We start from the raw sequence: 72,089 nt of genomic DNA, 5'->3' as shown, positions 1-72,089 counted from the left end.
TTGTTGGTTGCAAAAACTGTGCCACCACAAAAAAAAGGTTGGGAAACACAGATCTAGTCTATTGCAGGTTGGGAGTATGAGCTGATAGCACCCACCACCAGCATTGGGACCCGAATGTAGCAGGTGACAACTCAGCACCACACTGGAACAGTGTGAGGTTTTTTATGGTGGCTGGAGTCCCAATCCTGCCACCAGCCCCCAAGTTTTCCCTGTAACTTGGAGGACCTGCTTTCAGGGCTGGATGCAGATTAATGTCATACTCACGACGAAGCAATTGCAGGTTAAGGGCCTTACTCAAGGGCCCAACAGAGTTGCAGTAGACATGGGACAAAAAAGAGATATACGATAAGGAGGAAGAAAAAAAATGTAAAGAAAGCCGGGGTCGAGTGATGAAAAAACAAAAGAAAAACAAAAAATGGGAGACTCCAGACCTTGTGATAGCTTTTTCATTGTTTTTTTGCACAGGAATGAATCAAAACAGAAATACCGAAGAAGCGTGGAGGTGTTGTTTGTTTTATGACAAAGTGTCAAGTGGAGATGTTAAAGTTATGTCACAGAACCGCTTGTGTGATCTAGATTAATGATTAATATTTAATATAAATGCCAAGAGACCTCTCTAGTGTTTTTTTTATCATTTTTCTTTCAGACAAAATTTTATAAATCTATATTTCTAATTTATATTCCATCTCAAGTCAACACTGGCACTGCTCTATGAAAATAATCATTACTAAATATGAAAGTTTACGTCATGAGTGTTGTTGTTGAAGGGTTCAAGAAAGCAAACTTAAAGAAGGTATATTCCAAATATCATCGACATGTTTCCTGCTTAGCAGGGTTATTAACGCTCTGAACCATTGTTATGGGCGGCACGGTGGTGCAGTGGTAGCGCTGCTGCCTTGCAGTAAGGAGACCTTGGTTCGCTTCCCGAGTCCTCCCTGTGTGGAATTTGCATGTTCTCCTCGTGTCTGCGTGGGTTTTGTCCGGGTGCTCTGGTTTCATCCCACTGTCCAAAGACATGCAGGTTAGGTGCATTGGCAATCCTAAATTGTCCCTAGTGTGTGCTTGGTGTGTGTGTGTGTGCCCTGCCGTGGGCTGGCACCCTGCCCGTAGTTTGTTCCTACCTTGCGCCCTGTGTTGGCTGTGTTAGGATATAGCAGGTTGGACAATGACTGACTGACTATTGCTATGCCCTCATCAAAAGTAGTTAACTGCAGCTATCCCACCCACATCAGTTCACCACTTAGTGCTGTGGCTCCTGCTTAAGCAGAAACTGAAGTCTGAGTTTGGTAAGAAAAGAAAAGAAAAGTGCAATTATTGGTTAAGAGGAGGAGCAAAAATAACAGGATTGCTTTGAGTAGGTGTTTATTGCCGGTGGAAATTTCTGTTGTGGAAAAAACATTTCTCTATTTTCAAAGAAGGCAGTTACGGAGTCCAGATGAGATTGCAGAACATTTTTTTATTTACACAGAGGTATGTACAGATGTCTCAGTCTATGAAGTGGCTCTTCATTTAAACAACTCATCTCCTTTTATACCTTTTTCTAATTACCATCACCGTATCTAATACATCACATCATCTGACTCTTAATATGCAGAACTTTATCATCTCTCCCAATCAATTAAAGCCACCAGTAATTTCCGATTCCTGTTGATTCTCCCATTATTCTGAACACTGCTTCATTAAGAGGGGTGTTTAGCAGAATTTCTTGTTGACCTCATCACCATTTACTAGGAGGAGTGTATGGGTTTTCCCATCAGTTTATCTCCGCTTTCTGCAGGGTGTTCATAACTCATTTACCTTATTCTATCCTTGGAAAATTATGTTGCTGGCTTCTCTAAGACAAGGCAAAGACCTCATGCGCTTAAGCTTTAAGTTACATTTATTTAACCCTTGAGTTATAATCAGTTTTTTTTCTTATATTCAGTAATCCATTCTGTTATAGCTTTATATATATATATATATATATATATATATATATATATATATATATATATATAGCTATAAATGATTATTAACTAGAAATTCCATACTCACTTTGTGACTCTGTGGATGCTGCTAGTTGTTCCTGTGGTGATGTGTGAGTTGCACCAGTGGGAGTGTGTATCAGTGTATGTTCCTTGAGATCATTCTAAACTGAATTGATCCTTGCCTTACACCCGACTCTGACCAAACACAAGGCCATATAAATAATAGATTTTTCAAAAATTCATGTAGTGGAAATTGTTGATTTTTTTTATTATGTTTTATTTTAATAACTTAAAATGTTTGCAAGGCATTTTGACAAAGAGGTAGAGTATGAACTCCCAACTGAAACATTCATCCATTATGAAATCTGCTTATTCTGAGCTCTAGATCTAGGTTAGTTAGTGTAATGTAGAATTCAAGATGATAAGCCTCCACACGTCTGCTTCACATGCTGCATGTAAAATATCTCCCTGCATCAGTAACTGTGCAATGCCTAATTCAAAGACATGTTGCTGGAGTCCCTTCAAGCATTTCTGGGCACAAGACAGCAACCAGCTCAGGAAGAGGTGCCCATTCATCAAGAAGCTCACACTTTCACAAGCTCATACTTATTTAGTGCCAGTTCAGAGATGCCAATCAGCCAGGCTGACTCACATTAGGCAGAAAAAGGGTATACCCGGACAAACATTTATGAAGATAATTGGAAGACATGCAAATAACACACAAACAGTGCCTAAGCTGGATTTGGACTACAAACACTGCATTTGTGAGGCAGCAGCAATTCTACATTATCAAAATACTCAAAAATAATATCTGTCATGCAAATTAACCATTTAAAACAAACATTTCCATATTAAAAATTTTGTTTCAAATTGAACAAGAATTAATAAGTGCTAGAAGTTAAGCCTTATTAGTAAACAGCTTGCTGTAGTGGTTAGCACTGAATTTTAAACTCGAAGATTCCTGGTTCATTTACTTCTAATGTCTAAGTGACACATAGCAGGTCACTTAAGCTGCCTGTGCTTTAATAGCATTGAACTAGAAGGTTTCCTTGAATTAAACTGTGAATCAAATGCTAAAAAAATACATGGATGGTTTTAATGATAACTCAGATTCACTGTTATAAAGTATGTGTTCCAGGTACTGGAATGACATTAAATATACCACTTTTAAAAAAATACGGAAGGGCAATATTGGAAGGCAGCCAATTGAATTGTTTAACAAAACAGGGATTTCCCAATTCTGTAAAAGCACTTTGTTTCCCAGCTGGCTGCTGTTGAAGTATTTATTTTGATTTGTTGTCAGGTACAGCTAAAAGGCTTAAAGGATTTGAAGATATTATTTCAAAGCAGAGTATGCTTTGCACAAACTTGGCTCAAAGAGGTAAACTTCTTTTTTAAATGTCTCTGTGGCTGCATTGCATTATCAGAGACATGTATCTGGATAGAAATCATTAGCACTAACTATCTGGCCATCTCTACTGAGTCAACGAACACTCCAGCCCAGTTTCGAGTTAGAGCGCTACTGTTTAGTCATTACTAGGACTAGAAAACTAGGCTACAGAATCATTGCTGCAGCATTAGAGGTATTAGCGATATCCACTTTCAAGAAGGTGATTCACCGCTGTTTTTGCAAAATTACAATCTTGCGACTACTCAGACTCCTGTTTCAGACTGTAGTGTCCCAAAACAGACGCTGACTCCAGTCTGGGGCCTGGCAACAGTCAGTTTCTCTCCGTGGGGGACATGTAGTACCAAGGTGATCTCCAAATTTTGTTAGCTACACTTCTTGAATGATGGCAGCAATACATTAATATAATTAATATTAATTATTTATTAATAATAATAGTAATTAATAAAATATTATGAGATTATAAGATAAATAATGTTACAGCTTCAAGGAGAGTGATGTCAGATTGTCTGGAGCTGTGTGAGAGCAGCAATGAAATTGACTAGTAGTGATGGCACTTTTACAGTATAAAATTGCATATCGTATGGATCTTACTGTAAAAAAAAGTCATATTAGATGTTGGCATTGTTTTATTCAGTTTTTAGGAGTAGTTGTACATATTACATAAAGCAGTTGTCAAAAATGTCTGACCGCCTGTCTGTCTAGCCGTCTGTCTATATGAAATAACTAAGCTGCCAGTGGACTGTTTTTGTTGAAATCTGGCAAACCTATTCTTCTGCAACATTTCTCAGTTTAATTTTCTTTGAGATATCTCAAGTGAAGCATGGTGTACCAAGTGAAATTTCAAAACCGCCCATTGAAAAGCCTAGTTGAATTTGCAAACTCGTCCATCATAAAGTTGAAACATTCTGTGCAGCTTCAATTACAGAGTAATTTATCAGTTCAAATTTACCTTGTGAGAGGCTACTTGAACTTGTAAATTTTGCATTTTTTCCTCTTTTTCTCACACCACAGCTGTTTCATACGGCAAAACAAGTACATCAGCCCACTTATCCAGAAATGAATGAAAGAGGGCAAGAATTGTATAAGTGTTGCTCTAAAAGCAAAGAGTGAACAAGCATATTCTTGGTATTTGTGTTGTGCTGAAAGCAGAGGCTGCATTATCAGCATATTATAAAGCTCCTTAATAAAACGATAAGTATCTGTGTGTCTGTGCATTGGTGCCCCCTTCCAGTTACTATGTCCCCCTGTCAATCCAACAGATGACACATCACAAAGTAATAAAATACATTGTATTTGACATTCCAGCAGAAGGTGCATCACAAACATTTGTAGTAATAAAATGTATTACATTTGTTATTACAACAGATGGCACATCACAAACATTTGTAGTAATAAAATACATTGCATTTGTTATTCCTACAGATGGCACATCAAAAACATTAACACAGCTTTTTACATATCCCATACAAAATAGCATATAACAGAGACATATGCATTGCATTTGTTATTCCAACAGATGGCAGATTATAAACATTTGTAGTAATAAAATACATTGGATTTGTTATTCCAACAGATGGCACCACACAAACATCTGTAACAATAAAATGCATTGCATTTTTCATTCCAGCAGATGGCACATCATAAACATTTGTAGTAATAAAATACATTGGATTTGTTATTCCAACAGATGGCACCTCACAAACATCCATCCATCCATTTTCCAACCCGCTGAATCCGAACACAGGGTCACGGGGGTCTGCTGGAGCCAATCCCAGCCAACACAGGGCACAAGGCAGGAAACAATCCTGGGCAGGGTGCCAACCCACCGCAGGACACACACAAACACACCCACACACCAAGCACACACTAGGGCCAATTTAGAATCGCCAATCCACCTAACCTGCATGTCTTTGGACTGTGGGAGGAAACCGGAGCGCCCGGAGGAAACCCACGCAGACACGGGGAGAACATGCAAACTCCACGCAGGGAGGACCCGGGAAGCGAACCCGGGTCCCCAGGTCTCCCAACTGCGAGGCAGCAGCGCTACCCACTGCGCCACCGTGCCGCCCCCTCACAAACATCTGTAACAATAAAATGCATTGCATTTGTTATTCTAACAGATGGCACACAACAAATATTAAGACTGCTTCTACAAATCCCATACCAAATGAAATATAACAGAGATGTGTGAATTGCACTTTTTATTCCAACAGATGACACATCACAAATATTTATAGTAATGCATTTTATTTGAGACTTCAACTGAGATTTTAACTCTGTATCAGGCACTTTTATTTCAAAGATGTTATACTTAAGAAATTTGAACTGCAATTAGTCACTGACTCTAATCAACCAAGAACTAACAGTAGGACATTAGTTGTGCCCATGTCTATTTGGACTAGGGTTTTAACTGCATTACAGTTTTTTTCAATTGCTTAAATGCAGTTCTCAAAGCACTAACCTCATTCCTGTAACACAGCCTCAATATTCCACAACCTTAACACCAATGGCCACAGCACTGTTTCATTTCTTAATGTGTAAAGCACATTTTGCAAACCACAATGTACTTGCTTCATTGCATAGACAAAACTTGCATTGTATAGATACAATTCTCAATTGACTCTGAAAAGCCAATCAGAACAGATTGTCCATTTAATCATTTAGGAATATGCATTTCTCACTCATATCAGCACAATGGTTCATTGTATAAATCATTGTATTCTAAATATAATTTAAAATGAGCAGTGTATTCATTTACGTAGCAGTTTGTTAGAAGGTATATAAGAATGCTGAGCACTCCACCATTCTACATGTGCAAGTCATGGCTAATTGTAACCAATTACTAATTACAAACCTTTATAAGGTCTACCTTAGTGATGCTGCAGGAAAACAATGGAGCAAACAGAAAATGTAAGAGCAAGAGGTAGAGGTGTCAGAATGTGCGGTGGACGGGTGTGAGGAGCGCAGAGAGGATGAGGAAGAGGCAGAGGTTGTCAATGGTGACTAAACATATCAAATGTGATCAGGGCCACCATTGTTGAGCATGTAATAAACCATGGCCTACGCAAGGCTGAGGGTGGGCAAAGGGACCAGCCACAACTAAGCCACATCTCAGTGGCACTCATAGTACAAACGCTCAGAAATGAAAACAGGTATATAACCAAAATCCTGCATATTGCATATATATTTTACTGTTTCTGTGCAAACGTGGCAATGGCATACTGTAACAGGTATTTGAGCTGTTGAATTCATGGATGGTGGCACGGTGGCGCAGTGGTAGCGCTGCTGCCTCGCAGTTAGGAGACCCGGGTTCGCTTCCCGGGTCCTCCCTACGTGGAGTTTACATGTTCTCGCCGTGTCTGCGTGGGTTTCCTCCGGGTGCTCCGGTTTCCTCCCACAGTCCAAAGACATGCAGGTTAGGTGGATTGGTGATTCTAAATTGGCCCTAGTGTGTGCTTGGTGTGTGGGTGTGTTTGTGTGTGTCCTGTGGTGGGTTGGCACCCTGCCTAGGATTGGTTCCCTGCCTTGTGCCCTGTGTTGGCTGGGATTGGCTCCAGCAGACCCCCGTGACCCTGTGTTCGGATTCAGTGGGTTGGAAGATGGATGGATGTTTGTGCCATTTCAGGATTGTACCACGTCCCCATTCTGGTGGCAGAGGTCCATTATGTATACCAAAACAAGAGACAGCAATTATTGACATTGGTGATGGCCAACAACACAATTAGACTTTGTGACATTCAGAGCGCTATTCTACAAAATGACACCACCCTTCAGAACATCACCTCTGTCAGTCTCTCTACCATAGATAGGATGCTGAAGAGACATGCTGCAACAATGAAACTGTTCTGCAGGGTTACGTTTTCCAGAAATAATGAGAGGGAGAAGGAGCAAAGGTTCCTGTATGTGCAGGCACAGAGATATTTTTTCCCTTCAATACAGTATGTCAATGTAATTTGAGACCATACTTTAAACATACAGTTTTGTAATTTTTTCTTTGAGTGGCATGTTACTGTTTTGAATGTTCATTTGCAATTTGATCGGATATGCTGATTTTGCTTTGCAGAGAGTGATGGAGCTTGAAGTGAGTGACTGTATGTGGATGAAGCAGGATTCAACCTGAACAAAGTCAGGCAACAAGGCAGAAACATAATAGGACATCAAGCCACAGTAGAAGTGCCAGGCCATCGTGGTGGTAACATAGCCATGTGTGCTGCAATACTGTATCAGATGATGGTGTAATCCACCACGTTCCCACCATTGGACACTATAACACAGTTTGTCTCCTTGATTCCTTAGGAGGGCTTTACAATGCTCTCATTCCTGAGAATGAGAGGGGAGTGGTGAGACCTGATATGCTACAGTATATACTTATGTGGGACAATGCCAGTTTTTGCCACTCCAATCTTGTCAGGGAATGGTTTATTTCCCATGAATGCATGTCAATGCAGCTCTTACTATCCTATTCACCCTTCTTCAACCCAGGAGAGGAATTCTTCTCAGCGTGGAGGTGGCCTGCATTCTACCATCAGCCCCACATCTAGTTGTCTCTAAACTGGGGGCAATGGATGATGCTTGAGAAGACATCACCGTGGAAGCAAGCCGAGGGTGGACGCGGCATTCAAGAAAGTTCTTCCCCTTCTGCCTTGGAAGACGAGACATTAGATGTGATGTTGATGAAGAGTTGTGGCCAAACTGAGAAGACAGGCTGGATACTAAATTATAGTTACATTTACAATACAGGACATCACTGTATGTATCTTTATGTTTTTTTCCTACTGTTAAAAAACAGATTTTATTTCATGTCATCATTTGGAAGTTATATTTAAATGTAAAGTGGACTTCTGTTGCATATATCTGTGGATTTGTTACATTGACAACAAAATAAACAAGTGTGTCTGGTTTTGGTTAAAGTATATAGCATTTCTGGGGGTTTACCTATACATTGGTCAAGTGTGATTTGTCAATGTCAATGTCAATTTATTTATATAGCACATTTAAAACAACATAGGAATGCTGTGGCCAAAGTGCTTTACAATACTAGAATAAAAGAAAAACATACAATTAACATAAATAACATAAATAGAAATAAAATAAATGATCATAAATAAAATAAATAATAAATTGAAGTAAGCTTACATAATCACAAAGAGGAAACCATCAGTATTACTGAAGGTCACGGAAAGCAAGTGAATAGAAATGAGTCTTTAATCTTGTTTTGAACAGTTCAATTGTAGATGACTCCTTTATGTAATGAGGTAAATTTCTTCATGAGGACAATATTTTACTGATTACATATTTTGTATGTTTTGGTACATGTTGTCCATGTTTTGGGCATTTCTGGTTCTTTTGCTGCAAAAACTGCCTTTACAGACTTGGGAAATACACTTAGAGTTTTGAGACAGATGTTAACATTTTGGCAAATGCATCTTAGCAATCGAGAAGAACTGTAATTCTTACGCCATGCATACATACTCTGACTTGTTTTTTCCTTTATAGATAACAGTAGTGAACATACTATCAGATTCCTTGTAGTTTTTTCAAGTTTTGTAATAATAGTGCCACACTGTTATCAGGCAGCCACTTTTGTAAATACATTGATACATCCTCCAGATACATGATACTGGTCTTACTACAAAATATTCCAATAAGTATAATGAGGAATAAACTGCAGTGAAGTAAAAGTAACATAAAACAAAATTACATATTGGTCTGTCATGATATGAACAGCATAATTTTAATGATGTTGCAACATTTTTTGGTGAAATGAAGAGCAGTCCACAGATCACCTCGTTGTTCTGCAGCGAGTTACAGAATAGAGAAGCAATGGCCCATGAGGGAGTCTGGTAGACCCCAATTCTGAGAGGACCTTTTCACAAATTTTTCAGAACACTTTTTCTGTTCTGATATAAAAATGCTGAAAACCATTTTTATTCACAAATAATTGTAAGTGGAGCAGATTATCTATATATTGTTGAAATAAAGCTGTTGTGATTTTATTATCTTTTAAATATCCATTGAAAGAATTAAAAGCAACTTTCAAAATGTCTTAATAGAAGAGGAAGTGTCACTAGAAACAGCATTTTTAGAATTGCTTAATGAAAATGTCCTTTTCCCCTTCCTGCCTCAATTTTGTACTAACAATGTGATCTTTCCTTCTGCTATTTACTTTGTCCTTGGCATATTCTAAAAGGGGGACATTACAAGCACCAAAGAGACACTGGAGCTGAAAAACCAGCCACACACTGGTCAGCTTGTCCTCAGGAGTGAAAAAGATGCTTTCACATTTGTCATGCAGTCAGAATTTAAATTGTGCAAAGATGCTAGCACTCTAATACTCTTTCCTTGAACCCTCAAGGAATAGAAACACCCAAGAGATAAAACAAGGTTAACAATCCACTAATGTTTAAAAGTACAAAGGTTTTATTGCCAGTTACAGTAATGCTATTAAGCTTGCACAATTATATCAGCAGAGTAACATTAATACGCCATTGTGATTTATGGGACATGAGCTGAGCCTAAAGCTATTTTAAACAAATAGACGCAGTTTGCTCGGCTATAGAATAGAGCAGCACTAACACTCTTTAAAGATGAGCGACTACAATGTGGAAAAATAATCAACATTCTTCATCATTTGTGTGTCAAACTCAATGTCGCAGTCTGGTTTTATTCTTCACTGTTTTCTTGTGCAGACCATTTTGTGAAACTGCAGTTGGAGTTATTAAATAAAGAGTACAACCTAGTGAGGAGTGAACAAGTGAGCAAACAAGTGAATGGGTAAGTGCATGGGCAAGAGAGTGAAGGAGTGAGTAAGTGAGCAAGTGAGTGAAGGAGTGAATGAGTGAGGGAGTGAACGAGTGAGCAAGTGATGGACGGAGGGAGGGAGTGAGTGAGTGAGGGTGTTAGTGAGTTAGTAAGTGAGTGAGCAGGTGAACAAGTGAATGATTGAGGGAGGAAAGGAGTGAATGTGTGTGTGTGTGCAAGTGATTAAGTAATTGAGTGAGTGAGCAAGAAGTGAGGGAGTGAGGGAGTGAGGAGGAGAGTGGGCAAGCCAGTCAGTTAAGGAGTGGGTGGGCAAGCTAGTGAGTTAGTGAGGGTTGCTTGTTTGCTTGATGTAAGTGAGGGATAGCTTGTTGTTTGTATTCATTGGGTGAGTATCTCTATCTATATATATATATGTCATGCACGGGTAAATGGGGGTCCTCTAACAAGCTAAACACTACCACTCCAAGACAAGAGGGGGCTCTGCCACTAACAGTATCCTCTCCTTTTTCTACAGCCCAGAGAAGACGTCGTTTGAACAAGCCCTGCCTCTTCCAGTCATTCTGCCATATGATTGCTGACCAGGACATGAGTCTGTTAAGAGCTAAAAAACTGAGAGAGAAATAAAAGCAAAGAGTGCAGATGGCTCATTTTGTATCAGTGACTTCTCGGTTTGATAGATAGATAGATAGATAGATAGATAGATAGATAGATAGATAGATAGATAGATAGATAGATAGATAGATAGATAGATAGATAGATAGATAGATAGATAGATAGATAGATAGATAGATAGATAGATAGATAGATAGATAGATAGATAGATACTTTATTAATCCCAAGGGGAAATTGACGGTTTTGCATTATATATATTGTCATGCATGCGTGTCTGAGGATCTCCTTGCTGGCTCATTTGAGGTAGACGAGAGGGGGTGCCTATGTCGTCTCCTTTTCTCCCTGCAGCTCCAAGAAACCACCAAGTGAGGGAAATTAGCTCTGCCCCTTCCAGTCCTCCTGTTATAAAAAGTCCAACTGCCTCCTGACAACGGGACGTCCCGGCTAGTGTCCCAAACATTCTTCGTTGGTCCCAGTTCTGTTTTGACCTGTGCTTGGGCAGTTCACAATATATATATAAATATACTAAGCAGAACACCAGCAATGCTGCCAGAAACCATAGACATTAAGATGGGAGACACAGATCCAGGGATTTAGTCAATTTCATCAGCAGCCTTAACACAAAGTATCAAAGCAAGTACCTACTGTAATATCACAAATGATCATCTAAAGAACAAAACAACAAACGTGCTTATATGCATTTCTACAGTCAGATATGTCTGCACGAGAACAATGGAGAGTTAGGGTTTAAAGATGTGAATGATGGCTTCTGAATGAGAAATACATGAGGATTTCACAGCGGCCACACAACTTCATCAAACCTTGATGTTTCTGTCTGTGTTGGGTTTGTTTCTTACCACTACACAAAGTTCCTACTAGGTTTCAATTCTCTCGTGTACTCCTGCACACATCCCACTATACAGTATATATATATTTTTTTGTAGTAAAGAAGGGTCGTAGTATTAACTAGAGGCATTCTTAAAAGCAACACCAGTGTGATCTTAATTTCTTAAATTTTCTTTACAAAAAAAATAAAAACAAGGGGGCAAAAAGGGCAAAAGGACCTAAAAGGAAGGTATGGCTAAATTACAGATTGAGCACTCAGTTAGAATAATAACCCAGTACTTGTGGTGTGTGTGCCTGATATGGAAAATTAAAATATTACAAAAAAAAATGTTTCTGTACATAAATTTGTGCATTCTCATCAGCCGCTGGCAGGTCCCTATCACACACTGCAGCTGCATCCAAGGGCCGGAGGAAATCAAAGCAAAGGAACAGAGCTTCATTGCAAAGAATTCACTGCATTGTGCAATCCAGTGTTTGTGCAAACGGTTGCTAGAAATAAAACATAAAATGTCACATCATGGGAGAAGAGGCTTTTTTTTAATACAGGAAGTGAGTGGGAGGCAATTATGCAAAAATTGATATTGATTAAGTGACATTGAGCGTTACAATAATGTTTTAGTGTTGAATTTTTCTTTATTTTGTGTTTTGTAGTGTAATGAAACAATGATTTCAAGTTTTATAATATTATCACTTGAATTTGGAGAACTTCAGTAATTCTGCGCCGTACATTAATCTCGAGAGGATTGTTAAAAATAGGCTTCAAATCATTTCCAGGTTCTTCTAAACTAGATACTCAACTGTTCTTTTTGTTTGTCATTTCATTTAAAATATATATTCAATTTTAAATGTATAATCTTTATATTTATTATATACAAAGCTTAAAACAGCAAAGTTACTGCATTAAAGGCAGAGGCAACTTATCTCACAGTAATAGCAAAGGCCAAAAAAAGGCAGTTGAGTAAGAGCACAAGTCATCATTGACCACAGACAGATAAGAGTTTATATCAAATTTAATTCAAAGATTCACAATAACAGATATATCATCAAGAGGTAACCCAAAGGCTATCATATAGGACCTTCATATCAGTCTTGTGATGCCCAGTCATATCAATAAAGGCTCTCCAATTCTAAAACATCTCTGGCATTTGGTGGGAATCAGATATATCTCAGGCTTCTCCTTCACATCTACCATCACAACCAGAGCAACATACACATGAGCTACACAATTATTCACAATCACTCTATCAAGCTCTTTTGGCAACTAATTCATATATTGTTTAACTTTAATTTAACAATAGAATAGCATGCAAAACTGAGAAGACTGGATGTTACACTCCTTAATCTAGAGATCTATTGGGTGAATGTCCCCAAGAACAAAAGTGATCTGATGAGTTCTAAACAAATCAAGCCATTTTAAAGCACTTTCCTGGACCAAAACAAAGTAAGTAATATATACTGTACATGCATATGTCCTCAAGCCTGATTAATCAAGTTCTAGGTTTCGGGAGGCCATAGTCTGTCCTGAAGGTAATGAACTCAACGCAGGAACCTTCCCCAGACAAACTGGGTTTCTTTCCCATAACTAATTTGCAGCTAAGTATTTTTTTCAATAAGATTCAACACTAGAATACTGACTACTGTGTGTCGCCAACTTATATAAATGGAGCGTTATAATACAGAGCCACATGGATGCCGATGGGCACAGCTATGGTGATCTGGGAGTCCCGAAAGTACAGGTACCAAAAACACTTCCAAAGTTGCTCACTAGAGGGGGGGAATACAGTCAAAATACCCTGACTTACAACTTAAAGGGCCAAGACAAATGTTGATAAAATAAAAGGTTTATTTTAGTGAACAAGAAGCTGTGCAATCCCCAAAGCACTGAAGAGCACAAAGGAGATGCCTGAAAGGCAAAGAGATACACAGTAAACAAAATCCCAATACAGAATCCAAAAAATGTGGTCGAAAACAGAGCAGAGGTTCAATAATAACAATAAACATAGTCCCAATCCAAAATCCAGTGGGAGGTCAAAAACAGAGCAAGGGTTCGAAAAATCTGTAATCAAAGTCCTAAAATGAAATCCAAAGACAAAGTTGAAAAACAAAGCATAGGGTCAGAAATCCAGAAAACACAAGCAATAGCAATGACACAGAAACTCCTCTACCTAGTGCATTCAATGATCCACAAAGGAACAATGGGAGGCCCTCCCTTTAATAGTGAACCACCCACAAAACACAAGGGTAGTGCCCGTTTCCCAACACACACATAGTTAAATGTACAAAATAAATAATAATATAAATAAAGTATATAAAATTAAACAAAACAGACAAGAAACACAACTGTGAACTTTAGCCAGGGGGAAATTGCTGGCTGAAACGTGACATGATGATGGTAGTAGAAGACAAAAATGGCTCTGTGATAACATCAGTAGTATAACATTAAAAATAATAAACATCAAGAAATATAATAATAAAAATGTTATACAGTTCTAAAAGGCTATAATATGGTTTCATGACACAAACACTTTTGTTTAATACAGACAACTGAAGAATATGTAAACTCCATGTAAAAACTGACCATATTAGTCATTGGATTTAGCTGCCATTTCTTATACAGTATCAGCCTGAAAGATACTGGCTGAGCCCCTATTGTTGACACCCAACTTCCGGGCACCTCAGACATCAACGTTCACGGCCTCCCCAAAGAAAGTTCAAAGGGACCACTCTCCCCATCTGGAGCCCTGAAATGAAGCAGAAGAAATCTGGATGAGTGTGGAAAAGTTTGGCAGGAAGAACCTGCTGAAGCAGGGTTTCACAAAGGCAAAGACCCTGATTATACAATCCTCTGTAGCAGGTCTCTTTTATGTGATGTTTACAGTAATCCCTCCTCCATCGCGGGGGTTGCGTTCCAGAGCCACCCGCGAAATAAGAAAATCCGCGAAGTAGAAACCATATGTTTATATGGTTATTTTTATATTGTCATGCTTGGGTCACAGATTTGCGCAGAAACACAGGAGGTTGTAGAGAGACAGGAACGTTATTCAAACACTGCAAACAAACATTTGTCTCTTTTTCAAAAGTTTAAACTGTGCTCCATGACAAGACAGAGATGACAGTTCTGTCTCACAATTAAAAGAATGCAAACATATCTTCCTCTTCAAAGGAGCAAACAAATCAATAGGGCTGTTTGGCTTTTAAGTATGCGAAGCACCGGTACAAAGCTGTTGAAGGCGGCAGCTCACACCCCCTCCGTCAGGAGCAGAGAAAGAGAGAGAGAGAGAGAGATAGAGAGAGATAGAGAGAGACAGATAAAAAAATCAATACGTGCCCTTCGTGCTTTTAAGTATGCAGAGCACCGAGCAGCATGTCGTTTCAGGAAGCAGCTGCACAAAAGATAGCAACGTGAAGATAATCTTTCAGCATTTTTAGACGAGCGTCCGTATCGTCTAGGTGTGCGAACAGCCCCCCTGCTCAATCCCCCTACGTCAGGATCAGAGAAAGTCAGCGCAAGAGACAGAGAAAAGTAAGCTGGGTAGCTTCTCAGCCATCTGCCAATAGCGTCCCTTGTATGAAATCAACTGGGCAAACCAACTGAGGAAGCATGTACCAGAAATTAAAAGACCCATTGTCCGCAGAAACCCGCGAAGCAGCGAAAAATCCGCGATATATATATTTAAATATGCTTACATATAAAATCCGCGATGGAGTGAAGCCGCAAAAGGCGAAGCGCGATATAGCGAGGGATCACTGTATATCCATAGTTGTTTGCAAACATTGCAAGGAGATGGTTTTGGGATGGTTTCAGTGGTGAAGACAGAGTTCTCCCTTTGCTTGATTTTTGTGGTATTGTCCTATCCAACGACAGGAAAAGTAGTATAATTCAAACCTGCCAAGTATATTGCCACCTTCCTAAAGTGTTTCTAAGCTGTTGTGAAGGAATCCACAAACACAATGTACATAAAAGACTTCTGGGCAGTTAAATGGTCTGTCATTGTCACAATAAAGGATTACCAGTGTGGCCAGTTGCCTGTAGCATGGAACAGAGAAGGGCAAGCACAACTAAGCATGTTTACCAAGGTGGTTGACAAGTTCACACTGCTCAGGTGACTAAATAGCTAAATTCAAGCAGAAGATTGATCTTGATCTTTTCTGTTTTGAGTTACATTGCTCAGTAGTATTTCCCACTCACAAATGACTGCAGGGCTATCACAAAGAAAGTATTTTGCTTCCTCTGGTAAAATGGACCTGCAGAAACTGAAACCACAGTCTCAAAGACTTAATGGAACCTGTTGGAGCAATTTCTGCCACAGAACAGGGCATTCAGCAGACTTGCCCTTACTGAACCTAGTAAACAAAAGGCCTTTGGCAAATACAGACATTGTATATGGTGTATCACCCAGCAAGAAACCATTAATACATGTCCTGTTCCACAGAGCAGGCTGAATGCTCTTGAACCAAACTAGGACATCCTTGAGGATGTGGATATAATGAGGTTATTAGAAATAAACTAGATGCATTAGGATTAAAAGTCAAGACGGAGGTAAAGAATTTATGGGTAACTATTGACTCTGACCTGAATTTTAAATCACATATTAATCAGATTACTAGGACAGCATTTTTTCACTTAGCAAGATGCTGAGAAATTAATCCATGCTTTTGTTTTTAGTCAACTAGATTACTGTAATGCACTCCTCTCAGGACTACCCAAAAAAGACATACCGGTAAATCGATTGCAACTAATGCAGAATGCAGCTGCTAGAATCTTAACTAGGAAAAGAAAATCCAAGCACATCTCTCCAGTTTTGATGTCACTACATTGGTTACCTGTGTCATTTAGAATTGACTTTAAAATCCTGCTTATAGTTTACAAAGCCTTAAATAATCTTACTCCATCTTATATTTCGGAATGTCTTACACTTTACACTCCAAATCGTAACCTTAGATCTTCAAATGAGTGTCTGCTTAGAATTCCAAAAGCTAAACTTAAAAGAAGTATTGAGGTGGCCTTCTGCTATTATGCACCTAAAATCTGGAATAGCTTACCAATACAGTGGAGCACTTTAAAACGGCTGAAAACACATTACTTTAACATGGCTTTCTCATAGCTTCATTTTAGTTTAATCCTGATACTCTGCATATTCAATTAATTATTGTTATTATTCATGGTATTCATATTTAAAATACGTACTAACCACTACTTTCTCTTCTGTTCTTTTTACGGTTTTCTGTGGTGGTGATCTACGCCACCACCACCTAATCAAAGCACCATGATGTTCCTACATTGATGGATTAAAGGCCAGAAGTCCACATGACCGTCATCATCAAGTTCTTCCATGAGAACCCTGAATACAATGAGGACTAATTGAGGTCATTTATGTTAGGTAGAATGCCTAGAGAGGACTGGACAGTCTCATGGCCTGGAATCCCTGCAGATTTTATTTTTTTCTCCAACCATCTGGAATTTTTTTGTTTTTACTGTCCTCCCTGGCCATCGGACCTTACTTTTATTCCATGTTTATTAGTGTTCCCTTATTTTAATTCTTATTTATTTTGTCTTTTTTTCTCTTTCTTCATTATGTAAAGCACTTTGAGCTACATTATTTGTATGAAAACATGCTATATAAATAAATGTTGTTGTTGTTGTTGAGAATAATAGAATGTTAGAACAATTTTACCAAGAATAGGCCATTTGGCCTATCCTATTAACTTAATTTCTCCAAAATGGCATCAAGTCAAATATTGAAGGACCCTGCTATTACTATTTAGTACGCTACTTGGTATTTTATTTTATGATTCTATGACAGTCTATCCAAAGAAGACATTTTTAATGCTTGTGCAAAATTTGTCCTTATCAAGATTCCATCTTTGTCCTTTTATTCTTGTTGAAGAATGTAATTTAAAGTACATACTGCTTGGTATTCTATGGACATTTTTCAGACAGACACACACACTGCTCCAAGTCTACCCAAACTTGGACAGCCTGGAGAAAGATGAAGTCTGATTTGACATCCCCCTTCCCATTCCAAACCCCCGTCCTATTGCATTATTGGATGAATATATAGTCCATAACACAAGCAGAAGTTCAAGTTCAAGTTCAAGTTCAAGTTGGGGAGCATGCACTGGTACAGTGCGTTGCTACACCCACTACACGATGAAACAACTCGGGATCCCGGTTGGCAACCCCCCAGGCAGACACACGGTCCAATCCCACCCTCTGGAAATGACCCTCTATCTGCCGCAGCCAGGTGTTACGTGGATGACTCCTTGGCTTGTTCCAGCCACTCGGGTCCCGAACAATGAGGATCTTATGAGCTGGATCACCCTTGGGAAAACGCGACATGGCCGTAGTGCCGTAACTGACGCTCCCTCACAATGCAGGTAATGTGCCTCATTCGGGACTCCATGAACAACTGCTCATTCAACACAAAGTCAAACCAACGGTACCCAAGGATTTTCCAGAGAGACACAGTACCAAAGGAGTCCAGTCCTCGTCTCAGGTCACTGGATAGCGTCCATATCTCGCAACCATATAGCAAGACATGAAGCACCAAGACTCTAAAGACTTGGACCTTCCTCCTTTTGCATAGATATCGGGAGTGCCACACACCCTTTTCCAGTGACCTCATGACCCCCCCCCCCCCCCCGCCCCATGCTCTCCCAATCCGTCTACTGACTTCATAGGAAGAGTCACCAGAGACATGAATGTCACTGCCAAGTTAAGTAAATCTCTCGACAAGGTCGACACTCTCTCCGCAAACAGACACACTGCTGATGGCTGTGCCCAAGAGGTCATTAAAGGCCTGGATCTTGGTTTTTATCCAGGACACTCACAAGCCCAGACACTCAGACTCCTCACTCAGTCTCTCGTGCACCCCGATCAGAGCCTCCATTGACTCTGCGAAGATCATAGCATCGTCAGCAAAGTCAAGATCTGTGAATCTTTCTTCACCAACAGATGCCCCACAGCCACTGGACCCCACAACCTTGCCCAACACCCAGTCCATACAAGCATTGAACAGAGTAGGAGCAAGAACACACCCCTGATGAACCCCAGAATCAACTGGGAAAACCACAGAGGTCCTGCCTCCACTCTGCACAGCACTCACAGTGCCAGCGCACAGGCCGGTCATGATATCCAGCAACATCGAGGGGATCCCGCGAACCCTCAGGATGTCCCACAGGGCAGCTCGATCAACTGAGTTGAACGCTTTACGAAAATCGAAAAAGACTGAAAAGAAACTCTGCCAATATTCGCGTATGCGCTCCATGAGAACCCTCAGTGCCAGGATACGGTCAATGGTAGATGTAGCTGTCAGTGACACAATTTATGGCATGATTCTAGTTTGAATATTGATTTTCTGTGTTTTATTATTGTTAACTTATTATATAGACTAGCAAAATACCCGCGCTTCGCAGCGGAGAAGTAGTGTGTTAAAGAGGTTATGTAAACATATATATACATATACATATCTACATATACACATATCTACATATACATATACAGTATATATATATATATATATATATATATATATATATATACATATATATATATATATATATATATATATATATATATATATATATACATATACACATCCACATATATATATATATATATATATATATATATATATATATATATATATATATATATATATATATATATGTATATATATATATATATATATATATATATACACACATATCAACATATATATACACATACATATACACACATACATACACACACACATACACATATATACATATATACATATACACATACATACATAGTGCGTTGTAACACGGGCTGTGATTGTTACATGGGAGGGAGACGACAAATCACAGCTTCCCGCTTTCTAATCGGGCCTGTGATTGGTGCTTTGACGGATGCCCAGATCCCACAGTATCTCCCCTTAGGAGAGGCGTTAGGCAAGTGTAATTGAATAGCAGTGCTGCAAGTTTAGCTTTACACCTGTTTTTAAGGCTTATTGACTGAAAGGGGCTTTCATGAAAAAAGTTAGGGCTTTGCTACAGGATACACCCTCCACAAGTTAAGGAAGTAAAAATAAAGGTATATATTTCTGTTTTATTTAAACCTTTTAAGTTTGTATGCGGGCGGTATGGTGGCGCAGTGAAAGGTGCCAGTTAGGAGACCCAGGTTCGCTTCACTGCATGGAGTTTGAATGTTCTCCCCGTGTCTGTCTGGGTTTCCTCCGGGTACTCCGGTTTCCTCCCACAGTCCAAAGACATGCAGGTTAGGTGCATTTGCGATTCTAAATTGTCTGTGGTGTGTGGTGTGTGTGTGGGTGTGTGCGCCCTGCGGTGGGCTGGCACCTTGCCCGGGGTTTGTTTCCTGACTTGTGCCCTGTGTTGGCAGGGATTGGCTCCTGTATTTAGGATATAGCGGGTTGGATAATGGATGGATGGACATTTGTATGCATAGCCCCATTTGCCCGTTTTCGTTTTTTTTTCTTTCTTCAGTAATATTTCAGCAAACCCGAAGCTTGTCAGTTCAAATCCTGGTACTGACACCACTGTGTGACCCTGAGGAAGTCACTTCACCTGCCTGTGCTGCAAAAAACAAAAGTAATGTAACAAATTGTACCTCAGATGTTGCAAGTTGCTGGAATAAAGGCATAAGTCAAATAGATAAATATGTATTATACACATAGGAACTATTCATTTATTTTCAGTTAAGTCATCTGCAGCAAACCTTTATAAATGAGGGTTTCTCCTTTTTAGATAGTGCAAACTGTTTCTTCTTCATTGACGTTTTCTCTTGGAGAGCTTTTTTCATTTCATTGAAAATTAAAGCAGCAGCTGCCAAAATATGTAGCTTTCTTATTAATTTTTCAACATTGTGTAAAATAACTTTATAAAGTAACATAAAAGGTTTAAATACTGGTTATCCTTTTACACTAAAATATTACTAAAGAGATACAAAAAAAGTAAAATGATATGTTCTTTTTCTTTAAGGAGATTAAATATTACTGAAGAAAGAAAAAAAAAAAAAACTAAAACAGCCAAATGGGGCTATGCATACAAACTTAAAAGGTTTAAATAAAACAGAAATATATACCTTTATTTTTACTTCCTTAACTTGTGGAGGGTGTATCCTGTAGCAAAGCCCTAACTTTTTTCGTGAAAGCCGGTTTCAGTCAATAAGTCTTAAAAACAGGTGTAAAGATATTGACAATAAGCTACGCAAACCTACCAAGACATGGAATCGTTTAAATCAAGGCGCGAGTCGAAAAAAAACACCATCCCATACTATTAGTTAACGGTTAACACATTTCTATATGTATTGTAAGCATACAATACAACTGATAATATGTTGTGCTTATTTATCTGGTGTACCGACATTTTTGCGCGTTTAACGGCTGAAATCCAACGTGGTTTGTGCCCTTCAGAATGAAAACAGTTTGCATTTACCTTTTTAATAAAAGGTGAGCTTTTAAGCCTGAGAAATCACCCCGTAAATGCACACGTTTAATTGTACATGTGTTAATACTGGTTATCCTTTTACACTAAAATATTACTAAAGAGATACAAAAAAAGTAAAATGCATATGTTGTTTTTCTTTAAGGAGATTAAATATTACTGAGGAAAGAAAAAAAAAAAAAACTAAAACAGCCAAATGGGTCTATGCATACGAACTTAAAAGGTTTAAATAAAACAGAAATATATACCTTTATTTTTACTTCCTTAACTTGTGGAGGGTGTATCCTGTAGCAAAGCCCTAACTTTTTTCGTGAAATCCCGTTTCAGTCAATAAGTCTTAAAAAGAGGTGTAAAGATATTGACAATAAGCTATGCAAACCCACCAAGACATGCAATCGTTTAAATCAAGGCACGAGTCGAAAAACACCATCCGAAACTATAGTTAACGATTAATACATTTCTATATGTATTGTAAGCATACAATACAACTGATAATATGTTGCTCTTATTTATCTGGTGTACCGACATTTTTGTGCGTTTAACGGCTGAAATCTAACGTGGTTTGTGCCCTTCAGAATAAAAACAGTTTGCATTTACCTTTTTAATAAAAGGCGAGATTTTAAGCCTGAGAAATGACCCCGTAAATGCACACGTTTAATTGCACATGTGTTAATATGTATGCTTACACAGTATTAAAAGACACTCAACAATTAACGTCATTTACCTTCGTTCCCACGTTTGAGTCGTGCTGTAAATCTCTTCCTTATTTTCAGTTCACGTGATTACGTAGGAGGCATGATGACGCGATACGTGACTCCCCCTCCTCCATTACAGTATATGGACAAAAAAGAGGTTCCAGTTATGACCGTTACGCTTTGAATTTCGAAATGAAACCTGCCTAACTTTTGTAAGTAAGCTGTGAGGAATGAGCCTGCCAAATTTCAGCCTTCCACCTACACGGGAAGTTGGAGAATTAGTGATGAGTCAGTCAGTCAGTCAGTCAGTGAGTCAGTGAGGGCTTTGCCTTTTATTAGTATAGATATGTGGGTGAAAACATCTTTTTGTCATTTTGGGTTGGAGTTATGTGTTTGTGCAAGATTTTTGTTTGGATGGTAGAAAAAGTCTCCAAGGCTCCCACATGGCCACTCATGTTGCAATGTGTGACATCATTGTGTGATCATTATTTAAGATGGTGGCATGGAAAGCCTGATTTCCAAGTTTATATATTTTTGTAAAAAAAAATTCTTTATTAATTAATTCTTAATTCTTTAACTAGCGGTTTATAAAGGGAAAGGAGTATTAGGTAGCCAGGATCTTTAATTTTTGTTTTATGATACTTGATTTTGTTCTTTCCAGTTTTGACCTTTTGCTCGTTATTCAGACTACTCTTGTGTCCACTACTTCTGTTCTAATTCTATCTCATGGTCCATTTCTCTGTTCTGCTTGCTCATTACAATGTCTGCTGTCCTCTAATGTAATATAGACAAGTTCTGACGCTTAGAGAGCACCATGTTGCACGTCTCACTGTGACGTAGTTCAGTGATTTCCAAAGTTTTTGCCAAGACTACCCAAGGTCTTCCAGATTTCTGCTTGACACCTCTGTGCATTTACATCATTATATAGATTTTAGGTGGGGTACAGAGAAAAAAGAAAAATAATGTTTACATTTCCAAATGGTTTAATGAAACTTTTGATACAGTTAGTGATTCACATATTGTATGACTTATGAGATTTACCAATTTCTTTGATGCTAGGTCAAATGCGAGTCAGATTAACTCAGATTTCTTCATCAAGTACTTTTGAACTTCTGTGTTTTAAACACTACCATATTTCAGATTTTTCTTATAAAGCTAATATTTTAAAATTCCTTTTCAATATTAATAATACTCACTTTAGCTACACTGTTTGTGCCTTAGATGACTGCTGGTTTAACACACAATACTTAAAACAAAGCAAAAAAATAATCATTAAAGTCACTTGTAGTACATTTTGTTTTGTAATTCTTGTGAAATGATTCAAACGAACACAGAAAGAGGTTTGGGGGCAGCCGCCTGTAAACTTGAAATTGGCTGCCAAAAGAAAGGTTGTGGTTCAAAGTTTACAGACTTTATAGCCCAGAATAAGAACAAACAGATAGGGAAACATGGCTGCTTTAAAATCAGGCAGGGGAAATGATGACATCAGGGCAGGAACTGGAAGTGACGTCATCGGACCCAGGTGACATTTCCTGTGGTCTGTCTGCCAATGAAAGTGAATAAGGATCAGTGCACTCTGCCATCCCCTGGTCTGCTGTGGAATTAACTCCCTTTGAGCCTTTTAGCTGCCTCCCATGCGCACGTGTGTGACACTGTTAAGGAGGAAAAAAGAGAACCTGAGATTAGTTTAGTCCTGTATGTTACTTATTGACCACTGGCTCCTGCCCACACCAATCAACTGGCCTCCCAACGCTGTGAGGTATCAACTCGGGTTGAGTCCTGCATGTATCATCTGCTGTCCACCAGTTGCATTTTCTTTTTCATAACATTTAACATGCATTGCATAAGCAATTTTTTCTGAATTGTTGGTGTGCGAACTGTGCTTTGTTTTTGCTCACATCACTTTGTGCATGCAGACAATTTGATATTTGTGAAAGGCTGTGTCCTCAAGTGTCACGTCATTAAGGATTTTTGGAATGTGTTTTGTTTTATTCCTGTTTTTGTACCTTTCTACAAATATTAATATTGTTTTTGTTTGTACTTCTATATTTCATTTAATTATTTTGCTAATTTTTTTAGTGCCGTGGCACCACCATTTTGTGGCTCATTCAGGTTTGGTGGCCATTTTGTGCTTAGCAGCACATGTGTTTTTCTACAACATCATGCCAGGGAGTTACACTTCATGATGTCATCATCTTCCTTTGACTACAGTATACAAAAATGGTAATGTGTTTTCCTGGTGTCTAAAATTATCTTCCAGTCATTAGTCAGTTTTTAGCGCTCTAGGGTAAAAAATGTCTTTCTTGCTGCGATTTCTCGCTTCAATTTTTGATTAACATTTTGGGTTTTGGTAATTCAGTTAGCTTTAGTTAACTGCTCATTTATAGGTTTTTATAGGTTTGTAGGTTTGCCATTCCATCTCCTGGTACTGACTGTGCCCTCATGGCAGTACACATTTGTTTGAAGGCTGCAGCTATTTCACCTTCTTGTAGTTGGCAGCAGATGCACTATAAGCAAAAAAATAAATAGTAAGAAATATAAAAAAAAACACATATGGTACAAACACAGCATCCAGAATATTTAAGCAAAACTTGAATATACACAAATATGTAGATCTTTTTTAAAAAGGGTATTCAGACCTTAATTTCCATCTAACTTGATAGATCTACTGCAGCAGGGGTACCCTGGAGGTACAGAGTTGCTTCTTGATTTAACCAAATTTTTAATTAGAACCCATTTGTTTATTTAAAGTAATATGTTTTCTTTGGGCTTACCTTTAGGTAACTTGCTTGTTATGATTCAGAACTCTTAATTGCCTATTTTAGTTTTAAACAGAGGTTTTAATAGTTGCCTGTGTTCTTAACCAGCCGTCGGTTAATAGTGAGGTGCAAACGACAAAGGAACCAGCGGCTCTCCAGCTAATATGCGCCTAGTTCAACCTGTGTACATGCTTCATGAAGTATCTGTATTAATACAATGTTTTGAAAATAAATGAGACAGAAAGGAAGGACCACGAAACATATGGATAATGTTATCAGAAAATGAAAAATCTACAATATGATAAAGATATGTTGTGGAAGAATGAGAGCACTAACAGGCCATATAATTAAATACTAAGTTTTGGTATCTTTTAGGCCTGCATTCTAATTACGAAACTGCTTGGAATGAAAATGTGCAGCCACTGTGGACCTCCAGAACTGTAATTGAGGACCCCTGTACTACAGCTTCGTTTGTTGTAAATTAAAGGTTGAATTCAAAATATAAATTGAAAATTAGAAACACATTTTACTTTTGTGACACACATTAAGCCATGTCGCTGTGTTGGAACAATCTGTCTGTCCAGAGTGTATTTCTTTATTCATGTACTAGACATTAAGCCTGTTACAATAACGGGCTCTAGAACAGTAGTGCATAAACATTAGTAGGAACAGTCTATATTAAATGGCAAGGGACCTTGACCTCATTCTGTTTCTTGTCTTAATTTTTTTTTTGTCAAAAATATTTTTGCAAGAAGCCTAAAGTAAAATAATAATAAAAATAAAATAGAAACGTATATGACAATACAGTAAGTATAATTATTACATTTATCCTCTCCTCTGTGGCTGTTGATTGATGTGTTGTGTCTGTTTGAAGATCTCCTATCCTGCCTCTCTTTATTTTAGCTTGCTGTAGCGTCTCTCCAACAAGTACTATGCAGTTCCCCAGCAAGTATTTTAATCTATGCTGGCGTGTAGCCGATTATTGTATGTGTTGCGTCTCCCCAGCAACGGATTTTATGTGCGTGAAAATTAATCTACTTTTAAAAGTCATCCTATTGTAATATCATGAAAATTCATATATTTAGGAAAACCCCTTCAACGACTGACACTTTACTGGGACAAGCTTCTTAACTGCAAATCTGACATCCTCAGAGTGAACACTTGCACAACAACACACACTAATCCCATCTCTTTGGGGAAGCTGGTCTCTGTGTATCAGTACCCGATTGGATTTTTCGTGCCTTATGTTTTAGGTGTTCCCTCACTTCCCGAAATCCGATCGGATCGGCCCCACGATATTTTATAGGTCCCGCCCTCTCTGTCTTGTGTGACGCATCAGGCAGCCTTTGAAGCATCTGCTAGAGGCCAGTGACTCTGCCACTCATTCCGCCCTTCCCTGTACTTCCACCTTGTCCGTAATATGTGTTTAATTTTCTGTCACAACAGTGGGCAATCAGCAGAGTCTCCCCAGGAACTGATGTAATGTGTGGCTTGTAGCTGATGATCGTCGCTGTGGTGTCTCTCCAGCAAGTACTGTGCAGTTCCCCAGCAAGTATTTTAATCTGTGCTGGTGTGCAGTTGATTATTGCATGTGTTGCGTCTCCCCAGCAACGGATTTTATGCGCACTTCCGCGAGTACCCTATCAGCACTCTCCCCAGCAATGATGTCCTTTATTAAAAAGTGCCCCACGCATGCGCACTTCACCAGAAGACACGGACACATGGACGCACACAGGGATTTTATTGAAGAGGATACAGTATGTTGTCAGAGTGAACAAAGAGCAGGATACGGAATGGGCTAGTGAGTGGAAGAGGGTACTGTTGGTAACACTTTCTCCTTTTTACCTCCAGGACCAAATCCATCCTGGAGTCCTTCACCAAAAGTCCCATTTCTTCCTCCCAGGAAGGCTGGCATTCACCATTGGAATCCATTTCTGGTCTTTGCAGCTGACAGACTATATTGGTCATCAAGATTGACCTTAATGGTCGTCTGCATGTTTTGTAATGTATTTAACTTTCTTTATTTCCTTCATTATACGAGGCATATTTTCGGGTACCCCTACCCTCCTTCCTGTGTTTCTCATCTTATTATAATGTATACAAAATGTATCTTAAAAATATCTCCTTTCGAGTTCTGATGAATGAAGAGCTATTTTTGATACCACATCTGTCAGATGCTACCAAACATTGTCAGGTTTCAGTTGTTCTTGGGATAACATCAAAGGTGTAGTTTCCGGATGGTTAATCTCCTCAACCAATCAGCTTTAAAGTCAGCCTCTGACATCATCACAGTGGAATTTTGGGCACAAAAAGATATGCTTTCACATTTTTTTTTAATAATGAATTTGAAAATCTGCAAGCCATTGAAATTTAAATGAAGTCTGGTGTTTTTTTTTGCTGCAGGCTTTTGAGAATTTTGCATGAATATTTGTAAATGAGAAATGAAGGGTTTTTTGTTCAAATGAGGGATATTTGATGTTCTTTTTTGGTGCAGTTCCTAATTTATAATGCAAGAAGCTCAGTATACAGCTGATTATTTGAAAATGAAAGGCAGCCCTGGACATGCAATTCTGGAATAGTAGGAACCTGACTAATGTAGCAATATTGTTGTTATGCCAGGTAAAAAAAATGGCAGGAGAAGTAAACAAATTACTAATAGATTAGATGATGAAAGTACTGCCTAGAATGAAATAGGCAGACAAAGAACAAAGACCAGGGAAGAACAAATTCGAAGTCAAAAGAGAAGCAGAAATCCTGAAGTGTGCAAAATATTTTTTGCATTGACTGATACAAATACCCATACTGCTGTAAAGGAAATGCAATATATTAGACTTGACTGGATAATGGAAAGACCAAATCTAAACCTTTTAGATGGGCACAATGGAAGTTGAAGCCCACATGGAGCCGTAGTCGAGCTTGTGCCTCTTTAGTTACATTAACAGTGTTGTAACAGTCTGGGTTGACCTTAAACCTCAAGGTTGCTTCACAGAGCTTCTTGAACTCAGAACTGCCAATAACATCCCCGAAGATGAGTTGGGCAAATGAAGACACACACCGTCAGCAAGGGCTTGGTGTAAAGTGGTTAAGAACCTTTATTTAAAACAACAATGTTCAAAAGTGCAGTGCATTCTATGAGTCAATAAGTAAATATTCCAATAAAATTACATGAAACATGGAGATTAAAATCAAAATAAATAATCCAATAAAAACAAAGTTAAAACACACAACAGGAAACAGTTTTAAAAACTCCATCTTGGGGGCCTCCTTCTAAAATTTCAACGTCTCTTCTGCTTACCCTAGATGGGACCCTATAGCCACAGGAGACATCCTTCCAAAAGGCACAGGCAACCTTATAGCTGGGCTTGGACCCATGTTGCTGTTACAGGTCCCTGGCTGGGCACTGCGTGAAGCCTCGCTCCTACAACTCTCACTGCCACTCCCAGGCCTTACTGTAAGTGAGAACCTCTGAGCAACGGATCCTTCCAGCTCCCTTGAGATGCTCAGCTGAAGTGATCCTTTTCAGCCCTCTTGAGCGACAGCCATACCAGGGCTCTCTACTCAGCTACCTGCCTCCTCTCTAGTGCATACTGGTGTCTCCTGATCCTGCCATCTCCATCTTTCCTCTGTCTCTTTTCTTTCTGTCTCCTCTGTGCTGTGCAGGCTCCCCTTATAGCCACGATTGGGTGCTGGTGCTGTTTGTCTGCTCTACAGTGTGATTGAAGCATTTGACAGACCCACTCGCATTTGCGAGAATGAATGCATGATCAGTCAAGCACCCCAATCAACCCTGGAGCAGCTTGAAGTCTGCACACTCCAGAACTCTCAATTATTTATTAAAATTGTGCTTTACCACAGACCTCTTCTCACAGGTGACCATAGCATTATTAGACTTTGAGGACCAGGGAGATGCCATCTTAGTGCCTGTAGTGCGGATGGGTGCAATTTGAGTAACATACAGTCATATGAAAAAGAACCCCTCTCAACCTACATAATAATTTACTCTACTTTAAACAAAAAAGATAACAGTGGTATGTCTTTCATTTCCTAGGAACATCGGAGTACTGGGGTGTTTTCCAAACAAAGATTTTTAGTGAAGCAGTATTTAGTTGTATGAAATTAAACCAAATGTGAAAAACTGGCTGTGCAACAATGTGGGTAACCTTGTAATTTTGCTGATTTGAATGCATGTAACTGCTCAATACTGATTACTTGCAACACCAAATTGGTTGGATTAGCTTGTTAAGCCTTGAACTTCATAGACAGGTGTGTCCAATCATGAGAAAAGGTATTTAAGGTGGTCAATTGCAAGTTCTGCTTTCCTTTGACTCTCCTCTGAAGAGTGACAGCATGGGATCCAAAGCAACTCTCAAAAGATGGTTTAGCGGAAGGCTACAAAACGCTATCTCAGAGGTTTAAACTGTCAGTTTCAACTGTAATGAATGTAATCAGGAAATGGAAGGCCACAGGCACAGTTGCTGTTAAACCCAGGTCTGGCAGGCCAAGAAAAATACAAGAGCGGCATATGCGCAGGATTGTGAGAATGGTTACAGACAACCCACATATCATCTCCAAAGACCTGCAAGAACATCTTACTACAGATGGTGTATCTGTACATCATTCCACAATTCAGCGCAATTTGCACAAAGAACATCTGTATGGCAGGGTGATGAGAAAGAAGCCCTTTCTGCACTCACACCACAAACAGTCGCTCATTTAGACAAGCCAGATTCATTTTGGAACAAAGTGCTGTGGACTGATAGGACAAAAATTGAGTTATTTGGTCATAACAAAAAGAACTTTGCATGGCGGAAAAAGAACACTGCATTCAAAGAAAAACACCTGTTACCTACTGTCAAATTTGGTGGAGGTTCCATCATGCTGTGGGGTTGTGTGGCTAGTTCAGGGACTGGGGCCCTTGTTAAAGTCGAGAGTCGGATGAATTCAACCCAATATCAACAAATTCTTCAGGATAATGTTCAAGCATCAGTCATAAAGTTGAATTTATGCAGGAGTTGGATATTCCAACAAGACAATGACTCAAAACAAAGTTCGAAATCTACAAAGACATTCATACAGAGGGAGAAGTACAATGTTCTGGAATGGCCGTCACAGTCCCCTGACTTGAATATCATCGAAAATCTATGGGATTATTTGAAGCAGGCTGTTCATGCTCGGCAGCCATCAAATTTAACTGAACTGGAGAGATTTTGTATGGAAGAATGGTCAAAAATACCTCCATCCAGAATCCAGACCCTCATCAAAGGCTATAGGAGGCGTCTAGAGGCTGTTATATTTGCAATAGGAGGCTCAACTAAGTATTGATGTAATATCTCTGTTGGGGTGCCCAAATTTATGCACTTGTCTAATTTTGTTATTATGCATATTGCATATTTTCTGTTAATCCAATAACCTTAATGTCACTGCTGAAATTTTACTGTTTCCATATGGCATGTCATATATTAAAAGGAAGTTGCTACTTTCAAAGCTCAGCCAATGATAAACAAAAATCCAAAGAATTAAGAGGGGTTCACAAACTTTTTCATATGACTGTAAATGGAAATATAGGCTGCCGCCCATGTCACCAAATTGATTAACCACCTCTGTATGGGCAAAAGTCTATGGTGGTCCCAAAGTGCAAGCAGCAGATAACTTAAAGAAGTGACACACATAACTAAACGTGGTGGCAGGTACAAAAGATGTGGTGCACATAAGGTCACAACCCAGTAAGCACCACTCTAAAACCTAAAATACAATGTAAAAGAAAGTTGGAACTGTAACTCCTTTCTGAATTGATAGCATTGAAAAAGATATGTTTATCAATCTAGATACTTGAAGGTGTACCATCCATAATTTACTATCTTAAATATCAGTGTCAATGTCAATGTCAATGTCAATTTATTTATATAGCACATTTAAAACAAACATATTAATGCTGTTGCCAAAGTGCTTTACAAAAATAGAACAAATTAACATAAAACATAAATAGAAATAAAATAATAAGTGTAATGTCAAGGGTGATGATTTTTGGTAATCAACCCTTGATGACTCATTGTCAAGCAATTGTAGTAAACACGCAATGGTAAACACATTAAATAATTCATATTAAAAATTACACAAAGCTTGAACAAATCAAAATTGAAATTGAAGTTGAAACCTCCAACGACCAAAGAAAAAAATAATAAATGATTCCAAAAACAAAAAAGATGTATCGATCAAAATAAAAATTAACCATACTCACAGCATATTGGGACAATACCATGTTGTCAGTTTATAAACCATTGTGCCAGTGATGTCACCTGATGTGACTTCTGGGACCTCACACCCTAGCAACAACTCATTGAGGGATAGCAGCGCTACCATAAAATGATGACAATGTTAGTGTGCCAAAATAAACTGCTCAAAAAAATTAAAGGAACACCTTGAAAACACATCAGATCTCAATGGGAAAAAATCATACTGATCTGGGCTGATATGGTAATGTGTTAGGAACAAAAGGATGCCACATCATTTGATGGAAACGAAAATTCTCAATCTAAAGGGGGCTGAATTCAAAGACACCCCAAAAATCAAAGTGAAAAAATGATGCAGCAGGCTAGTCCATTTTGCTGAAATTTCATTGCAGCAACTCAAAATCGTACTCATTTTTTTGTATGGCCCCCACGTACTTGTATGCATGCCTGAAATGATCAGGACCAGGGCATCACTGAGCTCCTGGTCAGTCTGAGGTGCAACCTGGCGACATCGGATGAACCACAACAAAGTCCCAGAGGTGTTCTATTGGATTTAGGTAGGTGAGCATGGGAGCCAGTCAATGGTATCGATTCCTTCATCCTCCAAGAACTGCCTGCATACTCTCGTCACATGAGGCCGGGCATTGTCGTGCACCAGGAGGAACCCAGGACCCACTGCATCAGCATAGGTTTTGACAATGGGTCTGAGGATTTCATCCCGATACATAATGGCAGTCAAGGTGCTATTGTCTAGCCTGTAGGGGTCTGTGTGTCCATCCATGGATATGCCACCCCAGACCATCACTGACCCACCACCAAATCAGTCATGCTGAACGATGTTACAGGCAGCATAACGTTCTTCACGGCTTCTCCAGACCCTATCATGTCTGTCACATGTGCTCACGGTGAACCTGCTCTCATCTGTGAAAAGCACAGGGCACCAGTGGTGGACCTGCCAATTCTGGAATTCTATGATAAATGCCAATCAAGCTCCACAGTGCCAGGCAGTGAGCACACGGCCCACTTGAGGATGTTGGGCCCTCAGGCCACCCTTGTGAAGTCAGCTGCTGATTGTTTAGTCAGGGACATTTACACCAGTGGCCTGCTGGAGGTCATTTTGTAGTGCTCTGGCAGTGTTCATCCTGTTTCTTCTTGCCCAAAGGAGCAGATATTGGTCCTGCTGATGGGTTAAGGACCTTTTATGGCCCTGTCCAGCTCTCGCAGAGTAACTGCTTGTCTCCTGGAATCTCCTCCATGCCCTTGAGACTGTGCTGGGAGACACAGCAAACCTTCTGGCAATGGCACGGATTGATGTGCCATCCTGGAGAAGTTGGACTACCTGTGCAACCTCTGTAGTGTCCAGGTATCGCCTCATGCTACTAGTAATGACACTAACCATAGCCAAATGCAAAACTAGTCAAAAAACAGTCAGAAAAGATGAGGAGGGCAAAATGTCAGTGGCCTCCACCTGGTAAACCATTCCTGCTTTGGGGGTCGTCTTATTGTTGCCCCCCTATTGCACCAGTTGTTAATTTCATTAACACCAAAGCAGCTGAAACTGATTAACAACTCCCTCTGCTATTTAACTGACCTGATCAAGAGCCCAGAAGTTTCATTGACTTGATGTTATACTCGGATTAAAAAGTGTTCCTTTAATTTTTCTGAGCAGTATATTTAAAGAATTCCTTAAATGAACAAAGTAATGAAATCATTGAATTCTACACATCCAAAGTCCCGCAAACATGAGAAAGGAACGAGCAAATATCCCAAACCATAAAAATTGTGAGTGCTTTATTTTTATATTAGTATTAACAAGAGGAGGTACGGCCAGCACAGTGGTTAGCACTGACAACCTCACAGGCCCTTAACACCAGCCACAGTCTATCTGTCATCCCACTTTTGGCTTTTTCTTTGAGTTCTCAAATATTTCCCCCCAGCACCCCAAAGTTTTGAGTGCTCATTTAATTGACAAATGTAAATTGGGACCCCAATGCATCCCCCCTGCCTTGTCCCCAGTGCTAGCTGCTCACCCTGAACTTACCACAGGACAGGTCAGACTGACATTGGCTTTCAAACTGTGTTTCGGTCCCACACTCGGCATTGTCTCTGCTAACTAAACACACCATGTAGACACAATTTAAAAAAGGAAGCACATGCAAACATTTCCCATTTCTCATGCCACTTGATCATAATTAATCTCCTTCTATGAAATCTCTTTCCCAGGCACTTTGTTTTTCTCTTTCATTAAATTTTATATTTTCAGGAAGGTTTAAAATTCTAAGTATACAATTTATTAACATCCGCATTTTAATTTAAGAATGCAGAATCATCACTGCATGACTTTGTGAACCCAGGTCTTCCAGGGTTGTAGGGAGCCATCAAGCACAAATTAGGAACCAAACCTGGATCAGATGCCAGAAGCAGCCAATTCTACTCTCTGGTCTCTGCAGTTCTTAGGCATGGAGAGTCAGCATCATTTTTTTTCTAATACTCTAAAATAAAAAGTACCTGTCTAGACCATTCATTTCATTGTTATGTTTTATTACAAAGTAAGGTGTTTCTAAAAAAAGATTGAGACCCCCCAAACTGTTTAGCCTTTCACTAAAAAACTGAAACTGATCTGAAACAAATGAAGTCAGAATTAGAAGAAATTAGTGCTACATGCGATTGAGACACTGATGAGCAATTTTATTCATTACCTGAGCACTTTATGTCATACCTGCACAAAGAGGGCTCATTAGATCATACATTTGAGAACCAGCTGTTGTGAGATTAATGCTATTATTTAACTGATGAAACCAAATCCTTCCTCTAATGACTCCAGGAGGTTTATATAAAAAAAATCAATAGACGTCATGACTGATTCACCTTCATTTTAAATGCAATAGAAAACATTCAGAATGTGGCAAAATCTGAGATCTGTTTACATTTGCCAGCACTTCATTGAAAAATCACCAACCTACTGAAAAAATAAACGATGTTCTCCTTCAGGTAATAAACCATCACAAATCCATCCACCTATTCATTTAAATGCCCTTTAATTGAATTTTAGGTAGCTGGAGTCCACAGCAGCACCAGGTACAGAGTAGGAATCAACTCTGGACCAGTTAAGGTAACATGGACATCTTTGGGACATGGGGAAAACATGCCAAGTCCAGATAGGGCATAAGTAGGCCAAGTAGATAGATAGATAGATCTGGCTCATAGTACATCTCAGTCACACTAAAGAGGGAGTAGCTCCAGAAAATGAGGTATATAACAACTGATTGCACCTTATCTGGACATTCCATGTTCTCCTACGTAGAAAATTAGGTATAAAACACCTAATCACACCCTTTCTGGACTTTGCATGTTCTCCATTGTAGAAAACCAGTAATGGCGCAGAATACACTTGACTTGAGCATTCATAGTTTTCATACTCTTTCTCTGCATTTGTTTGCTTAGAGGTTGATGTGCTTGCTGCTTCCTGAGCAGGTCTTCTTTATTCCACCCTAGCGGCCCGCTGCTTCTCTTCTTTCATCTGCATCTTTTCTCGTTAAAACTGATTAAGTCAGTGTTTGTGTTGCAAGTACTTTGGTTTTCTTTAATTGTTTCACTTAAGCTGGCACTTGAGGCAGATTGAAGACTTAAGAATGATTTAAGATATGAAGAGGTAGGGGAAGTGATGGCGAAGGTGGTAGGGAATGAGAACGGCGCCCATACACATGCGCTGCATGACTGCCCTGCTGGCCACTGCCGAGAGTTGATTCTACAATAACATAAAATAAAAAGAGGAATAACCTTGGAGGTCAATCATCACCCCGAAAGCGGATAGTAGACGTCACGTAGTATATGTGTACCAAATTTCAGGTCAATAGTTTGTGGTTTGCAAGCTACAAGTGATTTAAAATCCTGGACAGACAAACGAACAGCCACGGTAGCATATTATATATAAAAATGAGGTATAAAACAACTGATCACCCCTTATCTGGACTTAGCATGTTCTCCCCAGATCTCCTGGTTTCCCTCTGCACACCATAGATGTTCTTATTACCTTAACAGGTGCCACCCCATCAAGGTTGGTTCCTGCCTTGTACCTGGTGCTGCTGGGAGGGGCTGCAGCTACCTAAAATTCAATAAATAGGTATTTCCGTGAATGGAAGAATGGATTTGTGATGCCTTGTGTCTCCTTGTAGAACCTTCCCATCATATTCATTTCTCTTTTAGGTTCAAATGAAACAACAGTAAGCACATTAAGTACAGCAATTGGCTTATTTTAAATTTTTATTTTTAAACTTTTTTTATAAAACAAATTTTTGATAAAAGAAAAATCATTGAATAAAGAATCATTATTTTTACAAGGCACCGATAAGAAAATATTCTTTATACTTACAATATAGTATACACAGCTTGCACAGCTTCTACTGAGTGGTGATCCCCCAACTTTTATTTCATTACCCACATCATTGCCCTGTCATGCTTTGGTTCATAAATTCTGAATAAAACAGATAGTGAAACCTATCTAAATCAGGGTCATCAAGTTTTCCGGGAGTCACCCTCCTGAAAAAGCACCTCAATTGTGGGCTCACTTGAAGCTTTCTCTGGAACAGTCCTTGATAAAGAAACCAGTCAAAGGCAGCAGGCCCCTCATTCAATCTTACGCCGTTATCTGCTGAGTTCCTTGGTAGTATGACCTCTGTGCGGCTCCATCAGAGCACAGGTCTTGTAAGATACGTGCCATTTGGTCGCTGTGGTTTTCAACAGAAATTTCTATGTGGCTGCTATTGAAAAAGTTTTTCTGTGCAGTCATGGCTTCCAGGACCTGCTGACAGTTCATCTGTGTGATCTGAAAGAAGGAGGCGAAAGGTTAAAAATGCATAAAACATACCAACGGGAAGAGGCTGCTGTGTGTGCCACACAAAAACAAGCCATCATGACTGTGTGAACTGCACATGTGGGTGACAATGACAATGTGGGTTCTTTAATGCAGCATATCACTTCAAATACTCTGACACTGCTGTTCTTTTAAAGGTCTCACCTCCTCAGTCTCAGAACTTACATGTTGATGATATTTAATTGTATTGATGAGTGCAACTAAATGTGGAGGTTAATTCATGCTGAAAAAAATAATAGGAAATGTTGGGTATTCTGACTGCACTAATAATCACATGATTAACTTCGCACCAAATTCTTCTTAATGTTAATTCTGCAGTCTTGTATTTCCTGGAGCAACTCTGTTAAAAGACAACAAAATAATCCCAATCTCAGAAACACAATTTGTTCGTTCTTAATGCGCAGCTTTCTTTTTCAAGCTACAGATTGAAATTAAGCACATACTTCTCAGTGTGCAAGTCAGGTTTTTGACCAATAAGCTACTCCCTCTTTTGTGGCCCCTCGGGGGGCAGTGGGGGTGACAAGAAGTGCTGTAGTGGGGCAGGAAATGCCACCAGGAAGGTTGTGATGGTGGTGTGATGCCTTTCCACCAAAAAAATCCATGTTTGATTCTGCCCATCACATTTTTTCTTTAATCAACCATTTCTCCCATTACTTTAGTCACAGCTCCAAGCTGCCTCAGGAGGTGACATATTGTCTCTGAAGTTGTTTATTGTCATTTTGGATCACAAGTGTAATCTTTTAGAAGTACACCACCTTCTCAACCTGCCCCAGCCTGCCTCATGTTCATCTTTGAAGTTCAACTATTAATTGTTTCCCTACTGGTTAGTCAAATCTCATGACAAACTGGGGTCACTGATCATGCCAGTCTAAGCACAACCATTTTTCCCAATAAATTTGCAGTGAACTTTTAAAATAATACCTGTGAAAATTCAGGAAATAGAGCCACATCTACTTAAATAAAGCTGACTTGGCATCTATTTGTATGTTTTTCAGGCATCACTCAAAAACTGAAAATAATTAATACCGTCCGTCACAATGGTCACAGGCTGAAAGTGAAAGACTGAGTGGCCATCATCTTAACAGGATATGATGAAGGAGAATCTTTAATTATACCATGGATTCCTCTCAAGCCATCAAACTACCTCCATCTATTTCAATCGACTGCAGTACCCTATGAGTTGATGTTTTGTAGCTAAACATCTGTGGCTGAACTGCTTCTCTCATGGGCAGCTCTACGTTGCTTGCACAGATGTACTGGAAAACACAGCTAGTAAAAATATATTTATTTACTATACTGATGAGCCACAACTTGAAAACCAACCGCCTAACACTGTGTAGGTCTGCCGCATGCCGGCAAAACAGTTCTGACCCATTAAGGCCTGGACTCCATAAGACCTTTGAAGATGTCCTGTGGTATCTGGCACCCACATGTTTGCAGAAGATCCTTTAAGTCCTGTAACTTGCAAGGTGGATCAGACTTGTTTTTCCAGCACATCCTATTGAGGCTCGATCAGATTGAGAGCTGGGGAATTTGTAGGCCAAGTCAACACCTTGAACTCTTTGCGATGTTCCTCACACCATTTTGCAGATCACAATATCCTATTAAGCAAGGAATGTGGTTGTCATGAAATGGGTGTATGTGGTCTGCAAAAATCTCTAGATAGGTGGTGCGTGTCAAAGTAACATCCACATGAATGCCAGGACCCAATGTTCTCCAGCAGAACACTGCCCAGATCATCACACTGCCAGGGCCAGCTTGCCTTGCTTCTCATAGTGCATCCTGCTGCCATTTGTTCTCCAGGTAAACAAGGAAAATGTGGTTCATAAGACCTGGCCACCTTCTTCCATTTCTCTATGGTCCAGTTCTGACAGTCACATGCCCATTGTTAGCGCTTGGAAAACCTGACAGGACTCAAGATACACAGCCCCATATGCAGCAAGCTGCGATCAATTTTGTATTCCAACAACTTTCTTTCACTACCAGCATTACATTTTTCAGCAATTTGAGCTACAGTAGCTCTTCTGTTTGATTGGACCAGGTGGCTAGCCTTCACTCTCCACGTGAATCAGTGAGACTTGGGCTCCCATGACCCTGTTGCTGGTTTACTGGTTGTCCTTCCTTGGAACACTTGTGGTAGATACTAACACTTCATAATGGGAGCATACCACAAGACGGACATTTTGGAGATGCTTTGATCTAGTCGTCTAGTAATCTAGATTCTTGTCAAAGAATCTCATATCCTTAAGCTTGCTCATTTTCCCTGTTTCCAAATCATCACCTTCAAGAATTGCCAGTTTACTTGCTGTCTAATACATCCCACCCCTTGACAAGTGCCATTATAACGAGATAATCAATGTTATTCACATATACTTACACATTTATATAAACTGTAGGATAAAAACAGGCATCCCAGCCAGAGGAGGAGCATGGATTATTGCCCAGATGGAGACCCAGAGTTGGGAGGAAAGAGAAAAAAACTTGCCGGAAGGAATGGAGGCAGAGAGGCAAAGAGAGAGAGAGAAGAAAAGAGAAGAAAAAGGAATTATTGTGTGCTGCTTTGTATAATGCTTTGGTGGTGGAAGACGCTTGGGAGAAGAGTTTCCCACGAAATAAACCTTGTATGTGTTGCTAAACTTATGCCTGTGTTTGTCTGTGTCTGTCTGTGTCGGGTTTGGGAAACTGCAGCACCCACAAGGTTTATTTCATGGGAAACTCTTCTCCCAAGTGTTGCCCACCAACAAAGCACAGTACAAAGCAGCGCACAATAATAATCTTTTCTTCTCATTTCTTCTCTCTCTCTGCCTCCACTCATCCCAGCAAGCTTCGTCCTCCTTCCTCTTGACTCTGGCTCTCCTTCTGGGCGGGATGCCCATTCTTATCCTACAACACACATATATAAATATACAGCATATGTTGGTGACTTAACCAGAGAAACTTTGGAAGGAACACACTTCTATTGGCATGTTTCATTTGTGCACACAACAAGCTGGACCTGCAAATGTCTTTATTTGTAAACCTGTGGCACAATTGTGCAGGTCTGACAACATCTTACTGCCACCTACGAATGTGTTGCCAGATGGCAGCAGTTCTCTTAATAGTTCTTGTGTGCATTATGGGGTTGAGGATTGTTGTAATTATTCTATTATTCTTGAGCTTCCACAAAGTTTAAATAAACTTATCTATCTATCTATCTATCTATCTATCTATCTATCTATCTATCTATCTATCTATCTATCTATCTATCTATCTATCTATCTATCTATCTATCTATCTATCTATCTATCTATCTATCTATCTTAATAAAAGGATAAGTGTCTGTGTGCCTGTCTGTGATGCCCATCTGGTTGCTCTGTCTCTATCATTCCAACAGATGGGGAGCATCACAATCATTTTTAGTAATAAAATTCATTGTCTTTGTTATTCCAACAGATAGCTCCTCGCAAACACTAGCACTGCTTTTACAACTCCCATACCAAATGTCATATAATAGAAACATGTATTGCATGGTGAACTGCAAACATTAATGCTGGTGTCCACATCGATTACTTGCAGTATAGTAGCACTTATACCTATGTATGCATGCAATGTGGCCTAATGATATTTATTTTAAAAAGATACCCCAAGAAGTCAGAGTTGCTCCTTCATTCAAGCAATGAGGTGTAGCAGTTATGTCACTGAACTGCATACTGCAAATCTGCCACTTCAGTTCCCAACTGCTAACCCTGAGTGATCCTAAGTGAGTCACTTAACCTGCCTGTGCTTGAAATGCTAAGAGTACTATGATAGCTCTGAACTTGTAAACAAGACTTCATTTGTTACGATGTGTAGTATGGGCTTGCATTTTACCTATGAACTTGTTACCACACTCTGAGCCTGCATTCAATAAAGAGTTCTATACAAAAAATAAACTAAATTGAATAGTAGTGGTCATCAGAGAGGGACACTATATGAAATAAATGTGTTTATTTAAATAGACATTGAAATCTAGTGGTTAAACCTGCTTGTGTTGCTAATATTAAAAACATGTAAGAAGTAAAATGATAGCTGTGATCTTGCAAAGTGCCTTTGAATTATGTTAACTGTAGAAAGGTGCTACACAATACAAATGTCCTTTGCTTGACTGAGCACTGTACCATAGTGGATATTTCATGGGTTATTAACCAGAAAGCTCTTTGAAATGGCATGCCATTGCTGGCAGGATATGAGATAACGATTGATTATTGTTAGGGCAGTATGGTGGTTTAGTAGTTTCCACTGATTCCTCATCTATGCAGCGTCCTGGGGTAGAACACCAAGCATGACTATTGTCTTTGTGAAGTCTGCATGTGCCTCCTGCACCAGGGTGGGTTTTCCTTCCAAATGTGTGCCGATTACATCAACTACTGACTGTAAAGTAGGCCTGCGTGAGTGAAAGTGCATCCAAAGGGGTGTGTATGAGGGATCCTGCAATGGGCCGAGGCTTGATCCAGGGTTAGCTAATATTTAGGGCCCAATGCTATCAGAACAGGCTCCAATCCCCCCATGAGCCTCAATTGGATTAAGAGGTTTGAGAATATATGTGTGTGTTTATATATATATATACATATATATATATATATATATATATATATATATATATATATATATATATATAGATAGATAGATAGATAGATAGATGCTTTATTAATCCCAAGGGGAAATTCACATACTCCAGCAGCAGCATACTGATACAAAAAACAATATTAAATTAAAGAGTAATAAAAATGCAGGTAAAAACAGACAATAACTTTGAATAATGTTAACGTTTACTTCTTACACAAAGCATCAGTATTGGCAGTGCAGTCTAATTTATCATCCAGCTGCACTCCCAGGTATTTATAGGTCTGCACCCTCTGCACACAGACACCTCTGATGATCACGGGGTCCATGAGGGGTCTGGGCCTCCTAAAATCCACCACCAGCTCCTTGGTTTTGCTGGTGTTCAGGTGTAGGTGGTTTATATACAGTATGTAATAATATTTATATATGATTATAGATAGTACATTGAACTGTGAATCTAGGCTTACTGTTCATAAACATTTTATATGCCGTCACACTTTGCTAAAGGGCAGTTCAGAGAGCAGAAGGCTCCTGTATTTTCTTACCTGCACAGTAATCAACTTGTATCTGAAGTCTGCGCCGTCCGGAAACTCCTCTCCAAAACACAGAGTTACTTTGGGATCAGGCACTGGGCCCCTGTCTTCGCGGTACTGCTGTACAGCTGAAAAACAAGGGAAAGGAAGTTGATTTTAAGATAATTTATTTTTTTTATTTATAAAAGCGTTAACAATTTTGCAAAAAGACAAGGGATCCACATGAACATCTTCACTGGAAATGCTTGTGATTTGTAACTCAGTGATTCATAAGCCCACAATTCCGAAATTCCTCCTTTACTGAACTGATTTAATAAAGATGAGGGGCCTGAGGGTACTCACACACACCTGTACTTATGCTTATTCATGCTGCGCCAATTTACAGTTACCCATTAAACTAACACATCTCAATCCAGAGTTGGACTCCCATGTTCATGAATTGAGCCGAGTAGATTTGCAAATGAATGGATGAACTGAATTGACCGGACATACAGTACATGTCTTTGGGATGTGTAACAGAAAACACAAATGAATATACTCCCTTTTTTGGATTTTGGAAAAGTTTGAATGACCAGAATATCACATTCATAGGAATAAATGTAGACAGAGAGACAAGACTGGTATGTCCCCCATTTTAAAAAACAAGCAGCCTCTAAAAAACTAACAGAAGGGACAATCATGTAGAATATAAAACAACAAGTAGTTGAATCACACATTCATAAAGAACTGAGTAGGGCCACTGAGTGTTTTATTTTTCATCCTGCTAGTGTACTGTGAATTTCCCATTGGGATTAATAAAGTATCTATCTATCTATCTATCTGTACCAAAAATATAATACAATAAACTATAACCAAATCCAAGGAAATACAACTTACAGTGAGCTCATTAAATGGATTAATTTTAAACATGGGGATTGGGAAATACCTGTTTTTCTAATGTGGATTGTCTAACTGAAGCTATCTGCACCATTTCTATGCTAGAATTCCGTGTACAGAGGTTCTGAATCCCAGTGAGTGAGTGATGGTGTTCTGTACTTCATGGTCAACACTGCAAAAAAAGATTTGTGTGGAAAAGACACCGCAAATATTAAATACAACTGCAGTTACAAAGAAAAGATCTGAAAAATGGCTACAGAATGAGTGATGTTCAGTGACCGATGTCAGTGTTGATACGGACCAGCTAATGTGCAAGGGAATAGCAAAAAAAGACTTTTTTTAATTTAACTGTTAAGTGTCTCAGGGATTAGTTTTAAGATTGGATTCTGTTATTGGCCAGTCTACTGAGTGTCCATGATGTAACTGACGACTGTTAGTGGGTCATCTGCAAAGATGGCAAGACCTTATGAATGGGGGGACAGACAACTGAGAATCTAAAGAGGTGATTTTGTGGTCGATTTCACTAACTGTTATTACCAAAATCAAATTATCATCTAATTCGTAATTACAGACAATCCAAATCTGAGTGAACAAAGCACATAATATTGTGAGCTATTTATTTTATTTGTCAAAGAGTGTCATCTATTACCTAGCACCCCAGTATGAAAAAGTAAATTGCCGCAAAGACTTGCATCACACTACGCGACTTTGAGTTTGAGAGCACGTCACACATAAGGCCTGCAGTTCCTGGATCTCGGATTGCAAAATTAAGAATCGTAGGGGATGATGGATTACACAGTTTCCACCCAACTTCTCAGCACAGTTTCAAATTTCCTATTTCTTTCCTCAAGTCCTGAAAGTACTGCAAGCTTGCCTCATTTTAACAGCCAATTAACCTGCTGACTGACAGCGATGGTGGACATTTAAATGTTTTCTAGGTAGGGTGAATTCAGCCACCACCTCATCCCGTCTTTTTCTATTTTCCATCATGTAGTGGTACAACAAACACAAAATATCAGATAGACAAGCCACTCTTCTGTTTGCACGGTAGAAGAGACAGGCTTTCATTTTTTTCTGTATGGCCACATTGCATACATTCTGAGCTGAACACATGGTGGTTGTCATCTACCACATACACAAAAGCCTTTACGACTTAGACAAAGTCAAACCAGTCTAGTGAGCCTTATAATGTTACATCTAAATTGCTGGGAATGTAACACTACATGGCAGTTGTTCATGGACATGGGGTTCTAAGATTATGTAAATCAAGCTTACAGATGAAAATTGCTGGGATAGTTGCATAGTGTGATGGGGCTTCGACTTTAGATTCTTTAGATAACTGATTGCACTGCCTTGAGCTTTGATAATTCAAGTTACATTCTTTATCATCTCACCCTTGAGAAATTCTCACCTATGTTGAACTACTACAACAAAATCAGAATGAAGAATATTCTAGTATGAAGTGCATTCTTCTTGTCTTGCTACAACATCCCCATGGTTATAGTCATTTCAGAAGAGCAAACTTTTTTCTGTAATGTCTTCTGGAATGACTTCTATATTTTAGAACATTGTCAGGGCAGATGTGTTCAGCTTCAGTTGAAGGTGGACTAACAGCTCCTCATACCCCCACATTTCTTGTATTATTCTCCAATATGAAAAGGGATTCACATTTCATTTAAAAATGACAAGATGTCCAGGTAACTCAACACATGAAGCTACCACCAACATAATTAAACGTTCACCAGACATTGAAAGACCCTTATAGCCCAAAGCTATTCAATTTTGGTTAATGAAAAATATTCCACTAGATGCCTTGAGGATAATCCAAATGCTTTTTCAGAAAACCTGTGACCACCATCAGTGTTCTTCTTAGTGAATGATGTTTCACAATGGATTCCCACGTTCAGTTTTTCTAATGTTGGAATCAGTAAAGATTGACTTTAATCGGCTTGAGGGGAGCTCTTTTGAGACTTCAAATGATGTTTGCAAGAATATAACTCTTCACAAATTAAATAAATTTCCATTTCTGACATTTATGGTACCTCTGATTGTGGTTCATCAATGCCTCAGATCTTTAGAAATGGTTTTATGAATATTGCCAGTATGATACATATCACTTAATAGTTTTTTTGAACTCTCTGGAAATGTTTGTCAGCAAGGAATGGCACAGCATGGCAGTATAGTCTGTGTTGTCAGAATCTGAATGTAAAGCTAACAACCAGAAGTTATGCGTAGGGCTGGTTTCAAGTATTCATACTTCATTCCCATCCTGGAAATGTCCCCATTATGATCTGGATTTGTTCTAGATTTTATGCAGCTTTATTTCATACTTTCAACTAAATTTTCTTTTCCATGTTGTGATTTGGACTTGAACAGAATCTTATTTTGGTCGTGTTTAGTTATAAAGATGTTAAATTATTTAAACATCTTTCTGTGACACGATTTGGTTTCGTTATGGGCGACACCACTTTGTTTCTGTAACTACAGTGTTGCTAGGCTAAGATGACAGGAAGTGATTAGCGTGTGACATCAGAGGTCAGCAGGTATAAAGACCAGCACAGGAATGTATCTGAGTTTGTGGATACAGCTTTAACTGTGGTGTGAGCAATGTGTTATTACAACTTTACAGTTACATCATAAAGCTTTGTTGTTCTCTGATTTTGATTTGTGTTTGGGCTTGACTTCTCTGACTAACAAACCCTGATACGTTACATCTCCTGATCCTTTCTCATTATAATTCATATTATAGATGGTAGGAATCCAATAACACCAAAAACCTCTTCCCAAATGAGTTACTAGTCACCTATGTCAGGGCAGGTGAGTCATCAGTAGCCACAGGAGGCCTACTCACGGCAACTTCCCTTTTGCCTCAAGTTCCCAGACACTATAAGAGGCAACAGTTCCGAGGCCAAACATGGTTCTGCTGTCAGAAACCCTCAGGCCAAACTGTCATGATGCAATTAACAGTACCCTGGGAAGACAGGTTTAAGGAAGCCAATGAGAAGAAAAGGAGCAAATGAGAGGAGCTGGTGCAAGAATGCTGCAGAAAAGGATGGAGAACACGGCATGATCTTATCAAAGTTGGGTGCAGAGGATTCATTAAGTGACTCGCTATGCAAAACTTACACTCTGCTTGGCATCACAAGGGTAGCCAGGAGCAGAGCCACTGGAGCTGTCATAGTGGAGGAAGAGAAAGACACCCAATGGCTGTGTATGAGGTGTAAGGATCTATGGACTAACACTGCTGGGACATAAGTTGGACCCTGTTAAACTCCGGCTTGGTTGCCTTGGTGAGGGTGTCTGATGTTAAAGATACTAGGTAACATCATCGATGATGTGTTCCAGCACATTGCTTGATGTACATCAAACCAGCCTCATTTCCTGTATGGCAGTACAGTCGCATCGCAAACTGTGTTGTCAGGGTTTAACACCAGTACATTTGAAAGTTGAACGACTTGACCGTCACAAATATAAAAAAGCATCAGCCTTTATTGTTTTGTAAACTGAAACTTCCAATAAGCAATATATATATTAAACCTACATGAAGACTGAATATCAAATTCAGTCTTAAAGCTTTGAAAATTTGAAGTCCAGTTATTTTTCACAAATTGCTTCAGAGAATTGGTTTGTTTGTTGTTGGAAGTAAAAATTATAGAATGTACTATGAATGTATGGACACTACTTCAGAAATTGCAATATCAGAAATGATGTCAGTGCAGTGTACATCGCACTTTCAGGTTACTCTGGACTTGGGGCTTTATTGTCTCTGAAAGTCAAACCCCATCCTTTACTGTTACTGTATGTACTGACACGGAAAAACCAGATTGGAGGCTTTTGTTTTAGTGGTACTGACACAGAATGCACCACCTGTTCAGGGAGCACACCTATAAATGTCAGCTCTTGTGTCAGTTTCATCATAAATTGCAGAGCTCAAGCTTAATTGCAGCTACATCTTACAAGTATGAATAACTAAAAAATGTGTAAGTGACTCATAGTCAATATGAGGGTTTTCCAGAATAGAATGTGCACTGTATTTGTACTCTATAGGAGAAAGAATTGAAACAAGGTTGAAATTTCAACTTTACGTTTCTGACGGATTTACCCTTTTTCAGTCATTCCAGCAGGATGTGTGTTAATATGCATTCACGTGAGTGCCGTGGACAGGTCAACCAGTGCCAACCAAAACTTAATACAATCGTGAAATGCTAACCAAAATAACCAAATAACCAAAATAATCAAAATCTGTTTAGAGAAAACATGTTTGCCTGAATTCGATATCCATTTTTATTTAAATTGAAGTCACCTTAAAAATACATTTCTGCAAAAAAAAGCTTCAAACTAAAGTAGACAAAAATAAAATTCTGCATATTTTATTCAATGCATTTTTTCATATTTTCAGCTGCTTCTGTTTGTTTGTCATTTTTTGTTTACCGTGGAGAAAGGTTTTACTTTTATAGCACTATAATTTTGTTTTTGCGAAAAAAAAGTATTTCATACACCAGAGGATGGGGGAAAATATCATTTGTTTATAAACGTGTTTTTTTAACTCCTAAATGCTTTTGAGTAATGGGAGAAATCATCAAATTAAGAATACCAACATGGCCACTCATCAATATCCCATTTATCTTCAGTCGCCTGCACTTACAGTACTGATGTTCATATCACGCAAATGCCGATGTTGGTTTTATTATTTACCAGTAATGGCGCACTGCACAATAACGTGCAGTGAATACACTTGACTTGAGCATTCACAGTATTCATCCTCTTTCTCTGTACGTTTAGCATTCGTTTGTTCAGAGGTTGATGCGTGTGCTGCTTCCTGAGCAGCTCTTCTTTTGTCCACCCTAGCGGCCCGCTTCTTCTTTTCTTTTGTCTGCATCTGTTCACGTTAACACTGATAAATCAGTGTTTGTGTTGCAATTACTTAGTATGTTTTCTTTAATTTTTCACTTAAACTGGCACTTAAGTCTTCAATCTGCCTCAAAAATGATTTAAGATATGAAGAGGTAGGGGAAGTGACGTCAAAGGTGGTAGTGATGAGAATGGCGCCCGTAGGCATGTGCTGCACGGCTGCCCTGCTGGCCGCTGCCGAGAGTTGATTCTACAATAAAATAAAAAATAAATAAAAAGAGGAATAACCTTGGAAGTCAATCATCACCTCAAAAGCGGATAGTAGACGTCACATACTATATATGTACCAAATTTCAGGTCAATAGGTAAAACGGTTTGCGAGCTACAGGTGATGTAAAATCCTGGACAGACAAACGAACAGCCACGGTAGGGTATTATATATAGATGGGCCATGGAGAAGGAAAAGAGAGATCAGAGAATGGAGGAATGTGGTTGATCCCCTGGGCAGAGTCTCTTGGAAATCAGATTTGGAATTTGCTTCTGTGTTGTCAATGCGTAACAGAAATGCCTTCTACTGAGCTGTGCAGCACAAATGTTTTCATGAAAAGCAGCATTTCTACCATTCGTTTCCAATGATGTATTGAAATATTATAGAAAAAGAAGATTATGTAAACATTGTTTTCAAAGTGCAAAATAGTGACCGCTTATTTTGTGATGTGTGTTTATTTATGTATGTACGAAATATGTCTTCCATACACTTTCCAGCTTTCACGTTTTTTGGAGCCAGCTGGTTAGGTATGTATAATACCTCTCCATTAGAATGTCAACCCACATTCATAAATTGCAATGTAAAGCACAAGTCTAGCCCAGGGTAGTAGTAATGCCAAAAATGTTGAGTAACAGCCAAGTTTGAAACACTATCATGAAAGTCCATCCTGGGAGCCCACTCATGAATGTGCCTTTCAATTCTCCCTTTAGAAAAACTCACTACAGATGATTTGTCCCATCCTGATTCTTGGTCTATTCCATTCATTTCTTATAACCTTCTCCCAGAGGATCATCTACATTTTGTTACTGGCCTTATTTTCAGTTTGTACCCATGACTTGCTCTCATGACCATTCATTACACAACCTCTTGAATTAGTTGGACTTATTTCTTGTATCACTGAAGTTTTGCAAGAGTTGTCTCTTTCCAAAAAAGCAGAAACACAATATATAATCTCATTGACAGCCTTTGTTCCACATCAAATCCATTTTGTCATTGTAAGCATGTTTCACAGTGCATATGCTGCCTGATGTTGCATTGTTTCAGCTCATCTATCCCAAAAAGTAAAAAAAAAACACCCAGATGTTTGAGGTTTTCAGGTCTGAATCCCACTTCAAAAACTAAAGCTTGCTCTATTGAATAAAGGTTGGCCTTACAATGAAGGTCATCCGCTCATGCTATAATCAGGCGTCATGAATCTCTATAAAAGTACTGACCACAACTTCCTTCTAAAGTGCTCTACCTCTCTGACCATACACAGGGAGGCAGGTTTGACGATAAAGGCAGTTCTCTTTAAGTTCTCCTGCTGTGTCCCTCAAGGATCTCTGCTCACTTGAAGCATCTACCTACCCATGTAAGGTGCTTGCACTTTGTCAAATAATCCACAGATATATTCAAAGATTTAAGGTCTGGTACTATATCAAGGTCGCCTGATAAATAAATTACTAATAGCCTCAGTGGTGATGGAAAGGAATGTAAAAATAAAAAGCAGGACTGCAATTTGTGGGGTATTTTGGAAACTCAAGATATTTTACTACTTTGCCTGAAATACTGGAGTCGCATCCACTTTTGTGACAGGATCTTTTAGAGTTGCTGTGAAAACTCCTGCCTTTGATCTCTTACACATCTTAAGACTGTGTTGACCGTGCCCTTTCCTCTCTATCGTGGTGCCCATATTTTTTCCACACCTTCATTACCTCTTTACCTAAATTTCCATTACTAATCAAATTAGGTCTCATATATTCAACCCACATACTATAGAGGACATGACTTGTTTCAGTAAATATCTCTACTTAGGGAATTTCCGTTAGACACAGATAACATTTTTTATCATTCCTTTTGGTGACAATTGCAATGCATTCTAGGATTTTCTTAAAAATCAAGGTGCCACAGTGGTTCTTTAGAGTGATGCCATAGGAAAACATTTTTGGTTGCCAAAAGACCCATTCAGATGAAGGTTCCAAAAAGAACCTTTATTTATTTAGATCTGTAACCAGCTCTATATAGTATGAGCTATAAACAGATGGCAACGTATTTGTGAAATACCAATGGCTCCTGATTTTAAAAGGACTCTTGCTGCTACAATAACACAGGCTGAGTCCAGGTTTTCTTAATCTGTTTGTTCTAACTAATTAGCCTACCATACACTAACACTTTTGATTTTATTTACATATTAGGAAGTTTACAAAGCCCAAAGAATCAACTTCATATGCAAAGAATCCATCCCAGAATGAAATGGTGCTTGGTCAAGCAATAGTTCCACCAGCAATCACACAACTCAGTAAAGAACCATTAAGTGCCAATAAAGAATCATTATTTTTAAGAGTGTAGACACAAAATGTCACCCAAAATGTAAAAAAATACAACCAATAAAAGATGTAAATATAAAGACACAAAAACACCATTGGTCTGGAGGCTGGAATACATTAGGCACCCCCCAGATTGCGTCTGTGCAGGACACTGCTGATAGCTGTTCTAATCGATCAAGAAGAAGGTAGCTAAGATGAAAATAAATTCCACATTGATATACTTGTACCATTGGAACCCCAATGAAATATATTTGATGACATTTCCAGCTGATGGACTGAAAAAATACATTCATTGTACTTTCTCATTCCCCTGAAGCTATGCCACCCCCAACCAAATGTACTTTACTCAGTAGGCAGCTTTGGCAGCATCTTTTCTAGCTCTGCCACCACATGAAGCATTAAACAATCTAAAGATCTCCATCTGGTGAAGGGAATTTTCTCCACTCATTTCTAATGCCCAAGTGTGTTTTCCTACTCTAATTTTGCAAGAAGTATAAGAAATCCTGAACCACCACAATATTTTTCTCCAACGTGCCAGGTACAAGTTCATTACATTGGAAGTAAGGTTAAATTTGCTTTGATCACTATAGAGAAAAGCCAAGCAAAATGACACCTTTTATTGGCTAACTAGAAAGATTACAATATGCAAGCTTTCGAAGCAACTCAGGCCCCTTCTTCAGGCAAGATGTAATCTTGTAATAAAAGGTGTCATTTTGCTTGGCTTTTCTCTACATTCATAATGGCTAACACAGTACAACACCCTAGTACTACTTTGATCACTATAAAAAACAAACATTATAGAACTTTAGGAAAATTATGACATTCAGCCCAACAAGCTATTCGCCCAGGTTATCCAAAATAACATCAAGTCCAATTTTGAAGGTCCCTAAAGTTCTACTATCCACCAAACTACTTTACAATTTATCAGTCTATGGTTCTTTACGTGAAGAAAAATGTCCTAACATTTGTGCAAAATCGACCCTCAACAAGTTTCTCACCGTGTTCCCATGTTCATTCAATAACCAAGAAGATGAGTGCGCTGAGAAAAAGTCATGACCAGCGTCAATTCCTTCCACATTTAATTAACAGCTTTCTATTCTAAACGCTCACATGAAGAAGTGTGTGCTATGTTATAGTTGCCACTTCATAATCTCAAAGTTCTTGTGTCTCATGCTGATAAGCGATAAACTCCACATTTTAGACAGCTCTTCCTGTACTTGACTACCCATCTCAACATTTAACTTCAAACTGAAGTTCCTTTTCTCCTTTGTGTTCAAAACTTGACCTTCTCCTTCTTAATCTGTGAGAGCTCTCGTCTAATACAACGTTAGGTTGGTTTTCTATCCTCTCTGCTGTTAATTCTTTATGTTCATTATTTATGGTAAAACAAAACAGCCAGCTTCATTTCGCACACACAGATTTGCAGAATTGATGCAAAAATTCATTTTGCATGCAACTTCACAATCACGAAGTGCAAAATGATGGGGCTTGGAGCTTTTAAAGGTTGTTGTGGCAGAAAGCAAGGACTATTGCATCCTAAGACCTCTTTCACTGTTTAACATAGGTCATTTGCACAACACTGATTATTTTCTATGAGCCCTGTTCATAAACTGCGCTGGATTGCAGTTTGTTTTTAAAAAATGTGATATGCTGCATCTTTTCTGCCTGAAGATTCCAAGGTGCACATTATTTAATCTTCTCCCCAGGAAAACACTCAATATGCGAGAAGTCTGTCCCATTAATTCAATTTTGTGATTATAAAGTTACCTGTTGCTAATAAATGTTGTCATTATTAATTTAAAGTTTACTCTATTTACTAACCAACCTGACATGTCTTATCTAATCACTTACCGATATGAAAGCTGCTTGTGTCAAAAATGCGAACCACGGCGTCCCGTTCCAGCTTATTAGGCATATTGGTATACGGTGCACAGAAACTTGTCCAGAAGACCCGACTCTGACACAGCCTCTTGATAAAGATGCCTTCTCGGTTGCTTTTTAAGAGGACTCCACGCTCCAGATGACCAAACAGCTTCTTAGTTATCTGACGTTGCCGCGCATTGTCAATCAGCTCTGCTGGAGGAAATTTAATGTTCTGGAGACTGTCAGCTCCGTACAGCATGTCATTACTGAGGTGTGGATGGGACAAAGAAATGCGGCAGCCATCGTCATTCATTGTGAAACTGCGGCCTACAGGCTTCCCTCCGTAAAAGAACTCAATCATCATATTGGAAAATGCTACAAAAAAAAGAAAGAAAACAAAAAAAAGAAAACAAAGTGCATGTTGAAGAAACAAGTCTTAAAGCAAAAGAGTTCAAAAAACTCATCCCATATTACTTGACAAAGTAGTGATACTAGTCAGCATGGTCAAATGTGAAGTAGTAGTCACTAATCTGGCAGAGTTACAGAATAATTAAATAATAGGGGAAAACATAATGTAATAAAGCAATAAAAACATATATTAAAAATTTTGAACTATTGCCTATTCATTTTTAGTACCCATTAATCTAATTAAGGATTGCAAGAAGCCAGAGTCATACTTCAAAAGTTACCATGATAAAAATATGTGGTCATTCCAAAGCAAAACATTGATCCTAGAGATGGGGTTCAAATGACCTGATAGCACGACCTTGGACTATGGAGTTCAAATTACTTGATAGCAGGGGCTTGGACGATGGGGAACAGGTATGGAGGTTCAATCAACCTGACAGAATGGGCTTGAATATGGGGTTCAGTTTACTTGTACAATAGGATTCAGTCAACCTATATCATAGACTCAGACAATGGGGTACAGGCAACCTGAGGGTATGGGATTTAACGATGACGTTCAATCAACCTGAGTGTATGGGCTTGACTATGGGGTTCAGTTTATTTGACAGTTTGGGCTTGAATGATGGGGCTTCATAAGGCAGACAGCATGGGTTTGGATATGGGGTTCAGTTTACTTGTACAATAGGGTTCAGTCCACCTATATCATAGACTTGGACGATGGGGCACAGGCAACCTAAGGGTAGGGCTTGAACTAAGAGGTTCAATCAACTTGATAGTATGTGCTTGACTATGGAGTTCAGTTTATTTGATAGCATGGGCTTGGATGATGGGGTTTGATAAGGGTGACAGCCTTGCCTTGGATATGGGGTTCAGTTTACTTGTACAATAGGGTTTAGTCCACCTATACCATAGACTTGGACATTGGGGTACAGGCAAATGTTCTTGATAGCATGGGCTTGGATGATGGAGTTTTTAATTAGGATGATACCTTGGACTTGTAGTATGGTGTTAGTCACCCAGCGGGGTTCAATCAACCTGATATCATGGACTTCAGTGATGAGGTACAGGCAACTTAACAGTGTGTCCTTAGATTTTGAGGTTCAGGAAACCTGACAAGCCTTGACAGCATGGGCTTGAATGATGGCATTTACTGTAACAGATAGCATAGAGTTACATGCTAGATTTTAATCAGGCTGACAGCAAGGACTTGGATAATGGGGGTTTAATCTGGAGGATAGGCTAGACTTAGTCAATGTGGTACAGTCAACTTGGAAAATCTACATGATAGTATGAGTTTGGATCAGGTGGATTCAGTCAACCTGCCAATGTAAAATAAGGTTATGGGTTTAATTGACTTGACCAATGAATATTATTAAACTGACAGCATGGGTTTTGACAACTGTATTCTATTGACCTGGTGGCATGGACATGGGCAGTGGGGGTTTTAGTAACCTGACAGCAAAGACTTGCATGACGCTGTTATGTTAAGAGGACAGACTTGACTATGGGGTTCTGTTGACTTGGTCAATGTAGTTCACTCGACCTGACGGCCAAGGCTTGGACTGTAAATTAGGGGAATTGAGATCCTTGAGACAATCTGAGTCGGGGACACATACAATCTGAGTAGAACACTGCAACCAAAATGTTGAATATCTTAAAAATGGCTTGGCTGTAACCCTACTATGAGATCCGGTATTATACCCCATTAATCCCTGATATGGCATAACTCTCTTAAGGCCAGAAGACAAAAAAAAAAATCCCCAAAATCACCTAACCTGTAAACTCTACTTTGTAAAAAAAAATGATTGAATTTTAGAAGTTCTGATAAATTTTCAGAACCGTTAATATATGGGATTACTGACTTTAGGTTGGTTCTGTTTTAGATAAATATATTTCAGAAACAAAGGTATAGTCTCAAAACTGCACTCAGTAAGTTTAGGAAATTTGCTTTTCACTTGTGTAAGAAGATTTGAGAATGAATGAACAGATAAAGACATGTAAAACATTTAATTTATCAGAACATACAAGATGTACCTGCTGTAAGAGGGCCAATCCGGAAATCCTGCAAAGCTGTTAAGAGAAAACAATAGTTTTAAAGAGTCTCATTTATAGGAAAAAATAGTTTTAAATAGTCTAATCACTAACAAAATATTATTTTTGTTTGCTTTTGTCTTCACTGATGCAGATATAAATCATGGTTAGAAGGGAAGACAAGTTTATTGTAAAGATTTTAAATGACTTGTGAGCGACTGGCACTGCATATTGTTATTTAATTAAATGAAGACTTACAGCTCATGGATGGCTGTGGCCACAGTTCAGGTTGGCTAGGAATCCTGGCGTTCACCTGTGGCGGAGAGTGACTTCTCTTAATGATACCAAAGTAATCATCTGAAGGAGGCTGTTAAAAAGAAACAGCACTCACGTTAAACTTCAAATGTCTGTGTATTTATAAACACACCCAAACATACTGCATATAGTAGCGCCACCTCTCCTCACACCCAGAAAAAAGAAAAAAAGATAAAATGATCTTTGAGTGAGACAAAACAAAGCACACACACACAAAGGAGTGATAATAAAGACGAGAACATAAATTACACTGCCAAAGGAAAATGACAAGACAACACGGCTGTCCATTAAAAGAGCTGTTCCTATGGATATGGCTGGATTGCTCGGCCACTTACCCCCTTGACAAACTGCCTGGCCCAAGCACCACTGTGCTCTTCCTCTTACCTCTCATCTCTCATCTCTCACTGTCTCATATTCCTTGCTTCTCTTTCTCCACACCAGTGCCAATTCGCTTTCTAATTCCAACTCTTTGATCCTCTCAATTGAGGCAGCTTTAAATCCCATTCTCGGCTAACTGACTCTCCCATCTTTGGCTACTGAGTCACAAAGCCAGGACTGTCTCTAGCAGCCACACAATCTAGAGTAGCCTTTAAAGGGCCAGGTCTATAGAAGAGCTCCAAAAGCTACGCTTTATCTCACTTTGGTGAAAGGTTCATACCAATACTAACTGTGAGCAGCCTACTACCTCCTGACGGATTGGAGGAACTGCACTGGCCACTTGCCAGTCCCCCTCAGTTTCACTTTTTTGGTTTTAGGGTTAGGTGCTCATAATGAAACCTTGATTGAATCGCCTCTACCTTCATGAAAGACTGTTGCAATAATCTTGACTGCCAAGGCCTCTTCCATCACAGAAGAAGGCTGCAACAGTCTTGATTGCATGGCCTCTACCATCATGGAAGATTTTGGCAAGCTTTCCATGAGAACACAACACACTCTTGTAGCCTAATGCACTCAGATTTTTTTACTTTTCTACATCACATATGATGGTAGAACCCGTTTCCACATAGTGGCCCCTGTCTTCCCACACTAGTCTGCAGAAGTGCTCTACCACTGCCAATGTGATTCCCACCCATATGAGGAGGTCTCCATTGGGACAGTTCCCTATCCTTTGCCATCAAATCAATGTCAGATAGACTTAGAATGACAATAAACATTTCTCAATAGGGAAGCTGGTTATGGAGCACTGATAGAACCACTGCTATACATACTGATGTTATCTGCTACAGAAAATCTTCCTAAGATGAATCCCTTAGGCTGAAGTTTGATCTCATGCTTCATGCAACAGGAACCAAATACAAGTTTGATTTCAGGTATAATGGGGTCAGAAGGAGGCCTTAACAGTGTCTGACATGTGAACTGAGTACACTGCAGTCATGTTAGCACCCCTCTAGATAACACTGAGAGTATCCATCCAGGGTTCAGAAGATCTGCTTAGCTCAGTAAGTTAGACTTACCAAGTGCAGCATTGGCTTATCTGATTTGTTTATTGCAGTTATAGTTACAGGAAACATCATTTACTAAATTTTCACACTTACTCAAAAACCAGCCAATCCTGAATTCATCAATCGACCTAGCCTGGTCTACTTGTCTTCTAAACATTTAAAAGGGTTCAAGAGAAATGGCAGGGCAAATGGACAGAAAACACATCACTTTCTTAGTTAACAGAATAGTGAACAGCAGCAACTAAATAATTAAAACTAAACCCACTGCTACAGAAGCACAACATTCATAACACACACACACACACACACACAGAGTGCATAATGTGCAGCAGTGTGTCACCTCTTGTAGCAGATCGTCTATTTCAGATGGGCTGTACTCCATGTCTGTGGTTTCACTGCAGCTGCTCTCATTGGTAACTGCTGAAATTTTACCTGCTTGAATAAAAAAACAACAGCGTGCTTACTTAAACCAAGTGTGAAGGTGTGAAAAGTAAGAAAAAACTCAACAAAAGTAAAGTGCATCAGTGTTCTTAATTTCCTTTTGCATTTCATGAGACATCTTTTTCATAGACGTGTTTCATTTTTCTATTGTAGTTAAAGTAAATTTAGTAAACATCCATTCATCCATCCATCCATTATCATGGGGGTCTGCTGGAGCCAATCCCAGCCAACACAGGGCACAAGGCAGGAAACAAACCCCAGGCAGGGCGCCAGCCCACCGCAAAATTTACTAAACAGATGAATAATATTTAGACCTTAATGTTACAGACAAACCCTTAACATATTATATTATATTATATTATATTATATTATATTATATTATATTATATTATATTATCCATCCATCCATCCATTTTCCAACCCGCTGAATCTGAACACAGGGTCACGGGGGTCTGCTGGAGCCAATCCCAGCCAACACAGGGCACAAGGCAGGAAACAATCCCGGGCAGGGTGCCAACCCACCGCAGTATATTATATTATATTATATTATATTATATTATATTATATTATATTATATTATATTATATTATTCAAGGTTACATAGGTCAGAGTGCATCAATTCCAGGGCCAAGTCCACACACTCACACTCAATGAATCTCATACAGTGCCGGTTTTTGAATTGCTAAGAAACTTAATTAACTTTACATATTTAAAAAAAGGCGTGTTTGGGATATGGGAGGAATACTTGCAGGAAAAGATTGCAGACATTGTCAAATTGTGGAATCTTGACATGGACATGGCCAGGAATAGAACTTGGGGTTCATCAATTCATTAACAAGCTCACTCAGTCTAGTTCCAGGTCACATATTATATTATATTATATTATATTATATTATATTATATTATATTATATTATATTATATTATATTATATTATCCATCCATTTTCCAACCCGCTGAATCCGAACACAGGGTCACGGGGGTCTGCTGGAGCCAATCCCAGCCAACACAGGGCACAAGGCAGGGAACCAATCCTGGGCAGGGTGCCAACCCACCGCAGGACACACACAAACACACCCACACACCAAGCACACACTAGGGCCAATTTAGAATCGCCAATCCACCTAACCTGCATGTCTTTGGACTGTGGGAGGAAACTGGAGCACCCGGAGGAAACCCACGCAGACACGGGGAGAACATGCAAACTCCACGCAGGGAGGACCCGGGAAGCGAACCCAGGTCCCCAGGTCTCCCAACTGCGAGGCAGCAGCGCTACCCACTGCACCACCGTGCCGCCCTATATTATACTATATTATATTATATTATATTATATTATATTATATTATATTATATTATATTATATTATATTATATTATATTATCATAGAGAAACGCCTGTTTTTAAAAACAGGCACACTGGTACAATGGTTAAGTCCATCGGTTTCAAACAGGCCCTGCTTTTAGGAGCCTCCATTTACCAGATATGCTAGCCCTTACGTCCCTCTTTCTTGTGGTTCTTGTTACCTTTGCTTGTCAGACAGTGCAGCCCTCTTGTGAATTTCGAACAATATTATGCTTGGGTATGGATGCCAGACATTTTGTCATTTTATATAGATAGACTAGCTGTGCTACCCTTCTAAGATGAACACAAACCTCAGCATTAACATTTACATTTTTGCATTGCACCATCTATTGGAATGTATTTTGTAATGCATGTAGTGATAAAATGCATTGCATTTGTTATTCTAACAGATGGCGCATCACAAACATTTGTAGTAAAATGACAGAGACATGGCAACCAGATGGACATATAGACACTTATCCTTTTATTATATTATACAAACGTTTTTTTAAAAAGTATACACATTTTTAAGAGTACTAATCCTACAATTATGTTTGTCTTCACTAAGCTATAATTCAATATATGCAGTAACTGTTGTGACACATGACAAATTGTCTAGAACATTCAAATTATTTACAGTTGTCATCCACCCAGTGTTGACATCATTGAATAGATGATCTGTAAACATGGTGATAACTGGGAATATTGCACATATTTTATTTGTTTGCCTCAAGCTCTCTAAGTGTTACCGAGTTATAATACACGTTATTATGCCTAACCATAAGGAAAAGATCAACGGTATATTTTTAGACACTTTATACAAATATACCGTATATGTACTGTATATATATATATATATATTGTATATGCATTTCATTAGACAACTATTTAATAGATAATTTATGTACTGGCTATATTTAAAAGGACATATTGTTGCGCACACACATACATACATACATATATTATGTGTCTCCTTATTAGATTTCTTGTAATCTTTTACTAGATGTCTTTATTATAGTTGAGGTCTCCACTGAATTTTCTGTACACTGTATGTTCTCAGTAAACAAGCACTGCATAATGTGCTTTATAATAAAATGTTTAATTAAAATGCAGATGTTCTTCAAATGCAGTCTCAAATATTATAATTCTGATAGAAATGATAGCAGAATTGATTTCATATCCGGCATTTGCTTTTTATGCTACCCCTGAATCTCAAGATGACCTACAATGGCAGAGACTGGTTTACAGACAGAGAAGGAGCCGTCTTCTCCATTAGACATAAAGAGGCCTGAATTAAGATGTTTTTGCTTCTGGTAAAACGGGATATGAACTACCACTACAAAATCATGACATACTTTTCTGCTCTTCTTCTGGAACAATCCTGTAGACCTTGTAGGGTTCTGAAATGTCCAACTGCGACCTCTCGGTTACTTCTTCGAAGTCGGGGCTCTTGTTTAAAGCACAGCGAAGCCTCGTCTTCCAGGTGGCCGGCTCTGCTTTGTCTCCCTCTTTGAATTTGCCTTTGAAAACTGCCCAAGCCTAAAGTGAGAAACAAGAGCAGAAGTGAACTTATCAGGCGAAGACGGAGGTCACACTAACATGACAAAATGCCTTGTGTGCCATGGATTGGTACTCTTTAATTACATTACTGTGCTCACAGTTTAAATTGTTTTCATAAAAGAGATAAGATGGGGATTAGTGTGCACTGAGTTGGTATTTGCCATAAAATTGCCATTATATCCTTCAATGACTTCTGCTTTTTAAAACTGATTCCAAAGTGCTTCTCTGTTGGCTGATTTGCAGTCACATTTTAAAGAGCAGCTTTGTACGTAAATTAAAAATCTTGTATTAGATATCTGTAATCTGAGCTGCTGAAACAATGACCCTGAGGCAGGTTCCCCTCTGTGTTGTAAGCACAATGGATGTCATAAGCTGCATGAATGGATTTTGAATTGCACGGCTAGTGGCCAGTGCTGCTGCTCCACAGACACAGCGTCCCCAGTTTGAATCCTGCACCCAGGCATTTTGTACAATATGCACCTTCTCCCCCTCGTCTGGGAGGTCTTTCCTCCTACATCCCAAAAGAGGTAGATTAAGCAAATTGGCCCAGTGTGTGAGTTGGTGCTGAGACAGTCGGGCACCCTGTCCAGAGTTGTTGGCTGCCAGGATGGGCGTAAAGCCCCCTGTAACCCTGTAAGTTTAAAGATGATGCATTAGAATAAAGCACAGTGGTCCACTCCACTGCCTACCAGCTCCAGAGCCTTGGGTTTGATTCACAGTTTGTGAGGAGGCAGCATGTGCTGGGCTTCTCATTTCAGAAACATAAAATGGATCATTCTTCAAGTATGAGTGAGTGTGAATCTGCCATAAAATGGTCCGGTTTCCTGCAAAGTGCTCCTGATACGTAGATGGTGTGAAAAAGCTATCAATGTTTCGTCTCAGATGAAGGATAAGCTGGTGAAAAGATGTCACGGCAGATAAGAGAAATCAAGCAGGAAAAGGCTTACAGGGTAAAGCTGCACTTACACAACAGATTTAGAGGTGCTAGGGGGTGGACAGACTAAGCAACCTCTTAAGTTTACACATCTGAAGTGAAAGGCCAAAAGAGCTTTTTTTATTTTAAATGTGGGGGTGGGCTCTTTATGAAGATCTGCACGATACACCAATGGTCTCCCTAAAGAAAACCACTCGGTGAGCCCCGTGCTAAATAAAAAAAGTCAGACATACTTTAAAGATAGAGGCGTCAATTTCTTGATTGTAATCTTGCTTGCCGGCATGTTTCCAGGGAATTCGGAACATGGTTTTTCCTTCGTCTTCCCACATGAGGCCAGGGTACAGGTTGCTTTCGATCTGCTCTATGAGCCACTGCCTGAGCCGCCGGCCTCCGCTGTTTCTGTCAGTCATTCTGGAGCGCAAACAGAGAAAGAAGGACAAGGTGCGCGCGTGAGTTCGTTACTCAAAAAAGCAGCGGACAGCGTCGCGAGATTGCAGACTGCAAATAAAACAATATCTCATCTTCACGCCCTTACATCACAGATCATTTGCCAAAGATGCATTTCACAGTTTTTTTTTTTTACAGTTATTTTTACACCGAGCTCTTACTATTTGCGCACCCACCCAGTGCGCGGCTTTTTAACACTCCATAGGTGGACTTAACGCACTCAACTTTTCTACTGCTTGGCACATTTGCAAAAACGCAAGGATCAACTTCAAAAGTATTAAGACATCTTCTGACCCTGGTGTCACATTCAAATCCAGACGAAACGAGATTCCAGCCTTTATCCCATTCTATTCTGTAGTACCCATACCACTATACTATTAAAGCAAAATCCTACATCTTATTCAACGTCGGAATCGCTTCATACAGTTAGTAAGCATATTATCTGAAACATCTTGTAACCTGATTTTAATTACACGGTGATTAATAATTTTGATCCTGCAAGTTATGAAATAATGTCATTTATCAACCCTTTAAAGCGTCAACATTCGTCCTTACCACTTATTCTAACAGTCAATCAGGAGTGGAAAGAAGCACATAGTATACGCAGTAAAACAATATTTGAGAACCAGAATCCAGACAGAATACTACAAAAAAGTACAGTACAAAAATCAGGGAAATGCGATTGCTTGCCACTAAGGGTTCCCAAGACAACAAGAGTTCCGAAACCTGTACGGAGCTGACACGACACTAAGCTCACCTCGACAACCCACAAGCATGCACAACAGAACCTTGAAGTAAGCCGCTGCGTTCACAGTTCATCTCCATATAAATTAAACGACTTCATGTTGACCAGCTTACTGTGTGCAGTTAACACTACACGTCAAGATCACAACACAACAGAACTTTCACAAATAATCACCAGGGTTAAAATAACGTTACGTACGAACAATCAACAACTGCTCTATATAAAAACATTTAAATTAACAATGGTGATATATGTAGTAAGCGCTCATCTTAGCAGTGCCGATTTTTATTAATATTGTATATTTAATATAACCAATCAATGTTTATCATTTTTAGATAGATAGATAGATAGATAGATAGATAGATAGATAGATAGATAGATAGATAGATAGATAGATTCAAAACTGTAGGTTAGTAATAGCTGTCATTAGCCGTGAATCATTTAAGTAAGTTTTTGCTCACATCCACTCCAAGTTTCTTGATCGCAACCAACACGAAAGGGTAAACTCGTGAAGAGCACTGCGGTTGCCACCAAAATCCGCAAACATGTAATGTATTTATCTCAAGTGTCATAAGCCTCCACTAGCGCATCCCTTACCTTGCAGAAAGTCGCTCCGGTAGTCTTTCACTGTATACAATTCGAGCTCTCCGTAAAGTTCCTTTCGATGTTCCAACGTGCAAGGAAGGAGGTAAATTAGTCATTCAAGCTATAATCGAAATGGACTGGCAGCTGAAAAGTTTATAAAGTTCTTTAAGTGCCGTCGCGACTATTAAAGCAAGAAGTGATTGGCCGGCAGACACGACAGTCAAAGTGTCAGGGTCTTGCCGTGAACTGGCCAATCAGAGCGGCGGAGGCGGGCTTAGGCTTCTTCTAACTTCAGACTTTTCCGAGAAATCAACATCCGAGGGGGAAAGAAAGTGGTGACGGATACTTTAAGGAGTGGGTGGAAGTCGTGAGCATTTAGGACTTGATTGAAAGGTTGACGACTTTTAGTTTATGTGAAGCAGCTACCGCCCGTGAGAGCCTTCGGTTGTGTTGTGCATTGTCATTTCCAGCAGTAGTGGAACTTTATGGCAGTGCAGAGAGGGGATTTTCAGCGCTTCCCGCTGTAATAGATGTGTGTGATAGTTTTAACGGGAATCCCCCCCCCCCCCTCAATCAAATGTTACAGCAGGCGCTTGTTGGACTGGATCTGCCAGGCTACCAAGCACGCGGCTTCTCAACTCACGCACACCCACTGCTGCCACCTCCGCGTACGGGGACGGGTCTTTCCCACATCGCTCGACCGAATGCAGATAACGCCTCGGGTCTCCTGCGTTTCCGACAGATGACTTTTACCATTCCCATCCGAGTATTAAAGAGGGGGGCAACCAGTCCTGCTCAGCTAACAAGAACATGCAACATCCAGGATTTGAACCCGGGACTCCGGAATTGTGAAGCCACAGTACGGCGTCCGTCATTTTGTCAGCATGGACGTAAACTCGCGTTTGTAACTACACTTTTCATATTAAAATTATTCTTTGAAATTGTCGTTAATGAAATTGAAATTAGTGGTTAATTTTATAATCATTATAAGCGTGCCCTTGTTTCTTTTAATTCTCAATTATAAATGAGAGAGTTGGAATGGCAGGAGTCACTGAAATTATGAGGGCTGCGCATAGCAGAACATCGCGTGAGGTAACGTGAGCTAATGCTGGGCTCACAAAAAAAAACAACTTTTTTATCTTTTTGTTAGTGTATTCAGAGCATCATTCCACGTAAATAAATATTTGACATAGGGTGGCGCAGCTCCCTTGCGACAAGGAGACTGGTATTCACGTCCGGGGTGTTCTCAGCTTTGGACTTTGCGTGACCTCCTCCCACAGTCCAAAGACGTGCAGCTTAGCTGGGCTGGCCATGCAAAACTGGCCCAGACGTGCGTGTGTTCGCCCTGTGATTGGCTGGCGCTCCGTCCAGGGATTGTTCCTTCCTTGCATCTGATGCTTGCTGGGATAGAATCCAGCTTCCTCATGACCCTTCTCTAGATAAGTGGGTTTGGAAAATAAATAGATCAAATAAATTTGAAATAATTATGGTTTAATTGTGTTTGGCAATCATAATGTGTTGTAATTACTATTTTCTGGAATTTCTGTGCTGCTTAATTTCTGTGGGTTTCACATCTACAAGGAAATTCACCTGCAACCCATAAAATTCCAATAGGTAGACAACAAATGATTGAGAATCTAGTTTAATATTAATTAGGTGCAGACGTTTATGAAATGTGAAATGGAATGCCACTCTTGTCATTGTTGATCTTTGTGACTCTAAAATGGGTAAGCAGGTTAAGTGAAGGGGGAGGATGGATGGAAAATATAAAGTGAAGAACACCCCCAAACTTAAGCATGGCAATTATGGTTTTATATATACCACCAGATGTAAGTAGAGTGTTTTTCCACAAGGTTTCAGGTAATGGGAGAAGAGAAGCAGCAGGAAGGAGTACATCAGGTAAGCTCATTTGTGTTTTCTATTAAATAAAATTAATACATTCTTTATTATGATGGTGCTGGACAGTAGCAAAAGAATTTCACTGCATTCCCTACATGCAACTATGACTACTGCTGTGGTGGTCTAGCGGTGAGCAGCTTACAGTTTGGGGAGAAGTTTCTTAACTGGTCCCTGTCTGTGTACAGTTCGCATGTGTTTTGCCCAAATTCCCAGATTTCTACTCATAGGCTAAAGACATTGTGTGTTGCTTTATTTGGAGAGCTTAGACTACTCTACTAGAGGACTGTGTGTTATAAGTGGTGCCCATCCAAAGTTAATTCCAGCCTTGTACTCGGTGCTGCTGGTATGGGCTGCAGCTACTCTATGGATGACAAAGAAAGTTCAGAAAATGGATAATTTAAGGCAGACTATAGTTCAGTTTAATTTTATTTCCTGGAGCTTTACACACCCAGGTATATAAATTCATCAGGTGACAGGGAAAAAGAGGTGTTGAAGCAGGTTAATCTGGCATAATAACAGCTTAGCTATTAGCTATACAAACAAGCTTGATGAAATGAAAAATGTCAAATTTCTTATGTTCTACTGCTGCAACGTCTTGGATGAATGAAAGTCTTGGTTACGATACAGTTCAGTTTCATTCATGTTTATATACTGTACTGCATTTCCCATGGAAAAATGTAGAGCACTGGACATATTTGTAAATATAATCAAACAAATCCTGCCCATCATAATGTGAAAATTGTTATGAAGTTCAAGATTAGGGGGTGCAACTTTAGATGCAAATAGAACACAACTCTAGGTGGGGTTCTAGTCCATCAGTGGGCACATTCACTCAAATACAAATATTACAAACATCTGAAAGCTTCTCAGTGCAATTCAGGGTCACAGGGGGCTTACAGCATCACCTGTTTGTCTTATATAGTTCTTTTCATATTTACATTTTGCGTATTATATCAATGTATAAAAATATAAATACATCTTAAAATAACAGTTGGATTTACAAAATGGTTTTACAACAATATTCACTGATGTACAGTAATATCAAATATGTCATTAATTGCATCACATTCCATCTTTATACAGGGGTTCAGTGGTTTGCACTTTTTAAATGCATTTTTTTCAATTCCTTGTATAAAAAACAGTGAAATATATTATTAGAATACACATGAAGTAATACATGTCACAGAGGGTACGACTGGCATTTGAAGCCATTGGGTGGAGAAGCCCTGAAGCAAATCCACAAAAAACCGTGACTGACATTTTGCTAATGCAACTGACAATGCTCGACTGCTTATAATATTTCATATCTTTTAGTTCCTTTTTACTTTCCCTTTCATATACTAAAGGTATGCAGCATATGCATAATGAAAGTATGGTGTTGGGGCCAACATTTCAGCTGTGAATTATAACAGACTTACACGTCTACACATAATCTGACCAGTTTCAGAGTGATGGCTGTCTATCTGTCTGTCTATCAGGATGTGAGCTGTGAACACACCAAGTGAAAAATTAATCACTAAGACAGAATTCAACTTAGCACAGGTATTGACACAGTCAAATTTGAAAAGGCTTATTAATTTTAAACAAAATCACTGCACTGAATCTCACTGTACAGAGAACATGATTTTGTTTTTGTGCCCCAATTCGAAAAAAGTAAAGTTTATTTTAAAAGGGTTTGATTCATTCATTTCACTCTTCAAAATAAATCACTATGAATGAATGAGAGATTTCAGTTTTAGATTTTTAAGACATTTACAAACCTTACTGAAAACATGTTTTCACTTTGTCATTATATGTTATTGAGTGTAGACTGATGGGCAAAAATCATACATTTATCCATTTAAAATTACATTACATCTACACTGTAAAGGGGTCTGAATGTGTTCTGATCTACTATATATATATATATATATATATATATATATATATATATATATATATATATATATATATATATATATATATATATATATATATACACACACAGTGGAACCTCAGTTCACGAACGTCTCGGAACACATACAAATCGGTTTACGACCAAAAAAGTTCGCCAAACTTTTGCATCTGTTCACGACTACACACTCAATATACGAACAAGCCAGTTTCCCTTTCGGTTTGTGCGCGCCGATGATTTCCGCATGTGTTCAGTATCTCCCTGTGCAGCAAGCGAGCGAGCCAGAGAGAGAGAGAGAGAGAGTGCGACACACACAGGCGCGCGAGAGACACACACACACACACACACACACACACACACACACACACACACAGGTGTGCAAGAGAGAGAGACACACACACACAGGTGCGCGACAGTGACAGACACACACACAGGCGCGTGAGAGAGACAGACAAACACACACACAGGCGCCAGAGAGAGAGAGAGAGGGGGAATGAAGCATAAGGCAGAGAAGGCAGTTAAAGAACACACCGGGCTTGTTTTTGTTTTCACTTCTGTTTACAGCGATTGGTTCGTAGCGTGCATTGTTGCAATGTTACTTTTCTTGGTGGTTTATTAAATTACGGATTTTTCAAATGTTCATTTTTTTCCTTGTGCTTAAAACTCATTAATAAAGTGTTTTTAGCGAGCAGTTCGTAGCGCTATAGCATGAACTCTTGCAGTGTTAAGTTTTCTGTGTTGTTCAAGGTTTTCTCAGTGTTATTCAATGTTTTTACATTTAGTTTACTATTACGCTGTGCATTCTATGGTTCAATTAACTATATTTGTACTTAAAAAGTTTAAGAAAAACATATTTACATACAGTTCGTACGGTCTGGAATGGATAAATTGTATTTACATACAGTCCTATGGGGGAAATTACTTCAGTTCACAACCAAATCGGGTTACGACCAGAGTTTTGGAACAAATTATGGTCGTGAACCGAGGTTCCACTGTATATATATATATATACGAGGGGGGACCCAAAAATAACCAGAATTTTGTTGTTGTTAGGTTATTTATTTATTTCCGGTTATTTTTGGGTCCCCCCTCGTATATATATATACAGCCACATATGTGCATCAATGGATCATCCTCCCATTTTTTCTGAGGTATGTACTTCCACCCCGGGTCAAGAGGGGGCGCTGGCGCTAACCTTAACCTCTGTTTTTTTCTCCACAGTGTCGAGTAGATGGCTAGTGAGGGCAACTGACCCTGTCCCTTCTGGTCCTGCTGCATATCCCACAGTTCTCAAAAGGAGACATCACTCACTACAAGAACGCACTGCAGGATGGAGTTCCTTCCTGCCATGACTCTCAGAGGCTTTATTAGCCAAGGAAGGTTCCTCATGCTAGCACCTTGATTTTTGTTTTTGTGGCATTGAGGGCATTTTTTGTTTGGATGATTGTTGCAATTAAGCGGGGACAACAGAGTTGGCGTCCTGACATTTCAGCTTCGGGACCTGCAGTTCCTTCCAATGACCACAGTATATATACATATAATACATATATACAGTAGACATAGATCTAGATAAATAGTATGTGCAACATTTGAAGACATTGGATTTTCTTCTTTGTAATATGTATACAACTTTCAGAAACTCAGTACATTGTGTTACAATCAAGCAGAGATCAGTTTAATGTTCGTGTTTCACTGATTCTGTCTTTCCTGATCATGGTGATGGTGTATCAAAGGTTAGTAAGATGGCTAGAAAAAAGTCCACCTTTTGAGTGTGCTCACGCATTTCTAAATCAGTTGTATTAGTGCTGCCGCCTCACACCTCCAAGCAGCCGCATTCAGATCTCAACTGCAGTCCATGTGGAGTTTGTCAGTTCTCCCAGTCAGTGGTGGTTTCCTCTGAGTACATCAGTTTTCCACCCACACCTGAAAAATGTGCATTTATATGACTGGGTAGTTTAAACTGCCCCAGTGTTTGTGAAATTGCCCTGAGACTAACTGGAACCTCCTCCAGAATGGGATCCCATGTTAGTCCTGACATGGCAGTGAGAGTCCTTGGCTCCCCATGACCTGTGAAAGAAATAAATTGAAAATATATTAAAGCAAGAAAATTTGTCTTCAACTAGGACCTCTTTGAGTATTTAATAATTAATCACCCCGAAGAACCAGGCAGGAGGAAGCTTGTTCGTTGCATTATTAATTTCTGTTCATGAAGAGGGAGACACTCTGTTACAGCAGCCTGTAAATGAATTGTCCCAGAGCAAACACAGAGAGTCACATTTATAGACAATTGAGTTTACATAGCAGAGCTGAATTAATGCTATGGCTCCAGCAGACCCCTGTGACCCTGTGTTAGGATATAGTGGGTTGAATAATGGATGGATGGATGGTTCATTAGCTTACACACCTAAATATATACTCAAAATAAAAGTCTCATTTCACTACATTCTTGTCTGTTACAATAATTTCCAATACTTATTCAGTTCAACTCTTATTCTTTTATGGAGTTTCTGTGTATGTGACAGTCAGCCTCTTCTTCACAGCATCATCTAGACCTTTCTTGTTCCTTGTTGTTCACTTAACCTTTATGTGGTTTCCAGATATGCTTGAACAAGATTACACTATATTTAAGAATCCTGTATGCTACTTCTATACTATATTTTTAATATGGAAAACATACCAAAACACTTTATGCACAATAACTACATTAGCCCTGAATTACTATGTGACCTGTTAATCTCATTTTCCTTCCGCAGACCTTAAAGTGTATTTTGGAAGTTTAGCAGGTGAATGGGTGGATGGGTCATTTGGTAACTCCCCACCTCTTGAACTCGAATGACAAGCTCATGGTGTGCACTTTGTTTTAAGAGTGTGTAGGTGTTGGCTTTACTTGTGGAAACAAGAATTTGAATAATACAGTGTGGAAGCAATCAAAACAAATTATTCAACAATGTGTTCTAATTTTTTGCCTAATTAAACATTTAAATTACCTTTAATTAGAACACATAAATAGGACTAGCAGGGACATGCAGTGCTCCCTAGGGTGGACTAAAGTGCATTAGCAGTCACTAAATTCCTCAGGGGGGTAAAGTTCAGAACAAAACAGAGCCAGGGGGTCTTCCCTTGTACAAATGGAGAATCTGGGCAAAGTTTGGCATAGAGAGATTCAACGGTTTGGATTTGCAAACAATAGAAACGCATATTGAGTTTTATATATTAGAATTAACATGCACAAGCATTATTTTAGAATTAAACTGAACTTGCTGCTGACATTCCACAGGTTTACTTTCAAGCTCCCTTTAGTGCTCCATATTACCTTTTCCTTTGGTTTGCTAGATTGATTTTTATCATGGATAGCATAGTGATTAGTGTTGATGCCACAAAGGACTAGAGTCCTGCATTTATATCATAATCTGTGTGGAGTTTTCCCCATGTCCACTTGAAATTTCCTCCTAAACAGCAATAATGTGAAATGTTTGGGTATTTGGCAAATCTGAACTGACATTGTGAGTTCCTGCTTTGTGCCTGATGCTGTGTCTCCTCTGCACACCTGAATTGGATAAGTGGGTACAGAAAAGAGGAAGGTGTGGATTTTTAATATGTTTATTTTGCATAATAATGTAATACTGTTTTATATCATTTTTGCTTAGTGGATATTTTTAATGGCAGTAAATAATATAAAAAATAAATGATTGATACCACCCTTATGTCAATCAATATTGTAACCCACTTATCCATCTGACAGTCACGGGACAGGCAAGACATGGTGCCAGTCAGCTAAGTTTGCCACCCATCCGGTTTTCAGCCCCTGCGTCTGATGATTGTAATGTTGTCCTGAAATATGCAAAGCAACACTTGTGACATAGTTCTGTTATCTTTGTCAGTGGTCACTTTGTTCATTTTCCTTTTCTTTCCAACCTCTTAACATCAGCTTTAATTCATTTGGCTGTCATAAGGAGAGCTAATAAAGAAGCAGAAAAAAGAATTGCCATTTAGAGAGGAATGGCTGCAAAATGAAGAGCTCCAGACATGGGTTGTCAAAGATTCACACGATTCAACATCTGCAAAATCCAGAATATGTCTGTCTTCTTTCAGTGTTAAACACAATGGCATTTCTGCTGTAATGGACAATCTGACATTAGTGCCACATAAATGGAACTCGTAACAGATCAGTCATTTTCTGTTCAAATTCTTGTTAAAAAAAGACACTGATGAAGAGGACCACATCAATACTGACATATTAACATTAGTGTATCATGGTGTTAAACATAACATCAGCTACGTAAATGCAGATATAGATTTGTATTAATTTTCACAGCCAATTACTTATTTTGTTGGAGTGCGTAACTAATTTGCTCTGCTATCAACCGACAACTTAGGTAGTGAAGTTACCACTCACTGCTTGAAACAGAGATCAGAGCTACTGGGAGGACTAGCAGGGTAACTAAGCCATGTACAAAGAGAAAATTCAAAACACAAAATATATTTAGCCTGATCATATAAGGGACTTTAGACAACTCACGTAACTTAGCTACTTTGTTACCGCATATGCTGCTTGAAGAACAAACCACTGCTGACATCAGCAACATCCAACACGATGTACAGTTGGAAAAAACACTAAGGGTGAGTTTGATTGACTGTCATTGTATATTGGTGTCCAGTTTTGGTTTTTTGAAAAGGTGGCAACCCAAATTACAGAGCAGACTCATTCATAACATAACATACACCTTGTCAAACCCACTTAATGCAGTTTAGGGTTGCAAGGGAGCCTATCCCAGCAGCAAGGGGGGCACAAGGCAGAAGCCAGCCCTGGACATGACCCCAGTCCACCACAGAGCTCACAAATGCACACCGTCACATTTACTCATACAGAGCCCAGTTAAATACACACTTCTATGAAATACATTTCAAGATTAGCTCTGTCAAAAACTTTTGTTAGTATAGTAAATTGTATTAAATGAAAATATGTATTTTATAGAAATGAAACATAGAGACAGTATTCCTATTAAGTGAATGGAATGCACTTCTTTAATAGCAGGGCAGATTTTTGTTTCAGTTACAATAGAGTCCTTTATTATTTCTGAATACAGCAGGTATATTTTTACTTAATAGGTGTCGCTGCCGCCTCACAGATCCAGTGACCTCGGTTCACATGCCATTTGCTCATATGAGGTTTGCACATTGTCTCTATGTCAGTGCCCGTTTTACTTCCACCTCCCCAAAGTTAGTTGGCAATGTGATGGACTGGTGGCTAGTGCATGAATGGTTCTTGCTTTTCACCCGATGGGGCAGAATATGCTCCACTCCCACGACCCTGAATTGGGTTAAGCAGGTTTGAGAATGTTATGTTATTCTTCAGGTTGCACTGGGGGTTTTGATTTTTTGTTTTTTTTACGTATTGTCTGCAGGGAATGCTGAATACAAATTTTAGCTTTCACCATGAAGATAAACAGATGCTGTAAAGAGCTGGCTCATCATCATTTAATGTGTCAGTGAAATCAAATTATGGCTTCTGCACAAGGTAAGAAATGTATTTCATGATGTTTTAAACATTTAAGGTAAGGTACCCCCCAGATAATAATACTTTCTTACATGGAAATAGGGGACAGTTTAAAGGCTCATATAATTGTAATATTCCTCCGGAATACCAGAGGACGCTGTCAATTAATACCTTCTCTCTCTCTCTGCAAACTGGAAGACTGACAACCATCACACCTCTGACGTCACTTCCAGTTTCCGCCCCTCTCTTTCTGCTCATGACCTTTATCACCAGAAGAAAAACACCATCTTGATCAGGCTAATGGAGACTTGCATCATTTTGACGTTTTTCCTTTATAAACACGCTATACCATGTGTTTTACTTTGAATATATGGGTTTGGCCCTTGTGGTGCTCCAAAGATTTATAATCTCTCTTTGTCTTGTCGTATAATATAGGATATGTAAGCCTCTTGAAAATTGTGCTTTTACCAGTCAAAAGAGTTTTATTTAGTGGAAAGATATTATTTTACATAAAAATAGTTAAAATGATAAAAGAAAATCTGACAAAGACAAAAAATATAACGTTAGGAGAAACACAATACACAAATGGAGAGAACATGTCAAATTCCATAAATATGTATAATGTAAATTTCGTTATTTTTGTCTGCAATGATTTTTCAAGTTCAGACAGACTGAAGTTTTGAGGAAAGGTAGGTCATGGTGTGTCATCTTCTAGCCCACTTAATCCAGGCCAGTGTCACATGGTGCTTATCCCAGCTAACATAGGGAGCAAGGCAGGAACAAACCCGGGACAGTCCATTGCTGGAGGTAAGGTAGGTTTACTCACCAACTATGGTGCCAGAGAGTGGAGACATGTTGCATGTTGATTGGCACATACAAGTACAGTAAGAATTTCATCATACTCTGTACACTTGATAATAATGACCATATAAAGAACTTTATTTGTCCCCCGGTGGGAATTTGGCAACCTATAAAAACACATCTGTACAGTGCAATGCATAACTCTATATTAACCAACATTCCTTGCAAAAAGTCTAACAGTGGCACCCATCCATATATCAGCATATATCGGCTTTTGCAAGCAGCTATTAATCTACACACATTTTATTTTACTTTGGACAACACTGAGTGAGTTTTTCTTGCCTGATGCCTGTGAATTTGGACTTTAATGTGAACAGGTTTAAAATGGATGGGTGACGGCAATCCACTGTTTATAGAAAAGGTCGAGACTACTGATGAGGCACATTTCATTTCACATACAGTGTCACAAAACTGTCAATACAATTTGTTTCGTGGGCAAATTCCAAATTGTAGAACTCCTTCAAAAGTGTTTTTTAAATAAAATCAATTCTAATTATGCCTGTTATTCACTTCACCTCAGAAGAGCAGTGTGCGTTTCATTTTTTTAAATGCTGCATATTTTCCTCACAAAGACACACTAAAATGCACCATCATGCACATTACTGTGCGTTCTCTACATTAAGTTCACTGCACTAAAGCTGCCTTTCCGTCAATCATAAGCTTCAGTTAGTCCAGAATTCTGCAGCACGTATCATCACTCGAACCCCATCTATTCACCATATTACTCCGGTCTTGCAGCAGCTTCATTGGCTCCCGATCAAGTTTTGTACTGATTTTAAGATTCTGCTATTAACATTTAAGGCCATCCAC

General features: G+C 39.1%; 1 protein-coding gene across 2 annotated transcripts; it reads right to left on the bottom strand.

Annotated features, from left to right (window-relative positions):
* Window positions 1-34,974: 34,974 nt before the first annotated feature.
* irf8 (interferon regulatory factor 8) lies at window positions 34,975-61,305 on the bottom strand. Of its 2 annotated transcripts, none has more exons than XM_028809840.2 (9): window positions 61,141-61,305; window positions 59,585-59,762; window positions 58,213-58,396; window positions 55,417-55,508; window positions 53,578-53,686; window positions 53,323-53,358; window positions 50,869-51,255; window positions 40,729-40,844; window positions 34,975-35,554 (listed from the first exon to the last, which is right to left on the bottom strand). In XM_028809840.2, exons 1-9 carry the CDS (start codon window positions 61,242-61,244, stop codon window positions 35,366-35,368), a joined length of 1,395 nt encoding a protein of 464 aa, XP_028665673.1. In that variant the 5' UTR covers window positions 61,245-61,305; the 3' UTR covers window positions 34,975-35,365. The 2 variants fall into 2 exon arrangements, with proteins under 2 accessions (XP_028665673.1, XP_028665672.1); XM_028809839.2 differs by having other exon boundaries at window positions 55,417-55,511; window positions 61,141-61,303.
* Between the last annotated feature and the right edge of the window lie 10,784 nt (window positions 61,306-72,089).

The sequence above is a fragment of the Erpetoichthys calabaricus genome, chromosome 9 (genome assembly GCF_900747795.2).
Source record: "Erpetoichthys calabaricus chromosome 9, fErpCal1.3, whole genome shotgun sequence".
NCBI lineage: Eukaryota > Metazoa > Chordata > Cladistia > Polypteriformes > Polypteridae > Erpetoichthys > Erpetoichthys calabaricus.
This window is presented reverse-complemented; position numbering and strand designations above follow the sequence as displayed.

Excerpts from the sequence above, each read along its gene's own strand:
- irf8 (XM_028809839.2), bottom strand. The coding sequence starts at position 61,244 with ATGACTAATTTACCTCCTTCCTTGCACGTTGGAACATCGAAAGGAACT. Across the intron at positions 51,256-53,322 it reads GATTGGCCCTCTTACAGCAG|CATTTTCCAATATGATGATT; the intron begins GTACATCTTGTA and ends TTTTTTTTGTAG. Across the intron at positions 40,845-50,868 it reads CACAAGCAGCTTTCATATCG|CTGTACAGCAGTACCGCGAA; the intron begins GTAAGTGATTAG and ends CTTGTTTTTCAG.